The 72,089-nt window shown below is 40.4% G+C and overlaps 1 protein-coding gene across 1 annotated transcript; it reads right to left on the reverse strand.

The window, feature by feature from the left end:
- Nucleotides 1–29,525: 29,525 nt before the first annotated feature.
- slc7a11 (solute carrier family 7 member 11) lies at nt 29,526–52,642 on the reverse strand. Its single transcript, XM_056270302.1, has 12 exons — nt 52,193–52,642; nt 44,607–44,733; nt 43,961–44,076; nt 43,716–43,841; nt 37,383–37,482; nt 37,261–37,305; nt 37,025–37,148; nt 36,280–36,383; nt 33,898–33,994; nt 33,370–33,519; nt 30,560–30,737; nt 29,526–30,247 (listed from the first exon to the last, which is right to left on the reverse strand). Exons 1-12 carry the CDS (start codon nt 52,494–52,496, stop codon nt 30,192–30,194), a joined length of 1,527 nt encoding a protein of 508 aa, XP_056126277.1. The 5' UTR covers nt 52,497–52,642; the 3' UTR covers nt 29,526–30,191.
- Between the last annotated feature and the right edge of the window lie 19,447 nt (nt 52,643–72,089).

Raw genomic sequence — 72,089 nt, forward strand, 5'->3', positions numbered from 1 at the left:
ATGTTTCGAGTTTCATCTGTAGTAGTCAACATTTGAAGTGGATCAAAGAAGTTAATCAAAGTTGTCCTAAGACAAGAAAGGGTTTTGTTCAATATTAATGTATAACTTTGATGAAAGGGTTAGGTCTCCTTCAAATGTTGACTACTGCATTTATTCATAAATACATAAACAAAAGAAACATTCTCTCACTTTCAACAGCTATTATTTTCAGCAAATTTCTTATTATGTGTAAATACCTGTATGAACAAAATGCTTCAACAACTAAGACAACAACATAAAACATTTCACAGAATTTTTTTTTTTTTTTGACAAACATAAATGGAGTTATGAGTCCCTGAACAAAGGGGGTCAATATCAATCCTCAAGTTTTCCAAAACATCTGGGGCTTCATACAGTGTGTGCAGAATTATTAGGCACGTTGATTTTCTGATCATATTTTTTTTCAGGCACATTTGATCAATTCCAAACCACATTAATCTTAATAACTACTATTCATTTTGTATTTAATCATTTACAAGTGATATATAATTGTTTATGAAGGCTGGAAATGAAAAACGCCTTATATTCTGGTGTGCATAATTAGGCATATTTTCTTTTACAGATAAAATAAGCCAAAAAAGAGAGGTAAATAATCCTTAAAAATGACCCCCACTTAATAATATTCACTAGCTGTAGTGTAGTAGAATACATGATCTTCCAGAATCTGACAGTAACTTTTGGAAGTTCATTTTTTGTCCATCTCTGCAAAACAGACTTCAGGGTAGGAGATGGACTAAAAATTAACTCCCAAAACTTACTGCCAGATTCTGGAAGATTAATTCTTCAAACAGTGGTACAAGAGGATGTGGTGCTGGTCCGTCAAGAGTCACTCTCAATCTGTCTGTCTATAGGGCCTATTAAAAAAAATGTATTTCATGTATTCATGTATTTTACCAACTTCAGCTTGTGATTCTTATTAAGAGGGCATCATTTTTTAGGATTCTTTATCTAACCTAAGTCTCTGAGATCCTGATATCTTGCTCTTCTGGAGAATCCAGGTTGCAGTTCTGGAAAATGGCGGCGCTGGAGACTAAAGAGTTCCTGATGGTTTCACACTTAATTCTTCACCTTAATTATTTTACAGCTAACATGCATATTTTCTTCTCCACCTGTTTTCGTCTGACCCAATGAGCATTTCACTGTCCAATCGGGTCAAGCCTTAACTGCGATTCCTAGTATTGCATCCTTCATATGGGCATTTAATAATTTGTGACTTTTCAGTCTGAGTTAAATCTCTTTTTTTTGGCTTATTTTATCTGTAAAAGAAAACATGCCTAATAATTATCCATTATTATCCACCTGAATATAAGGTGTTTTCATTTCCAGCCTTCATAAACAATTATATCACTTGTATATGATTAAATACAAAATGAATATTAGATATCAAGATTAATGTGGTTTGGAATTGGTAAAAATGTGTCTGGGAAAAAAAATATGATCAGAAAATCAACGTGTCTAATAATTCTGCACACACTGTATGGTCAGATGTGGTTTGGCACTGCAGGACGATCAGCTGTCTTCCTGTAGCAGTGTTAAGCGTCTTAAATTACAGATGATGGCTTTCCTATTGAAGACAAAAGTAGAAACACAATTATTTAACTTAATCTGGTTAATGCACAATATTTTTAAAAAACAATGCTATTATTGTGTAATACATCAGTAAATGTTGGAATTGACATTAGCCAAGCTTAATAAGTGATGAAAAAATGTTTACCTTTACCTTTTGTAAACTACTGCAGTTAGCTGTTGCACACCATTCTGCAGTTGTCAACTGACTAGACAGCTTGACAACAAATGTAAACTCCCAACTTACTTAATTACAGCCCACAGAACATTTAGAAGAAAAAAAAGGAAATAAAAACTTTGCCCTTTTCACTACACACGCGTCAAAATGCTAGGTGCATATATGTAAACAATTACGGTCGGACCCACAGTGCTAGCTTAAATTATGCTGTATCATACTTAAACAGTTAAAGTAGAGAAATACAAATAATCCAATGAAAAAAATAAGTATTTTACTTACCAGAATCGACATGTATACACTGTATATTGTTGCTTAGTATCCATTCTTCTCACTGCTGCAATCCAGGCGCGTATTTCGAAAATCTAAACGCTTTGATTTCCGAGAGCAAGTTAGTTCCGGGCCTGAGAGAACATCCAACCACTGAACAACATGTTCCTAATTTTAATTTTAACATGTTTTATTCGCATGAATAAGAAAATTATCGCACAATTGCCGTATATAAAGAGTAAATAAAGCGCCTCCCGCCGTTGTTTCGAATGTGCGCGCTAACTAACCGGAAACGCCTGAGGGCCAAACACGTCACTTCCTTCCATCTACAAATAGCCGTTGAAATGGTCTATTTTGGCGTTAACCGTCCATTCTATTTATAGTATAGGATAGAATGAAACATGGTGGCAGCGGTGCCGTGTAAAGAGTAAAAGCACGGAGATTAAAGTAACGAGAGACGTCGACGGAGAAAGTATAGAAGAGACAGTGGAGAACTCAGGCGGTGAGGATGGAGAATTCACTGGGTCTGAGACCACCACCACCCCTTTGCCTTGACTCAACTAATCTGGCGAAATCATGGAAAACGTGGAAAGAACAGTTCATGCTGTATATGGATCTCACGTTGGCGGACGCTGGTGAAGCCGTAAAACTAAAAGTGTTCAGCTATCTCATTGGGGAGACGGGAAGAGAATTGTGCGAGACCCTGGTTCCCGCATCGTCTCCGGATCGGACAGTAAGCAGCTTAATAAGTGCTTTGGATGATCATTGTAATCTAAAAGTGAACGAGACCGGTTTTTTTTGTCAGGAATCAGGCCTCTGATGAGAACATTGACAGATATGTAACGGACTTAAGAATGCTTGCTAGCACGTGTAATTTCGGCCGGATCAAAGACTCTCTCATCCACGATAGAATTGTTTGCGGCATATTCAGTTCTGTTTTGAGAGAGAGACTTCTGCGGGAGCAAGATTTGACATTGGAGAAATGTGTGCAAATCTGCAGAGCAACAGAGCTGTCGCGGGAAAATAACAGAACGATTGAAGGACGAGTGACGGAGGAATTGCACGCGGTAAAGCATTTTGTGCGAAAAGAGACAAGAGAGACAAGTAAGAGCACGGTAAACTGCAAATTTTGCGGGAAAATACATGACAGAAATAAACTAAAATGTCCCGCATATGGTAAAAAAAAGTGCAGAATATGTGGAAAAGACAATCATTTTGCCACAATATGCAGAACAAAAATACAGACAGGAAAGACAGTGCATAACATTACGGAGTCAGATGATGGAAGTTATGAGGACATCTTGTATGTAACAGTAGAGACGGTGAACACAGTGAGGACGGAGAAACAGCGACCGCCCTCAAAACTGTTTGCTGCCATGCTCCTGGGAAAAGAACAGGTAAAGTTTCAGTTAGATTGTGGACCTAGCTGTAATATAATACCTGTCAACTTGTTAAACCCAGCCACATAAATTGAAAAGACTGAGCAAGTGCTGGTGATGTACAATAAAAGCACACTGCAGCCATTGGGGAAATGTTTCGCTAAATTGAGGAATCCAAGAAACAAGAAGCTGTACCGTTTAGAATTCATGGTTGTAGATGAGGGGTCTGCAGTGCCGCTACTGGGCAGCAGAGGAGTACAAGCCATGAATTTGGTGAAAGTCTAGTATGAAAACATCTTGGCTGTCGATAGCATCGTCATTGAGGAGATGAAAGATGATATGTGGAGCATAGACAATATTAAAAAAGACTATTCAGATAAGTTCCAGGGTGATGGATGTCTGGAGGGCTTGTACGAGATTGAAGCAGACCTTACAGTAACTCCAGAAAAACTGCCAAAGAGACGGGTTCCTGTTGCGATGATGGCACCACTCAAAGCAGAGCTGAGTGATCTCCAACGAAGAGGAATCATCACACCAGTGGACTGCAGCACAGAGTGGATTAGCAGTCTTGTCATTGTCAAGAAGCCATCAGGTAAACTCAGGATATGCATAGATCCAAGACCACTCAAAAGAGCTCTGAGATCATGTCACTTTCCATTCCCGACAATAGACGACATACTGCCAGACTTGTCAAGAGCAAAAGTTTTTACTGTGTGTGACGTCAGGAACGGTTTTTGTCATGTGAACCTTGATGAGAAATCAAGTTATATGACCACATTTGCCACACCGTATGGCAGATACAGATGGCTGAGGATGCCAATGGGCATCAGCCCCAGCACCAGAGGTGTTTCAGAGGAAGCTAAGCCAAGCTCTGGAGGGATTGCAAGGTATCTATGTCATCGCGGATGACATCCTCATCACAGGAGAGGGTGAGACATTAGAAAGAGCCAACCAGGACCACGACACCAAACTGAGATCACTGCTAAACAGATGTAGAGAGACAAACATCAAATTGAACGCAGAAAATATCGTAAATTTACTTACCGCTGACTGGCTCAGAGTCGACCCCCAAAAGGTACGAGCGGTTAGAGACATGCCTCGTCCTACAGATATTAAAGGTGTCCAAAGGTTCCTGGGGATGGTAAACTATCTCTCGAAATTTTGTGATCACCTGTCAGATGGCTGTGAGATACTGAGACAGCTATCACATAAAGACAGTATCTGGGAATGGTCAAAGGTGCAAGAGCAGGCATTCACAAGGCTCAAGGACGCCATCACAAAAGCACCGACTCTCAAATATTACAACCCAGATGAAACACTGACACTTCAGTGCGACGCTTCAGAGACTGGGTTGGGGGCCGCTTTACTTCAGGAGGGCGCACAAGTTGCTTATGGAAGTCGGGCACTAACTCAAACAGAAAGGGGTTATGCCCAAATTGAGAAGGAATGCTTGGCCATTGTCTTCGGTATGGAAAAATGTCATCAGTATACATCAGGGATGGAAATTAGCACCCGCCACCAGCCAAATGCGGGTCATTTTGTGTTGTGGCGGGTAAACTCGCTTCACCTACCGGCCACCGTGGCGGGTAAATAAAAATAGCATACTGTTTCACCCGGACGGCGGACACTTTTAGAGGAGGCACCCCTTTAAACAAAAATGTGGCGTTACATCGCAGGCGTAGAGGTCTGCAGAGAAAACATCATGGTGCGTTCACACCAGACGAGAATAGAGCGTCTGGCGCGAGTGATTTCATTGTTAAGTCAATGCAAAGACGCGTTACGCACGTAAAAAATTCCTGCGGCGCGAATGAGGTGTAGAGCGCGCCGTGGTAGATGCGAATACGCCTCATTCGCGCGGCAAGTTCGAGCGTCTGACGCGTTCCGCGCGCATGATTTTATTGAGTGCTTTTGTGCATTCACGCGTTTGCCGCGAATTCGCGTCTGCCGCCCGAGTTGAAAAATCTGAACTTTAGCGTCAATTCGCGCCACGTTAACCAATCAGGAGCCTAGCTGCTGTCACGTGGTGAAGTATCTGGATGCTTCAATAAATTATTTTGTACTAAATGCCTGATGTGGTTCTAATGCACAACAAAGCAAATATTTTATCACATAAAACTTGATTTCAATATATGAGACATATTCATTTTGTATTGAATGCTATTTATTCCATTTCATATCTAGATTATATTAAATATTATTCTAATGTAAAGGCAACCAACATACTTTAGTGCAGTTCGTGTCTGGAGAGTGTTGTGTGAGAGAGAGAAAATCACAGGACAGGTTATTTACTTTTGGAGGCTGGCTCAAATTATCATCAAAACAAAAATAAATGGCAGATTAGGTGGATGAGGCCGAGGGTGAGAGAAAGAGAAAATGTCAGTATTTCATTGAGACTTGAGATTAAATAAACTGCTTAAGTATTCTTGTAGTATTAATTTTCACATGCAGTTACACATTGTTGGTTAAAAACAAGAAAGTGGCTGGTAAAAACATTGAGCGGCTGGTAGATTTTGAAATCCCCCAGCCACAGTGGCCGGTGGACAAAAAAGTTAATTTCCATCCCTGGTATACATACGGGCGACATGTTATGGTACATTCCGAGCACAAGCCACTGGAAAATATAGTAAGAAAACCCCTGTTGAACACCCCAAAACGCCTGCAGAGGATGTTACTTAGACTGCAGAGATATGATATTGAAGTCAAGTACATTTCAGGACAGAGCATGTTGCTAGCTGACACACTGAGCCGTGCATACTTACCTGAACATGCATCAGACGGTTCAGTAGAAATGGAGATTGAGAGCATAAACATGGTCCAGCACATACCCATTGCGGACGAAAGACTCCAGGCCATCAGAGCGGAAACAAGCAAAGACAGAAAAATGCAGGCGTTGATTAAATTAATCCAAGAAGGTTGGCCAATGAACAAGAAAGACCTGCCAAGCGACATTGCGCACTATCACTCCTTTCAAGAAGGACTGAGTGCCCAGAGTGGAATTGTCTTCAGGGGGGAGAGAGTTACAATCCCTGACGCACTCAGAGGTGACATTGTACAGCGCATTCACTCCTCACATTTGGGCATAGAGGGATGTCTAAGAAGGGCAAGAGAATGTGTGTATTGGCCGGGGATGAATGAACAGATAAAGACATTCATAGAAAAATGTGACATCTGCAGGTCTATGGATGTAAAACAGCAGAAGGAGACTTTGCAGTCACACGCACTACCCAGTAGTCCATGGTCTAAAGTAGGGACTGATATATTCACTTTAGATAGAAGAAATTACCTGGTCACTGTTGACTACCTCTCTAATTTCTGGGAGCTTGACTACTTACCTGACACACATTCCACCACTGTCATTAACAAGCTGAAAGCACACTTCGCAAGACATGGTATACTGGATGTTCTTATCTCAGATAACGGACCACAATATACTTCTGAAGAATTCAAAAGGTTCAGTAGACAGTGGGAATTCAAACACAAACCATCTTCACCTGCATACCCACAGAGCAATGGGATTGAGCAAGAGCAAGAGCAGGCATTCACAAGGCTCAAGGACGCCATCACAAAAGCACCGACTCTCAAATATTACAACCCAGATGAAACACTGACACTTCAGTGCGACGCTTCAGAGACTGGGTTGGGGGCCGCTTTACTTCAGGAGGGCGCACAAGTTGCTTATGGAAGTCGGGCACTAACTCAAACAGAAAGGGGTTATGCCCAAATTGAGAAGGAATGCTTGGCCATTGTCTTCGGTATGGAAAAATGTCATCAGTATACATCAGGGATGGAAATTAGCACCCGCCACCAGCCAAATGCGGGTCATTTTGTGTTGTGGCGGGTAAACTCGCTTCACCTACCGGCCACCGTGGCGGGTAAATAAAAATAGCATACTGTTTCACCCGGACGGCGGACACTTTTAGAGGAGGCACCCCTTTAAACAAAAATGTGGCGTTACATCGCAGGCGTAGAGGTCTGCAGAGAAAACATCATGGTGCGTTCACACCAGACGAGAATAGAGCGTCTGGCGCGAGTGATTTCATTGTTAAGTCAATGCAAAGACGCGTTACGCACGTAAAAAATTCCTGCGGCGCGAATGAGGTGTAGAGCGCGCCGTGGTAGATGCGAATACGCCTCATTCCCGCGGCAAGTTCGAGCGTCTGACGCGTTCCGCGCGCATGATTTTATTGAGTGCTTTTGTGCATTCACGCGTTTGACGCGAATTCGCGTCTGCCGCCCGAGTTGAAAAATCTGAACTTTAGCGTCAATTCGCGCCGCGTTAACCAATCAGGAGCCTAGCTGCTGTCACGTGGTGAAGTATCTGGATGCTTCAATAAATTATTTTGTACTAAATGCCTGATGTGGTTCTAATGCACAACAAAGCAAATATTTTATCACATAAAACTTGATTTCAATATATGAGACATATTCATTTTGTATTGAATGCTATTTATTCCATTTCATATCTAGATTATATTAAATATTATTCTAATGTAAAGGCAACCAACATACTTTAGTGCAGTTCGTGTCTGGAGAGTGTTGTGTGAGAGAGAGAAAATCACAGGACAGGTTATTTACTTTTGGAGGCTGGCTCAAATTATCATCAAAACAAAAATAAATGGCAGATTAGGTGGATGAGGCCGAGGGTGAGAGAAAGAGAAAATGTCAGTATTTCATTGAGACTTGAGATTAAATAAACTGCTTAAGTATTCTTGTAGTATTAATTTTCACATGCAGTTACACATTGTCGGTTAAAAACAAGAAAGTGGCTGGTAAAAACATTGAGCGGCTGGTAGATTTTGAAATCCACCAGCCACAGTGGCCGGTGGACAAAAAAGTTAATTTCCATCCCTGGTATACATACGGGCGACATGTTATGGTACATTCCGAGCACAAGCCACTGGAAAATATAGTAAGAAAACCCCTGTTGAACACCCCAAAACGCCTGCAGAGGATGTTACTTAGACTGCAGAGATATGATATTGAAGTCAAGTACATTCCAGGACAGAGCATGTTGCTAGCTGACACACTGAGCCGTGCATACTTACCTGAACATGCATCAGACGGTTCAGTAGAAATGGAGATTGAGAGCATAAACATGGTCCAGCACATACCCATTGCGGACGAAAGACTCCAGGCCATCAGAGCGGAAACAAGCAAAGACAGAAAAATGCAGGCGTTGATTAAATTAATCCAAGAAGGTTGGCCAATGAACAAGAAAGACCTGCCAAGCGACATTGCGCACTATCACTCCTTTTAAGAGGGACTGAGTGCCCAGAGTGGAATTGTCTTCAGGGGGGAGAGAGTTACAATCCCTGACGCACTCAGAGGTGACATTGTACAGCGCATTCACTCCTCACATTTGGGCATAGAGGGATGTCTAAGAAGGGCAAGAGAATGTGTGTATTGGCCGGGGATGAATGAACAGATAAAGACATTCATAGAAAAATGTGACATCTGCAGGTCTATGGATGTAAAACAGCAGAAGGAGACTTTGCAGTCACACGCACTACCCAGTAGTCCATGGTCTAAAGTAGGGACTGATATATTCACTTTAGATAGAAGAAATTACCTGGTCACTGTTGACTACCTCTCTAATTTCAGGGAGCTTGACTACTTACCTGACACACATTCCACCACTGTCATTAACAAGCTGAAAGCACACTTCGCAAGACATGGTATACTGGATGTTCTTATCTCAGATAACGGACCACAATATACTTCTGAAGAATTCAAAAGGTTCAGTAGACAGTGGGAATTCAAACACAAACCATCTTCACCTGCATACCCACAGAGCAATGGGATGTCAGAATCAGCCGTAAAGTCTGCAAAACGACTGTTGGAAAAGGCAAAAGCTGATGGAAAGGATCCTTATCTCGCCATACTTGATCAGAGAAACACACCATCACAATGGTTTAAAGCAAGTCCAGCTCAGAGGCTGTTCAGTAGGAGAACTAGAACTTTGATGCCTATGCATGACAACCTGCTACAGCCAAAGGTATTTCACTCACGACAAGGGCAGATTGAAAATAGAAACCGTCAGGCTGTATACTATAACAGACATGCGAAGGATCTAGAACCTCTAAAAGAAGGAGACAGAGTTCATGTCCAGCCTGGAGAGCCTACCAAAATATGGAGGAAAGCAACTGTAATGAAACCTGTGGACTACAGATCATATGAAGTTCAGCTTGACTCAGGAAACATTCTGAGGAGGAACCGCCGACACCTCAGGAAGGACAAGGCCACAGTAATGGAACAAACCGAGAACAGACAGTCTGATGAAGTACACCGAGACAGGGTGACAGGCTTAAACTCAAGCAAGGACACTTATGTTGTTTCTATCACAAAGTCTGGAAGAAAAGTATTCAGACCTTCCTACCTTAAAGACTATGTTCAGTAACCCAATAATACTTACCTCCAGTTTCCCTGTGGGAAAAGAGAAAAAAAAGAAAAAGAAAAAAAAATGAACAGAAAAGTTGACACTAGACACTTTATTTTTTTATATGAGGTTAATACTTAAAACTTTATTTTGTTATTAAGGGGACATTAGAAATTCAGTTAATACAAAGTGTAGTGAACATATAAATGCTTTTCTGAGTTATTGTAAGTTAATTTGAAAAAAAAAAAGAGAAAGGATGTTGGGATGGGTGTTGTTGTAGTACGGACTGTGTTCAGTGTAACACCGGTTGAGCTTCCGTGTTGATGTCTGAGAGTTCAGGCCAGGTTGGTTGTGTTCAATAAAGCAAGTTGTACACAACTATATTGGCGTTAACCGTCCATTCTATTTATAGAATAGGATAGAATGAAACCGTACACACATTCCATCTCCACGTTCCATCATTCTGCACGTGTACTTCAAATCATCCCATTCTGTCCCTTTTATTGATCTTATTGACCTCGCTCTCAGATTGTAGGGTTCCCTGCTCTTAAAATCTCATAAAAAGTGTATATATGAATCTATAACTCTACTAACCGAGCTGTATACCTCCAACTTCAGACTGTGTGAACTGGTTTGTGCAGACATGCGCCTCCTCGTTTTAATGGCATTATGCCCATCCCTGGAGCTGGCCTTCTCTTGACGATGTACTGGGCAGTTGTCCAACAATTGCAGGGATATGTTCACTCGAGCGTGTTTGCGTGTGTGTGTTAGTGTTTTGGGCCAGGGCCATGATCTTGGCACTCGATCCTGGTTCACCAGCTTCAACTTATTCACAAAGTCATTTGAGCTTTGTTGCCTGCGATATGGGACCCCTTGTGCTGCCAACACACACACACAAACTGGTGCTGACTATAACACACAAGAACTCACGTTGATACGATTTTGTGGTAGTGTGAAGTAATGTTTTCTTCCTCAGCCATCTCTGTTTTCTTTCTTACTATATTCTCATCTTCTTAGGACGGCTCTGTACGCGGTTGAGGTATTAGAGGAGTAATGCAATCATTCTAGTGGAATGGATCAATCATTCTGCTCCTAGATCCCTTCCAATGCCAACAATCTACCCACACACAAACACTGTGTGTTGGGGTTTACATGTCTACTGTTATTTCATTGACTGGTCTCTTTCTACAACTGCAGACTTTGTGAAGTGAGACCTGTTCATTGATCAAAATCCTCACAGTCCAATCTACAGCCCACTATTCACCAATACCTTCTTACCACTGTCAGGTGCTGTCAGGACACCGCAGGATCCAGATTACCACTTTCTGAGTTTTGAATGGGATTAGATTGTAATTCTTGCAGGGAAGAACTGCTCATGCAAAATTTTGACTTACATAGGCTTAGTGAAGAGTAATCTATAATTAATCTATAATTGCAATGTCGATGTATTGAGCAGTTTTACACCTAAACTCTGTTGCGAATATGCAGAATTAATTTTGCACGCACATACGCATAGTGTAGGGTGGAGCGGTACACAGAAGTCACGGTTCGATTCATACCTCTGTTCAGACATCCGGTACGAGTTCGGTACAATGGAGGGAAAAGCAAAACAAAAATGCAGAAGGCAAATTTTTATCTTGAGTACCTATAGAGTAGTATTGCATCCTTCATATCTCCAAACTGTCTTTAGTTTTATTATATTTTTAAAAGAGAGATAGGCTGAACCGATTCTTTCCGGAAAAAAACGAGCGGGTGGAGTCGTGCCGTGTGGGCGGAGCTAAATAATCACGAGCGCGCAAAGCTTTTGCGTTGAGAGCGCCTGGAAGCTGTGACATCCATGGGCATCAGTTTGGTTTGAAATGTAGGGCTGGGACAACGCGTCGGCGTCATCGATGACGTCGACGCAAAAAATACGTTTGCGTCGATTCGTCAGACCCAAAACAAAGACGGCGGCGCCGGAGACAGTAGTATAGCAACACGAGTGGCTCCCCAGACTTTCAGAAGTGCAAGGCGGCACGCACGCACAATGCATGCGAGAGATGTCGCCGTCATGTTTTTGTTTGGGCCGCAGTTCCGAGATTCCTGTCTGTTGGATTTATTATAGCACGTGAATTCATCAGTTTCTCCCAAAATACATGAAAGTAAGTGGCCGGTGAACTGGGAGAAACTATAAATGTATTGTTTTACTATAAATTAAATGTATTTAAATGTCTGAAACCTAAAATAAATATTATGTTGTTAAAAACACTGAACGGTTGTGATATGATGACAAGCGCTGAGCGCGTCCGTCTTTGGCTCAGCGCCAGCCATAGCGCGAAAGCACAGTTTGAATCTGGCAGTGATGTCACGTCACTGTACATTCGCTCCTTAGTGCTCAGCTGCTGCAGAGCTGCCGACATCGAAATTGCTGATGAGATATAGAGGAACATATCTAGGGAAAAATGAGAATGTTACGAAAATAAGAATGCATTACTTTGCAATTATATAGTCTTTTATTTTGGAATTTTAAGAGCAATAAATATATATTGCAATGTTAAGGAATTCATGTTGATTTACATATCTAAATGAAAAAAAAACATGTATAAAGTGCTATTAGTCAATTAATGGGGAGATAATCAAATCGAATCGAAATCGAATCGGACAGGAAAAATGAATCGTTAGATTAATCGATGCATCGAAAAAATAATCGCTAGATTATTCGTTTAAAAAATAATCGTTTATCCCAGCCCTATTGAAATGTGCTGGGGACAGAGACGCATTCGGAAGTGCATTTTCAAAAGTGCTGGGTACAATGACACATTCATTTTTTTTTTCTCTTTCGCGCAGGTCATGTTTTGAAAGACGATGTCCTGTAGCTTAGGCCTACTGATGTAAATAAATAAAAATGTATAGAAAGATGTGATGAATGCTCTGCTAGTTAAAACAAAATCGACCCTGGCAAATAGTGGTGGGGACATGTCCCCCGTCCTCCCCATAAATGACACCTATGGTGACATCCCAAAACAAACCATGGCTAACAATCAGATTCAGCCATACATTTTTGATCCCGAATCAGATCCCGAGGCTGAATGGGCTGAAATTGAAGACGAGCAGCAGCAGCAACGACTACAGCAGGACGTCAGTGTGTACTGGAACTGTATAACTTATATTTGCTTAGCGGTTTTTGTAAATGTCTAATTTTCACTTTGTCGTCGTATTTTATTTTTTTCTTTAAAGGTGTACATGTGGGAAGTGTAGTTTGATGCCGACTGAGGCGGGGTTTTTTTAAAAGTAGAAATGATTTGAACTTGAGCGCAGTGTTTTTAGAACACCATGTCATGCGCGAGTTATAACTTACAACATTTGTGTGTGTTTACTCGTGGTTTATGAGGACATGATTTGGTTTTACAATAAACAAACAGACACCTACATGTGGCCAGCTAAACAAATGTATTTAAAGACATTCTTGAACAAATCCTATGCAGCGCTGCCGATGATTTCCTGTTGAAGCGCGTTGATGTGCGTGGTCTTGCTCTCCTCTGGTGGACGTGTGCGCGGGCGCGCTTTTCCGAGAGAAATGTTCATATAAGGAGTTCCACTCTCATCTATGTCATTAAATCCACGATCGACAACTCTAAATACATGAATTAGATAAGATAAGAGCTGTCATGACTCAATGTTTTGCTGGTCAAACGTTTATCTACAGCTCAGATCTAGAACTCTGAAGTGAATGGATCCCACCTCACGAAAGGATTTCAGTTCTGGAGTACTAAAAGTGAGCAGTTTTCCTTCCTCTTCCAGCCACGAAACAACACCAACTTTTACTTCCAGTTCTGGAAAGTCTTTAACTGTGTCATCATCATTTTGTTCAGATAACTCTTGATCCAGGGCACATTTAAAATCAGAAGGTACAGCAGCCACAATTTCAGGGTGTATTCATACCAGGAAAGTCCGATAGTTCACTTGCTTTGGTCCGGACCAAAACAATTTTATTTTTATTTTTTTGGTACGGTTCGCTTTCACACTGCTCTTTTTGCAAGTGAACCAAAATTGTAAACAAAACCACACGTGTGCTGAGGTCGTCCATTCATTGGACAGGGATTCTCAAGTAGGGAAATCAGGAAGTGCAAAAAAGGCTCAGCATGGAGATATTTTGTACTGCAATATTTGTTATTTGACTAATTTGTGTTATTCTGTACAAACACAATATGATAAAACTGCGCAGAAGACGGATAAGGTATAAAGTTTTCATTCATAGAGAGGGGCTATGTTCACACATTCAAATAATGAGATTATTTGTATATACTGCTAACAAGTGCTGTCAATGTTAATGCTTGCGATTAAGTTTGTCCAGTTTAACCCTTAAAGACCTATACAGCCGCCGGCGGCTAAAAATAACTGTTGTTCTTAAATGTTAAAGAACTTTTGAACCGCTACTCCAATCTGTATGCTTTAAAAAGTCCCATAAAGAGGAGATTCACGGCTTTTCTGTGAAATCGGGTTAATCGCGTTTGGACATTCAGAAGCTCTGTAGTGAATGTGATTGCATAATCAAGTTTTGATCAGCATTGATTCGTCAAAGAAACCCGTGCGGTTTGTTCCTCTGAGCCAATCATGAATGACTGTTGATGCTTTGTCCCACCCTCATGCCCAGATTGGTTGAAACTATCATCTACTCAACCAATAAACATAGTTCTTGGTCTTTTGCACGAACAACTAGCATCATTCTTTGGAAATTTTAACTGAGGTAAAGTGAAAGTAGTTCATATAGGCTTTGTGTGTGTGTGTGTGTGTGTGTTTAATACATATAAAGTTTCTTTTGCTTCAGTGTTCTATTAAAATGTTTCTATTTATTTTACTTCCTAAACTTTTTTGGACACATCTAAATTGTCAGTAAATAAAAAGCACCAGCTTTTCACTGAAAATCGCCTATAATAATGTTGTAATAAATGTCTATAACTTGCTTAGGGATTGTTACATGTAGTCAAAATTACATCTGGAAATGTAGAATATCCAAGTACAGCTTTCTAAAGGAAAAAATCCAAACTTCAGGAGGATTTGTTTGAGTTGAGTAAAAAAAATCACAAAAAATATGCTGCCGTTTTTCTTAAATCTGGTAAATTCATCCATTCTAAGACAAAATAAATGTAAAATTGGATTATTTAAATGAGATAGATTGAAACTTCAAGTTCTCCTGTTAAAAATGATATATGACACTTGATGCCGACTGCTATAATGGGTTAGAAAAACAAAGAAAAGAACAGGCGGTGCAGGTGCTCCAAAAATGGTCTAGGTATTTAAGGGTTAACGCATCATCATCCTTGTATTGTAACTATCGTTATGCAGATTGATCTCATGAAATGGCGTATGTATAACACGCCAATTCGTATTTCCATTTTTGGCGTGCTATCAACACGCATAATCACTTTTCAGCGTGTTTATCAACGCCGTTACATTACTGTATATATATAAATATATGACCTACCCCAACCCCGTTCCTAAACCTACCCATCACTGGGGTTAATACTATTTACGAGTCTTCCCCTACCATCCTAGGAAAAAAAATATTGCTCCACATATGTAGATATGAATTTTGCTTCGTTTCGCTCGGACATTTAACGGCGTACACATACACGCGGAATCACTCGGACGTTTAACGACGTAGACATACACGCAAAAGATGACAGGTCGTTTCGGCGTGGACATACACGCGGATAGCTCAAAATGCGTATAGATAACACGCCACTTGACTTGAAAGTGGCATGTATGTTTACGCAAAGTCATGATGTCATATATGAACTGCAAAAGCTTTTTTTGCATCTATGCGCGATTAGACTAAAGAGAACGCTCTGTATGTGAATGTCCTGATGCACACACTCATTCATTCATTCCATTCCAATGATGCACACACGACGCGCAGAAAGACGTGCAACAGTATCGTGTGGCCACTGACAGCGCGCCGGAATGGAATTCTCTTTCACACTTGAACAACAATAACACAAACCATTATGCCAAAATCTCCGACTACGGAAGCCTGTTAACTCAAAGGTGCAGTGCTTTCTTGCAATTGGGTCGGTTCATGTTCACACCGTAAACCAGGGGTGGGGAACCTTTTTCCTATCAAGGGCCATTTACAATTTTTTAACATTCTATAAGGGCCATTGTAATGAGGTTCAGTGTTTGGAAGGAAGAAGAGAGGGTCGGCGTGACTGGGACTCCTACGTTTTATTCAGAGGTGTAGTGGTAAAAAAAGAGGTGGGTAAACTATAAATTCTGGTGGACCACGACATGGTCACCCGGTAAGGTGGGCCACTGCCTACCGGTGTATGTGTATCCTGATGACATTGCTATAGGCAGGGCTCACATTAAGCCTTTCATACGCTTGTCCTTCGGACAAGTAAATCTGTCATTCACTTGTCCGAGTAAAAAAGTTTCTCGTCCGGATTATTTATTTATTTATTTATTTTATTTATTCTGAAACAATATTCTCATCAGTGTTCAATTAGCTTTGATATTTAAATCGCCATATTGTAATATTTGCACCTTTAAAGGGCATCCCCTCCCCCAATTTTATTAAATGTATGCTTCATCTTTCATTTTAAATTCCTAAATTTGATCAATAAATTAAATTATTTCGAATAATAAGACACTATAGGGCTGATCAAATTAAATCATTTACACTGAAAAATTACAATTGCATAAAATAATGTTATGAAATTGATTTAAATTTAAAAATAAGAAACGTTGGAAAGAATGATCTACTTTTAAACATAACACAAACCGCCAGTAGGTGGCGGCAGGCGACCGTCTTAATGAGTGAGTCATTGATTCATTCATGATTCAAACGATTTGTTCAAACGGCTGATTCATTCAAGATTGAGACAGATGTTTATGAATGGGTCATTGAATCTTTGACTCAATCGATTCGTTCAAAATGCTGAATCATTCAGTAATGAAAACAGGTTGAGTGTTCCTGTGAGATGCCCCGTGGTTCTGCTGTGATTTTTGTTTGGAACTATTTTCGCTGCTGAAACAGAACAAAAACAGCCAATATTGCATCTAAAATGTAAACGACTTAATTTTAACTGTTTATTGAACTGTTGTTGGAAATTAATGTCACATTTTCAATCGTGATGCTGTTCAGGAAAAATAATTGAGGTTGCTTAACATATGTTAAAAATATAAAAACTCCACATTTAGATTTTTTATAGGCAGTATGTTGTTAACTGAGTGTGTGTGTGCTCATTTGTGTAGATTTATCCTCGAGAGGCTGCGCGAGCGTCAACAGCGCAACCTTACCGTCAGTAATAGTCAACAACACTGACAGTAGGCCTAATGCAGCGCAATATGAAAGAGTTCGTCTTAGGTTTAACAACCTATGAAACTAATAATTAACAATATGAAACTAAAACGACATAAGCTTAATTTATAGCTATTTAGAGGTGGATAAAAGCACAAAAACAGTCACATAATATACTCTTTCCACAGCTTGGGCTGAACTCTTTCCACTAAATCAGCACAGACTCATTCCTCTTTTAGTCGGCCACTCATTCCACTTGCTGTCGGCGAATCTACCTTTCTCTTTTTGACAGTCGCCATGATGCATATCAGCGATGACAACCGCTAACGTTACGTGTCTGTTGCGTTCATTCTGACTGTGACCCGGACATGTCTCAGTTCAGTGAACTGTTGGATTTACTGGAGTAAAATATACCGGTTATATATATATATAAATAGATGGGTTATTTCGATTCGGAGGGACTGCAGGCTTGTCTGAAAGTGAGTAACTTTAACTTGTGGATCAGCGCTGACGCAAGACGCGAACTGTTTCGAACGATTCAGTCCGATTTAGTGTACTGGTTCGACCGGTACACTAAATCACAGTGAGGTCATCAGCAAATCGACGAGGATTTGACTCGCGGGCCGCATCAAACTGTTTTTGGAAGGCCGGATGTAAAGGTGCAAATATTACAATATGCCGATTTAAATATCAAAGCTAATTGAACACTGATGAGAATATTGTTTCAGAATAAATAAAATAAATAAAGAAATAATCCGGACGAGAAACTTTTTTACTCGGACAAGTGAATGTCAGATTTGAAAGGCTTAATGTGAGCCCTGCCTATAGCAATGTCATCAGGATACACATACACCGGTAGGCAGTGGCCCACCTTACCGGGTGACCATGTCGTGGTCCACCAGAATTTATAGTTTACCCACCTCTTTTTTTACCACTACACCTCTGAATAAAACGTAGGAGTCCCAGTCACGCCGACCCTCTCTTCTTCCTTCCTTCCTTCCTTCCACGTTCGGGGGCCGGACGTTCCCCACCCCTGCCGTAAACGAACCGTACCAGAGTTCGTTTGGAACCGTACCGAGACCACCTCTTCAGCTGGGTCTCGGTTCGGTTGTTTGGTCCGCACCCGAGTTCGATTGCTGTATTCACACCTGCCCAAAAGGTCCGCACCAAAGGGGGAAACGAACTAGAGTTCGATTCAATCGAACCAAACAAGGCAGGTGTGAATACACCCTCAGTTAAAAGTCTCTCAGAAAAACGCAAGGATTTCACACCAATCTTTGTCACAATACTTTCTGGTGCTATCCACCCGTCCTTTTCCAGAAAACATGACAGCTTGGTGAGACCTGCTCTTACAAGAGCATTTCTCATTGAAACAGAGTTTAAACTTTTCACAGACAGCACAGGGTTATAAATGATGGGTTCTTCTTTACCCCAAAAACCAATGACAGACCCTTGTTTTCGAGAGTTTGAAAAAACTTTCCAAACTCTAAGCATCGTCTTATAAAACGGTGTTAAACCAGTCAAATCCACTCCATCAAGGTCCATTAGAAAGAAGTGCCGATCAAGTCCCAGCTGTCCTCCTTTTCTTAACAATCCACAGGCTACATCTGTCCAGCTGATGTGCCTGTTATACAGCAGTCTTTGAGAAGCCTGTAGTCTAAAAGCAGCAACTCTGCATTCAATGTCAATAAGTCATAAGATTATTCACGATCAAGACTCTTCCTCTGTACGATAGTCGAGGAAGTAGCCATTTCCATTTGGACAAACGTACACAGGTCTTTTCTATTATTCCATCCCAATTTTTAGTCTTTTAAAATTTTTAGGGTTTTTTTTAGGTTCAGAATTGTATACCATCTCTACTCCATTCAACATTTCCAGGCAATGCTGGTATAGAGCCTGTGGTTCCGCACCATAAAGCTTCGCTTTTCCCCCAGTTTATTTTGGATGAAGAATCCTTTTCATAACACTGAATACAACTTAATATACTTTGTATATCTTCTTTATCCTTGATTATCACAGTGAGGTCATCAGCATAAGCAGAAAGTTTCATTGGTTTATTTAACGTTCCTTCAATATGTAAACCTTTTAAAGAAGTTCTTAATTTACACAATAATGGTTCAATCACTAAACTGTAGAGCTGGCCCGAAAGAGGGCAACCCTGCCTTATTCCCCTTCGGACTTTAATAGGCATGCTTAACCCTCCAGGCACTTTCACCATGCATTCGGCTTTTTCATAAAGTAATCTAATCCATGAAATAAAAACATTCCCAAAACCATATTCACTTAAAACATCAAACAGATAAGAATGATCCACTCTGTCGAAAGCCTTTTCTTGATCTAGGGATAATATTCCTAAATCAGTATTGTTGGACATTGAATAATCAATAACGTCTCTTATAAGAAATAAATTATCTCTAATGCACCTGTTTTTTGTGCAATATGACTGGTCTGTATGAATTAATACACCCATATATTCATTCAATCTACTAGAGATACACTTTGAGAAAATCTTATAATCGGTTGTCAATAACGCTACAGGCCTCCAATTTTTAAGCAAAGTGAGATCACCTTTTTTTTGTAACAGAGACAGAATTGCTCTTCTGCAACTAGTAGGTAAAACTCCAGTTTGTATTGAAAATAAAATCATTTCATAGTAATCTTTCCCAATAATTGCCCAAAACTGTTTGAAAAATTCAGAGGGAAGACCCCTCTAATCCAGGGGATTTTCCTATTGATAATTCTTGTACGGCTTTGGTTACTTCTTGAAAGCTTAAAATACAATCCAAATCTTCCTTATGCTCTGGTGTAAGTTTTGGGATTAAGTCAAAAAGTTCAGTTTTGCTATCCAAGTCCGTCATTTCCATGTCATACAGCTTAGAATAAAAATCAGCAACAAATTTACTCATTTCAGAAGCATCATGAAATAAATCACCACTATCATTCCTTAAACACAGCATTTGTTTCTCTTGACACACTTTTCGTTCTAAATAAAAAAAAGAACGATGTTGGTCCATCAATATCTCTAATATGAGAAAAACGAGCTCTGACAAGAGCTCCCTTTACTTTTTCATGTAATAAGTTTTCTAACTGTAGTTTTTTTTTTTTCACATATAACATTTTGTAATTGATTCTCATGTTCTTTAATCATATTTTCCATTCTTTTTGAGGAATAACAAGTATATTGTTGGCAAAAAACTTTAATTTTGGTTTTTCCAACTTCCCACCACTGTATAACATCTCTAAAGTCATGTTTATGCATCTGCCATGTCTGCTAAAATAAATTATAATTTGTACAAAAAACTGCATCTTGTAACAGCTTCTTGTTAAAATGCCAGTATGAACCCACTTTTTGTTGTTTTGACAATATACAATCTATTGTAATCATTTTATGATCTGAAATGATATTAGGGATAATATTGGCATTACAGACTCTATTCCTTAAGTTGTTTGAAATATAAAACTTGTTTAATCTAGCAACATGAACTGTTCCTTCTGAAACCTTCACCCAAGTATACTGTTTTAAAGAGAGGTTTTCAGTTCTCCATATATCATTTAACTCGAATTTCTTGATAATATTTGCCAAAACAGAGAAAGACTGATGGTGTGTTTCTTCATGATTTCTATCCATATTAAAATCTAAAGTACAATTAAAATCCCCTCCCATAATCACAATGTCATTTGATTTTAATGTTTTTAAAACTTCTTCAATTTTCTTAAAAAGAACACTTCTCTCAGATCCTTTATTATTTGCTTAAATATTCACAAAAATCACATTGTAAGTATTTAATTTAGCTTTTACAACTAGTAAACGACCTGGCTCTACCTCATGTTCAGATATAATGTTAACCTTACAGCTTGGACTAAAGCATATAGCTACACCCGAACTGACATTAGAGCCATGACTAAGAATATACTTTCCATTCCCACCATAGGCCCCATTCTACTTCGTTATTTTTATCACTATGGGTTTCTTGAAGGAAAGTAACTCCAATATTTTTAATTTTTAAACATTCTGACAGCAAAGCCTATTTCCTTCTATCTCTAAGGCCATTTACGTTTAAAGAAGCTACTCGCATAGGCTCCATGAGACAGAAAAGTAGGGAAAGACAGAAAAGAAAAGAAAAACAAAAAGACAAACAAACAGCCATTACAATTATTTAATATATACCCCGATTTCCTTCCCTACTCTTTTCCTTTGCCTTATCGCAGCTATATATTTCTTCAACCGAAAGCGTTTCTGTTGCGACAAAACAGAAAGATTATACGTTTTCCGCGCCCACACAACTGAAGCAACGAACTTATCAGCATCCGGGAAATAATCATCAACAATCACCTTCCTACCTTTAGTTTCATCCAGAAACTCATTAATCTCTTCCACAGTGTACAAGCCATCACCTACTTTCGGGCAATCAGATATATCGCAACAATCGTTATCCTTATATCCATCATCATCCTCCTGACTCATTAATAACTCTGCAGAAACCACATCTTGAACCGTAGTCACCCTCTTTAAGGCTATTTCACTACTACAACAAGGCCGCTCTTCTGGCAAAACCTCAGCAAATTTACTAGATTTTGCACTCACCTCATTTGCTGTATCCACGACTCGACCTTCTGAAACTTTCCCTGGTTCCCGATTTTGATCAGTATGACTCTCCATTGCTGATTGATTCTGATCAACCTCACTCTCAGTTGTAGCTTCATTTTCCGCATCCCGAGTCTCCTCTGGTCTATTTTTATGCGGACACGAGAATCTTTTATGGCCGATATCACCACACTCAAAACATCGTAAGCTTTCAGTCCTCGCATATAGGTTTGCCACCTTCAATACAAAAAAATAAGGGACGCCTGCCGGCGGCCGCAGCGGGGGCCAGAGCCCTCGGGGCCACAATGACCACAGGCCCGACGGTATGCCAATGGTATCATAACTCAAAACGTATTTTCAGGAAAGTAATAAGATCAGTACCAATGGACATTATAAAAAGCTATCTGCTATTGAAATCAGTGTGAATAAATCACTCTATCACAAACAACGTTAACAAAGTGTGACAATGTGATCACAAAAAAAATAGCCTTTCGTCGGAGTTGTATGTGAGATGTTAACCATACTTTATTAACTTATTAAATTAACAGATCCATAACTTATTCACTATAAATTAAACAAATTCGTTGATACTCAAACAAATACTAAATTTGATTGGAAAAAACTTTGACTTTAGCAAAGGATCTTGAACATCAAAAACATCAGTAGGCCAGTAGTACTGTGCAGTATTGGACCATGTAGGCGTTAAGTTGTCACTCCGTGCAGCACTGAGTAGCTGTTTCTTTCAAACATGTAACACCATCCAAACAGTGATACCACACAAAAATAACCTATAATCTACAAACATTTCTCAATTTAATTATAACACTATTTTTATTATTGGTAAGAAAATCTATTTATGTATTTATTTATTTATGTATTCAGACCTGTTGTTAATTCTATAGTATTAAAGGATGAAATTCTCTAGATTTGTTAAGCATAAGTCATTTTCTTCACACATGCACATTTTTATTATTAAATATGTATTAAATATCTCTCTCTCTTATTTAAAAAACGCATGTGTCTGACTACCTTAACCATAATAAACAAATCATACCATAATGTATGGATATAATTCATTTACATTGTAACATTATTTCCTAGCAAATGGGCATAGGCAGCATATGAAAACGTAATCAATCAGAACATTATTGAGCTGATTAAAAAACTGTCATTACACTATCTGCTTCGGGAGATCCTTGAGGTATGAAGAACTGTGAGACGGTGCTTTGATTTCTCTGAGCTAGCATTGCTATCAACTCTCTGCCAAAAGACCCGCCCTCCTCTGACTCTGATTGGCCCTGAACCTGATGGTATTAAACAAACCAATCAAACCAACAATGGCAGCGAGTATTACCCAATCAAGGGTAGAATAGGACGAGTCTTCACAGAATGCGGGTGTAATGATTTGCATGTGATGATGCATTTAAGACAACTCGGAAATACGGGACAAACCGTGTCCCGTATTGATTCAAAACGGGACGCGCTGTTTATTTCACAAATACGGGACGATTCCGTATTTAAAGGGACGGGTGGCAACCCTACTCGCATATAACACATAGGAACTATCTCCATCATTTACTCTAAACGACACATTTAGAGTTTTATCCTGCGAATTTAAAAACATGTGAACTTGTCGTCTAAATGAAAGAACATGTTTTAAAGCTGGATTTTTACATCCCAAAGGTACCATCTTAACTGGACTGACCAATTTCCCAAAACGAGACAATTCTTTAATGATCGCTTCATTCTTAATAAACGGAGGGACGTTTGAAACGATCAGTTTTGTAGCCAGTGCATATAGCGGGGTTGCCGCCACAAACATCCCCTTCACCCAAAGTCCATTCTCAATTATTTGATTAACAAGCTGTTCAGTCTTCAAAAAAACCACAACAGCTTTGTTCATACACGAAGCCGAATTTATATTTTCGTGTCCAACCTGATCACCGACTACAATCAAAACATCCTCAATCGAAGCGGTCGGCTCCGGTACACACCTAAACCCATTCCGGAGGGAAACCGCACTGGTTCCCCCCGTGGGAGACGCCATACAGATGCCGAAGAGGCCGCAAAAACCCTAAACTACCTTAACCCCCCAAAAGAATAAAGAATGATGAAACACACTCCCAGTATGTTTTAAAGACAAAGAAAGAAAAGAAAAAAAAGATCAAGATAAATCAATAAAGAAAAATAAAGAAAATGAAACAATAATCAGCTTGAAAAACGCAAAAACGCTCTCCCACACGTGTCTCTCACACACACTCCCAACATCCACTCAGAGAGAGCGAGAGAGAGAGAGAGAGTAATATTAGTAATATTAGTAATCTAATATTGAAGCTTGTTAGTTTAATTAATTGTAACTGACTGGGAAACCGAAGTTTTCCCAAACTTGCTACCTTAAAGGAGAACTCCGGCGCAAAAGGAACCTTTGGTCTAATTACACATTGTTACCTAGTCAACCGTTATCTGAGATTTGTTTTCATGATTATCGAATGTAAATAGTTTTATCTCTAAAAAAGTTTAGCCTATAAAGCTAGTATAACGCTAGTATATTGGGCATGGAGTAATGACAAATAAAAATCACTTGTTAATACCACTAACAAGGCTCAAAATAGCCCCACACTAACACGGTAGCATAATGAGGGTCCCTACCTTCAAACCGAAGCATTGAGAACTTTGTCAGTGTCCAGACAGTTTAATAAGAAGATATTTTATACATACAGTCAACTTCGCGTATACAGGCAGAAGCCATCTTTGAAAAACAGTCTCTACCAGTTGATCTACGAACGCCGATCCAAGTGCGCTGGTGAGATGTGAACAAGCTATAAGTTGTGATAAGGTGAGCGCGAACAGCAGGCTTGGATCGGCGTTCGTAGATCGACTGGTAGAGACTGTTTTTCAAAGATGGCTTCTGCCTGTATACGCGAAGTTGACTGTATGTATAAAATATCTTCTTATTAAACTGTCTGGACACTGACAAAGTTCTCAATGCTTCGGTTTGAAGGTAGGGACTAGGGCTGTAACTTTTTATTCGATATTCGAATATGCATTCGAACATGACGTGAAATGTCCGTAATCGAACTATAAATAAACTAACCGGTTTTTAAAGTGCCATGTTTAGCGCATTTTTTACAGTCTATGATTAGACCGTTTGTTTTTTATTTTATTGTTTGCCATCTCATCCAGTAGCGGGCACTCTAAACGTATTGTAGCGTAAGCTCATGACCAAATCAAGCGAATAATAGCCTATAGCCACCCTGTTTTGAAAATGGAAGATATATATATAACGCACAGAACGGCCAGCCTGAGCGGACAATTTCTACCCCAACTCATCTAAAAAGTAGTGTCTGGAAATGGACAATCCGATTGATGAATCCGAACACGGTGTTTACATGAACGATACATAAAGTAATGTGCGCGTTATATGTCACAAGATTCAAATCGGAATTGATTTTTTTGACATGCGCACACTGCACGAATATGCCACTGTTCGCGCATAACTATTCACCTCTATTGGTTCTTTATTTGTTTTAAACAGCAGACTTAATATTTATCCGTCTCTGGTCATGATTTGGAGACGATGAACATGATTTGCCGTGCTGCTTGTTGATCACGCAGTAAAACCCTGCGCCCAAAACCAGTCATCTGTGGATGAGAATCTGAAACAAGCACTGGTGGGACGTTGTCCTGCTTCACTTCACAGTGAAATGAGATTTTTTTTAATAACCGAACACTCATTTATTCAACAGGAAGAACAGCTCGCTCCGTGCGTAATACGTCATTGCACATGCGCAGTCCTTTTAGTTTCGGTTTTCAATCCGATCAAGTGTTTACATGTTCTCTCGATCGGATTACAAAAGGAGTAAACCATCGGATCGATTAAGGTGTTTACATGAAGGTTTTTTAGTCCGATTGAGCCGTCAATCCGATTATAAGGGTCCATGTAAAGACGCGCAAATGTGTGCCAGGCACGTGTGCGCGCTCCGAGCGCGTGTTCTCCACCGCGGAGAACATCGTCAATAAAAGGAGAGCCGCACTTGATCCAGATCAAGTTGATAAATTGGTGTTTCTAGCAAACAATATTAGGAAATGAATTAGGCTAGGCTATATAGGCCTTACTCCTGCTGCTGTTTAAGTTGTCACGTTATTGTTTGTGTCGTGCTGTTCCGCTTCAGTTTTTTCCCATGTAGCGCCTAATTTTGTGATTGGCTATGCTGCCCTACAAAGGCAAAGTGCAGTAACTACATATTTGGTCAAAATTGAGTTTAGACTGAAAATGGGCTTCATAACACCTCCTTTGTCTTGTGACAAAAGCTCTTGGTCCAACTGGGTCCCGTTTTAGAGAAATCACTATGTCAAATTTGCAGTAACTACGAAATCCAACCTAATACCGAGGCTAACCGCAGTAAGTGTAGATACTACGTTCTGCCTGTGTTTACCTGGCTTTGACGCAGATACTGCGGTCTGCTTAGTAGCCCCATCCAAAACATTCCATCACACACACCACAAACACGATAGCTGCTAGAAATAGGCTATATGGTAAAACTGACACAAATATCATGGCACAATCCCGAGGAAAAACCATGGTGGAACTTGCTTTGAAACGCAAGTATCCAAACAACGGTAGGAAGATGGATAACATATGAACAACTAACCAGTCAAATAACATCTAAATCTATTTATTATCATAAGCCGGTTTAATAGCGAGCCGCTAGCATATTAAACCATTTTAGCCTACCTGCTCCCTTGAAGACTGTAACATCTATCCAGTCTGGAAATGCTGTCATAATCCAAATACGATCCCGTCACTGTTCTGTTTCTTGCCTTCATTTCTTCTTAAGCTATTTTCGTTTCAGGCAGCTAGTCCAATTGTTGTGAAGTTAACAAGATTACATTTAGTTAGTCGACTGGAGCAAAGTCACTGTTAGTTTAGCATTCTAGTGCTAGCCGATCTCCTGAGGAGAGCCGTGTAGCACCTGCAGCCGCAAGGACGGTCTTGAATTAAATGTCACTTTATCTTGGTTGTTTACTTCTCATTACAAACGCTACATCACATGGTTTAGGTTAAATATCGCGTTGTTTAATTGATAGCCAATGAAGTTCAAGCTGAAAGTCATGGGTTGCGAAATAACCATCGAGATCAGTCGACTTTTTCCGTTCATATCTTCTACTCTCAATGATTATTCACTTATTTCGTCGTTAATAATTAACGGTTAGATCTAGGCTGGGATTTAATTGGCAAGAGTATTTTTTTCTGTGTAGATAGGCTACGTTTCCAATATGTGCTTTGCAGTTGTCACTGTAGGATAAAATTATAATAAATTAAATGTCACTGACAGCCAGAGGGGCGGGTCTCAAGTCACTGACCGTGACCCAGGGCACACGATCTCATGCAACAACATAACTTTTTTCTCATGCAAACGCATAGGCTAAGTTTACTTTTTCTGATATATTGATATAATAAAATTTAATGAATGAATTTTCTATTAAAATGAAAATCCACAAACCAAAATACCATTGATTGTGTGTAGAATGTTAAGGATGTTTGGAAAAATGACAATGTTGATGACAAAAAAATGTTTAGGACTGCGATGTGACAGGGACATTAGGACAAAAAATAATTATTGAAGTTCACAAGCAATTTCAATACTCTCAACCTATTATAAACATCTATAAACAAACCACAAAACAGATTAAAAGACATAAGGAATACAAAAATGTGGAAGTCTGAACACATCTAAATTGTAGATACTGCACTTTGCTTTTGTAATAGTGCTCTAGTTGATCAAGGTAATTCAAAGGCAGAGTGCAGTATCTACATTTTTGGGGTCAAAGGTCATATCATTGGTCTTTTTTTATATATATATAATTTTCCTTCCTAAAAAGGTATTAATTGAAAGTATCAACACTATTGGACCTGCTACATGTTGGACTGGCCAGTATGAAAACTTTAGAGGCATTTTTCTCAGTTTCAATGGTGGCGTAGTTACTGCACCTAGCCTTTGTAGGGCAGTATGCATACTCGCACTTCATATACGGTAGATTAAGTTGAAAACCTGCTGTTTAAAACATTAAGTAAAAAAAAAATGTTTCGGACAGGCCTGAGTCCTGTTTATGACTGTTAATAAATGTGTGATCTCAGTTACGGTGTTTTTTTTGTTTTGTTTTTGGTGGGTGGGCGGGGCTCGTAGATATTCGAATATTTTCAAATACATTGCTTGATATTCGATATCCGTTCGAATTTGATTTTTCTCAAAAGTGACAGCCCTAGTAGGGACCCTCATTATGCTACCGTGCTAGTGTGGGGCTATTTTGAGCCTTGTTAGTGGTATTAACAAGTGATTTTTATTTGTCATTACTCTATGCCCAATATACTAGCGTTATACTAGCTTTATAGGCTAAACTGTTTTTAGAGATAAAACTATTTACATTCGATAATCATGAAAACATATCTCAGATAACGGTTGACTAGGTAACAATGTGTAATTAGACCAAAGGTTCATTTTGCGCCGGAGTTCTCCTTTAAAGTGGCCGACGGGTCCTTAACTCTTGTGGGTCGCCACCACTCGCCGTACTCGTCCTTAGTGGTGCTATCTCTGACTCGCTCACTGGACCGTCGTCGACCTGACAAAAAAACTGCATACATACGCGGAGCACGCCTAAGCGGGGCTACAGATTATGTGTCCCTAAAGAACCCGCGTATCTAACAGTAGTTCCGCATTACATTACATTAATTTGCACGCGAGTTTTATTTATTTTCATACCGTGTATTCTCCGTGTAAATTCATGCACCGAACCGTGACGCCCGTACCGTTTCGGTTCAATACGAATACATGTACCGTTCCACCCCATAGGCCTATATATAAACAACATCATGGAAACATTTTCTGAAAAAATAGCAGAGGTAAAGGGAAATGAATTTATTTAATGTGGTAGAATTGGTCAAAGTTTGCTCGTAGCTTTACAAAAGTTGTTTCTGTAGCAGTCAGTATAGTTTTACAAAATATGCGTACACAAATATACCAGTCAATGTAGAATTATCTAAAACAGTCATAATAGTATAACATAATACTGATTTAATTAAAGGGATACTCCACCGTTTTTTCATATTAAACTGTTATTCCCTTAACTAAGACGAGTTGATGCATACCTCTCTCGTCTCAGTGCGTGCACTAAATCGCTCTGTCTTGCAGCGAAACTTTGTTAGCACTTAGCTTAGTCCAGTTCATTCATTAGGATCCAAACAGAGAAGCGACCAAACACCTCCACGTTTTCCCTATTTAAATACAGTTACACGAGTAGTGTAACTCGACCAAGAATGGTGACACAAAATTAAACGTTACGCTTTTCTAAGCGTGTAAAATGGATAACTATAATGTATGGTGGAATACCATAGCAAGTGCTTGGGAGCACTTCGACTCGGCGTAGTAATATCATCACGGGGTCGGGGACTCGGGGAGAGGATTTTTCAGGAGTGATGATATTACTGCGCCGAGTCGAAGTACTCCCAAGCACTTGCTATGGTATTCCGCCATATATTATAGTTATCCATTTTACATGCTTAGAGGTATGTATCAACTCGTCTTAGTTAAGGGAATAACAGTTTAATAGGAAAAAACGGTGGAGTATCCCTTTAAACAGACATATCCTAATAGGGCACCTGCCTATTTGATTATGTGTGTGATTCAGTATTCAAACACAATGTTAATGTGCAAAATCATTACTTTACTGGCAATTCATTTGGGAATAAACTGATTATAAATACAATTAATTTTCAAGCTGAATTGGGTATTTAAGTTGTCAAATGGTTTAAAGGCAATTCTGGAGTAATAATCAACATAAATTAGTGTACTAATTCTCCTGCATGGTACAATAAAACAGCACAATAGGCAATAAAAATACCAGATTATCCAGTGTAGCGTAATACATAAATATCACTGTGGTGTATGTGATATGTCCTAAATAACCTATTGGTCAGACAAGACCCTACAAAATAGCCATTATTCAGTGTTTACATGTACAGTCATATCAGTATAACAGAATTTCAAATACCTCAGCCATTGAGGAGAGTGTAACATTATGTTCAAATCCCTGTCTGAACCCATTCTTGAGTCACCCTTCATGGAGTGGAATCGCTTATGGCGTCTGTGACATTGACGTGTATAAAGATATAGCAGTGCAAATTGAATAAGTGGCCACGGTTCTAAAACACCACAGGTGATATGCATGGACTTTATGTCAGTCACATTAGGTTCTTCACAGCATTGGAAGATGAATATTTTGAAATGACAGTGTTGCATCTCTTTCTCAGGTGGACTGAGGCAGAGACATTTCAGAGATTGTTTTTTTGGATGTACGACAGAAATAGGTATCAACAGGCATTGGTTCAGTTGATTTTATTATTTGGATTTAGTATTGTTTTCTCCCTGCTGTCAATCAGAACAGACTTTTGTCGTGAGAGAACTACTACAGATACTGTACAGACACAGTCACACATACATGCAAAGAGAAAAAAAGGATAGAGGTCAGTGCTCTGCAGGAACCACCTGTAGGATGATCTGTAGTGATCTGTTCACAGAGTCTGAAAAACACAAGGGAAACAAACATTAATATGTTTTTAGCATATGTTTTATGATATTACCATATTCTAGATGATATGATATGGAATACATTTCCATATGTTCCATTGTGTGTGCATATTAAGGTTCTTTTTATTAATTTACAGAAAATATATTTCCAAGAGTTTAACACCAGTCATATAATAATAAAAAAATGGCATGTCAGAGTCATCATAATAATCATTCATGTGTAACTAGACAAAAAATGACTTTCACACAAAATCAGAAGTTTTACACTGTTGCCTTTTGCCATTTGCATTTATGTAACCTCTGACCTGAGAATTTCTGGAACCATTTGGGTTTTCTTTCGGTGTAGATGAATATGTAGTATGCAGGGATGCCAGTGAGAGAGATGGCAAAGCCAATCCCAGTATTAATTGGATCCGAATATAGAGAAAGGAATACCATGGAGAAACAGGTGAAGGAGAAAACAGCAGGGATTATAATGGGGACCTGTGAAAGAGAAAAATACAGAGATAAAGAGATATTAACCCTCAGACGGTCTTCCTTTCGGAGTCACATCCTGGGCCTACCCGGTCAAAAGTGACCGGAGACCTAAAAATGAAACTTCCTCCATCCCAGTAAAACCAATCCAATTTATTTTTGTTCTATAATATTTATTCTTTTTAATTTTGCATTTTTAGAGAATTTGATTGAATTTATTAATATTTATGCAATATTTATGGTCTTTTTTTGCCATTGAAATTTATATATATATATATATATATATATATATATATATATATATTACTTTAGTTTAATAAATATATATATATATATATATATATATATATATATTACTTTAGTTTAATATAGAGTCTAGGCCTTCAAAAAATGTTTTAAGCAGATTAGCACCATCTGGTGGGAGTATGGAGAGAAAGAGTAAGACCATGGTGTAACCACTAGATGGCATCTACAGCTCTCTATGGAGAGGCATGTGAATTCCCCAGCTGTTTATGGACACATTTACTTTTTTTTTTTTTTTTTTTTGGATTTGAATACATATTTAAACAATCTCAAAAGCTATTTTTGATCAAGTTTTAGATATATATTTTTTTAGAAATAGTGATTTAAAATGTTAGTTTTTGCATTATGATTACAGTCAAACCTAAACATTGTGTTAGAAAGAGAAGCTTGTGTTGACAAGAAGCAAATTTTATACCCATTTTTTTTATTCAGAATTTGTAACAAAAAATGATTCATTATTATAAATTATTCAAGCAATTAATTCAATTATAACACTATGTAAAATAATATTTAATGAACATGTCTATATAACGAACATTTGTGTAAGTCACTGAACGTAACAAAACAGTGAACAGTATAAAAGAAAACAGCAATAATGAACAAGCTAAAGAAAGATGAAAAATAGAAACTACTATATTAAAAAAAAATTTTGAAAAAAAAATTTCAAAAACACAAAAATTTGTGTTTTGTCAATTTCCCATTCATTTCCTATGGGGATCATTTTTGACTGAAGACCACAAGTGTGACAATTTTTTTACGACCACTTCATGACCTCAATTATACTAACTAATATGCAAATTCAAGTTTCACCCGAAACATTTAGATTCAACATTTAGATTTAACATTTAGATTCAACATTTAGATTTAACATTTAGATTTAACATTTAGATTCAACATTTAGATTTAACATTTAGATTCAACATTTACATTTAGATTTAACATTTAGATTCAACATTTACATTTAGATTTAACATTTAGATTTAGATTTAACATTTGGATTTAGATTTAACATTTAGATTTAGATTTAACATTTAGATTTAGATTTAACATTTAGATTTAGATTTAACATTTTAGATTTGACATTTAGATTTGACATTTAGATTTAGATTTAACATTTAACATTTAGGTGTAACATTTAATATTTAGATTTAACTATTTAAAATATCTCTAAGTTGACAAATATTGTTGTAAATGTGCTAAAAAGTGACAGTTTTTTAAACATTGTTTGAAGCTAAATGTGACAAAATTTTGCTGTTATTTTCAGCGTGAGCCGCTTAACAAACGGCGTCTCATACAATTAGCAGCATGTTGAAATGATGTGCCAAAATGCGTTTTCTGTTAGGCTACAATGAAAATATTGTATAGTAGCCTATCAGATAGGTTTGCCGAAGTGCGTTTAATTTAGGCTATTTATTTATTTTTGTCCCTGTGCGCCGATCGGAGACGGAGTTCACTGCTGATATTCTGAGAGCTTTCTAGTCTCGCGGCTGTCATCAGCAGCGCCTTGTATCGCCCAATCAGCGGATGGCGGGCGGGTGCGGTTTTGAAAATTGGTCAAAAACTGTTGGTGAGGATGGATGGCGGACGGATGATGAGTTTTGTGATGCGGTGGCGAATGAAATAATAGCCCATCCACGCATCTCTAACGCAGTGGGATTCGATTTATAGATGACTCGTTTCTGAGTTAATTCGTTCTTTTGGGAGACAATATATTTATTGTGCACTTTCGACTTTAGAAGTTTTCAGAACGTTTAAATTCACATACAGCTATACACTGCATGAAAGGAATATTCGAAAAACCATAATAGGGACACTTTAAACGACATGTTTTGACCACTGTCAGCCATATCTGTAAAATCTTCAATTTCCTATCTAAAAGGATCCATGGCCATATCATGAATTTAAATTTCATGTTTATACCCAACCCAACCTGTTCTAGTTTGTTTAGCTATACTTTTTCATCACAACAAATTAAAATACTTAGATAAGACATAAAAGAGAGCGGTTACTCATGGATCAAAAAATGTCTTGATTTTGATTTTGAAATTATTTTGTTCATGGTTATTTCACAGTATATTTGACACTTAGTAACTACCAGTTGACCAATCCCAGAAAAAGGCCCCCTGAAGAAATTTAAGATTAAGTGGACAACATAACAAAGTGACAGAGTACAATTGAGATCTCAATAGCTTTCCAACTCTTGCCTCTCCTCTGCTAACATGCACCTTAGAATTAAATCTACCGTGCTTTCTTAACCTCTAGATATTTAACTAATAATTTGCATTAGAGATGCATTAGACATGAGGTAACAGGCTGCCAGAACAGAAAAGAGGGTCACCTTAAAAGGTCGTGGCATATCAGGGCGTGTGTATCGCATGTAGATGAGGCCGACCACTGCCACCCCGATAAAGAACCAGCGTAGGAAGCTCATGAAGTTCAGCAGGCTGTAGATGTCCCCTAGAAAGAGGATCAGTAGTGTGATCGGATACTGAAAGAAAGACGAGCACTTTTAGAAAGGCGTGTAGGCATGAAAATGACTGATATAGTAAATTAAAAGTTAATTGAATTTAAGGTTAATAGACATTATATTTTAATAAAGGTTAATAAACATTATATTTTATATACAGTGTGTGTATATATATATATATATATATATATTTTTTTTTTTATATATATTTTGTATTTGTACAAGTTATTATTATTAGTATATATTTTTTCCTTTTAGGAACATATACAATAGTCAGTTTCATAAGTAATATGTTTTTATTTCGAAGCTTTCAAAATAGCTCAAACGGTTTTGTTCAGCTGAACAGGAGTATCAGTAAGGGTGACCGTTGAGTGGGACATGTGTGTGTCTATGACTCACCAGGACAATCACAGCAGGTAATGGCGTGTGTCGGCGTATGTGAATCATAGAAAGAACTTCAGGAAGCTGACCTTCTCGGGAGGCGACATGGAACATTCTGTGGAAGAGAAACAAAATGTAAAACGTTTAAAACATCCACTGTAGAAATACGAACCAAGACATACTATAGTCGATGGTCTGAAACTTTGGATTTGAAAGGATTTGAAACTAAAGACTAAAAATGTGTCAAAGCCTAAAACAATTAACTGTGTGACCAACAATTGTTGGGTCATTTGAAAAATAATATAAAATTCATGTACTTGGTGTAATTTTCAACACCCTCTCATGGCAATTCTTAAAGGGTTAGTTCACCCAAAAATGAAGATTCTGTCGTTAATTACTCACCCTCATGTCGTTCCAAACCCGTAAGACCTTTTTTTCCCATCTTCGGAACACAAATTAAGATATTTTTGGTGGAGTCAGACAGCTTTCAGTTCCTCCATTGGGAGCAATGCAATTTACACATTCAAGGTCCAAAACGGTAGGAAAGACATCATTAAAGTAATCCATGTGATGTGACTCCAGTGGTTTAACTTCAAATTTATGAAGCGACACAAGTGCTTTGTTTGTGTAAAAAAAACATAATTTACCCCTGTATTTACAAAATAATATTATCCAAAGCGCATTCACTGAACAACTTCCGGTCTTGAGTCAACACAACACGCATGCGTTGTGGTGCTGCCCCTACTGGATTGCAGGTCAATATTTTTGTAAAGAAAGTGGTCAATTATGTTTTTTTTTGTACAAACAAAGCACTCGCGTCGCTTCATAAAATTAAGGTTAAACCATTAGTCACATGTATTACTTTAATAATGTCTTTCCTATCGTTCTGGACCTTGAATGTGTAAATTGCGTCGCTCCCAATGGAGGGACAGAAAGCTCTCAGATTTCATCAAAAATATCTTCATATGTGTTCCGACAACACATTCTCATCCCAAGGCGTCATCTAACTGACACTTTTGACCATGTGTCAACATGCCGACGCACATGGTACCCCTTAAGCGTCAATATGAGACGCTCATCCTCGGTCGTCATCTAAGGCCTCGTTTACAATGTCAGTGAAATGTGACCCAATTCCGATTTTTTACTCGTATGCGACACAGATCGGATGTGTTCTATGACAGTGTAAACAGAAAAAAAAACGCATGCATTCGGATATTTCGAGATCGGTTTCAGGCCTCGTTCATATGTGGAAATAAATCAGATATAAATCAGATATGTGCCAATGCGATTGTCATGTAAACAGGCAGATCTGATTTTCTGAGGCATTAGGCTGCGTCTCCGCGGTTTAATGACGAGAGAAACCCCGACGCGCATCTGCGGATGGACGGATGGCCAGACGAAACATTGTGTCGTCATAGGAGAGGAATGTGGACACACGTTGACAACATATCAAAGGTTGGCTTGCTCATCCTAAAATTTCAGACCCACTGCTCCTCGTTAAAGCCCGCCACGATCTCATGAAAGTGCGTATATTGCACTTTTTTTTTTCAGTGCCATTTACGCCAAAAATAGTTTTTTCGTGCATGATACGCACTTTATGGCGTTCAATACGCACGTTTACAGTATCATATGCAAGCAAAAACTATTTTTGGCGTAGCCTATAAATGGCACGAGAAATAAAATTCGTGCTATATTCACTTTCATGAGATCGTGTTGTATGTTCCCACCTGTCCTGAGATCTCGCTGCGCGTTCGTCCATCTGAGCAAGAAGACCCCTTTAAACATGCGCGATGTTTCAGTCAAGTGTAAACGCATGACTCGGATATGGGTCACAATTTAAAGAACGTGTAAACGGACGGTCCAAAAAAATCGGATATAGGCAACACATCAGAATTGGGCATCAAGACCTGCAGTGTAAACGAGGCCTAACTGACGCTTTTGACCATGCGTCTAAATCCGACGCACATGGCACCCTTTAGCGTCAGTTAGATGACGCTTCCGTTATGGGTAGGTTTGGGTCTGGGGTAGGGTTAGGGTTAGACCACTAGGAGGCGCGTCTCATATTGACGCTTAAGGGGTGTCATGTGCGTCGGCATGTTGACGCATGCTCAAAAGCGTCAGTTAGATGACGCCTTGGGATGAGAACGGGCTGGTTCCGAAGATTAATGTATGTCTTTCGGGTTTGAAATGACATGAGGGTGAGTAATTAATGACAGAATATTAATTTTGGGGTGAACTAACCCTTAAAGTATTTTACATTTAGGTGAATTGGTGGCTAATTCGTATGAATTTGTGTGATGTTCCCAAAATAATTAAGATTGTTCCTAGTTTTTCTATAACCTTTATCGCTCTATGTTTGACCCTTGTAAAAAATCTGAGACTCAAAACTGAGATGCACACCTTGAGATGGCAAATATGGCTCCATTCAAGGACCCAAAGCAAGACAGAGCTACAAAAACGGGAACTGCTACTGAGAAGTCTCCCATCAGCTTCCCTGCAAAAGTCTGTTGGGGAGGGCAGATGGATGGATAGAGAGGGAAGAGATGAAAAGAGTGGATGGAAGTGAGAAAGATGAACTAATTTTGTGAAACAAATAGGAAAACAACATTGATCTTCAATTTTTAGACTTGTCTGTGTTTATGAATAATCAGTGAAGTGAAAAGGCTTTATATTTTCCATAAGAGTGAGCTTGTAGAGGGATACGCAAAGTGAAACAGGCTATAAATGAATGCATTACAGACGTCTAACGAGATGAGAAAGCTTTTAGAGTATTTCAGAGCCTAGCAGGAGATCTCTGCGCACAGATTCTGTTGCTGTCAGTTATTTGTGAGAGAGATATGATTACTCCAGCAGAGAAACAGACAGGCATTTAGAGCCACTGGCCTTATGTAATCATATTTACTTTGGGGAGGAGGAAGGTGTTGACTATTACAGGCACTACTGCAAATTGCTTAAACTCGTTTATAAAACGAATCCTTTTCTTTTCTGGCTCTCTTTCTTAAATGTTCCAGTTACTGCTGCTACATGGAAAAACCGATACTAGGATCCTGGATTGTGTTAATTGAGTTTGTTGAATTTAATTGGAATTTGTTAATAAATGAAGAAGTTTTGAGATAGAAGCACAAGCAGACAGGGAGTGACCCACCACAGCTACGGCATTGGAGGCTAACAGCTCTTCTGCTGACATCACGGTGTAATATGCCACGTTTATCAGTGTGTAACAGATCATTACTATCCCCATGGAGATGCAGATGGCAAGAGGCACTGTCCTGGGAAATGGAAATTAACACCTAAGTCATCACTGCCTTTTGGTTTGCCACGCTAGAAACAGCTGAATTAAACATCAAACCATACAGAAATCATATTTGTTATATCACTAACCTCTCAGGATTCTCCACCTCCTCAGTCACAAAATTCAAGTAAAACCTGTAAGAGGCCAAAAATGTATTCAAACACTGCATGCGGCACTATTGGATTTGTGTGGAATTAGAAGGGGGGCTCACCAGCCGGCATAGGCGTACATTCCTGAGTAGAAGGCAAGAGGAAGTCCTGATAAGTCTACTGTGTTGACCTCAAATGCATTCTCAAAGTTTTTGGTCTCCCCTGCAGATGTAACCAGTGTTAAATTATTAGCATTGTGAGAAGCTTAGACAGCCTGATGTTCTCTGTAATTTTAGTTTTCCCTGAGCCAAACCTATTTCTGTTAAGTGGATCCTTAATTTTTATTATTAATCAAAATTAATGGTTGTCAGTGGCAGATGTAGGCATGGGCAACGTGGGCTACTGCCCATGACGGCATCTTGACGGGGGCGGCAAAAAAAAAAAAAGGAATGCGTGATCAGGGTCTTACCACTCATTTGCACCATGTCAATGATATGATGCCACCGTGTGGGTCAATTAACCTGGTCAGGACTCGGAGTGTGCACACGGAGAAGTAGGCTACTTTCACTCAAGCAAGTAGGAGCAAGGTTTGTTTACCTCTCCTCGGGGCTTCCAGTGGGGAAACCTGAGGTGACGTCAGTAGGGAGAGCTGGGCTTAAATAAAAAAAAAAAATGAGATTCCCTCGCAACGCTAACTTGCCTCTGTCTCGTTCACTCGGATGTACATCATTGCTTATGTTGCACGAGTGCCCACTACAGGTGGAACCCTTGAAATGTTTTTAAATGGAACGCCCTAAGACCTTGATCACTTGGAATAAAGCTGCTATGGAGCTCATTTATTCTTTTAATTATTTTTTCCTTATGAATTTGTTTATGCACCATTCAGGCCTGTACGTATGCTCGGGCTGTTGAAAATTATAAAATTGTATAAACTATAAAAAAAAAAAAAAATACACATACAAAAATAATAATAAAATAAACTATAACTGTGTTAAAAAACAGTCCGCTTAAGGTTGCTAAGTATTAAATGCTGTTAAACGTCAAAATAATGCCAATATCATTCACTTGAGTTGTGTGGGGTGGGGGTAAAGCTCAATCTGGTTTGACATCACACTCATGGTGCATTGTGGTCTATGGATCTGCCTGAAGTGAACATCTTGGGTGCTTCTCATTTGTAATTTGTGCTTCCTCATTTCCTTTCCTCGCTTCCCTTCCTCACGTCTCAGCTCCACCCCCCTTAAGCCAGGGACACACGGTTTTGAGCAACAGCCGACTTAGTTTTTCTGGTGTGTTCCGGACCGTTGGCTCTAGTCGGATGTTGTCGGGCTTTTGTTTGGATTATTTTTTTTACGGTGTTCCGCACCGTTGGCTCTAGTCGGATGCTGTCAGGCTTTTGTTTATAAAACAATAAAAAAATTATAATGCAAGATCCCCTGTTGTAATATGTGAGATGTATGGTTAATTTAAACTGCAAAGGTAAAGCATAAATGAAAATTATTGTGACAGATGTGAGGGGGAGGAGAATTTAAATGGGCGTCAGGCTTCTAAGAAAGAATTCAGCACCTGTGCATCCTCACTCATAGCTTCTCTGGAAGCTTCCTTGCTTCCTCGGAGCAATTAGAGAATTCAGATGTCCTTCAAGATGGCTAACACTGATCGGTTTCTGGGTCACAGGCTGGAGGAGCGAGGAAATGAGGAAGCATCAATTTGAGTATTGAGAAGTGCCTGTTGAGTAAATTCAGCCCGGGAGGAGGAGCGAGAGAATTTCTAAATCACAGTATGCGGCTATCACTAATACTATGTTAAGTCTATGGTGTACAGAGTTGTGCACCTTTGGTGGATTTATGGTATTTTTTATTTGCCTCAATTTGTATTCATTTAAATATATACATTTATACAAAATAGCCAAAAAAATATATATATATAAAATCGAAAAAGATCTACATTTCTCAATTTCATTCATGGTGATAACATGAAAAATGTGCCATGATTTAGTGGAAGATTGCTGTTATCTACTAGCCTGGCATGCCAGACCTAACGTTACATCAGGATGTTAGGTCTGGGAACTCACCATTGACAGGGCTCAATACGAGGGGCGGGATTAACGGTTGTCTTTCAAATTCCCGGATAGCGCTACAACCAACCAGAGCAACGAAGAAGGTGACACATCTTCCTTTTTTAAAAATGACTCAAGTGCCGTTTTGTTCATGTTTCAAAGAAAAGCTTAACTTTAAATCATCCAGAGCCACGGCCAAAGCTGAATCGAAAGACAGCTGTTCGCCAGCAGCAGCAGCAGCAGCAGCCATTCTTTGTTTTCAAGTAGCAGTGAACCGTCGCATCTCTGTTGTCATTATGTTAAGCCTGCCCTCCGACTCTATACACGATGTGATTGGCCTGACTAGAGTTTGGTTTTTCCAGCTCGAAAGTCAACGGAGAGTTGCTAGACTACACTGGCTGCAAAATAATTTAGCTAGACTACACATTTTGCAGCCGCTAGGGCGAGTCTAGATTTCTAGGCTAGTTATCTACTGGAATACAAACACTTTTAAAATGAAAATGACATGAATTTTCAACTATAGCCACTAGATGGCTGCCGAGGATTACTCAATGGCTCATAGAGGTTGTTTTGTGGGGTGGTTCGCCCAGAACGCCATTCAAGCTACAACCGGCACTGATGGTTGTTCCAACATTATGTGAATTATACAGTATCAATGAAAAATTATATAGTTAATAGTGATATCTGATTAAAACATATACTGCCATTTAAAAGTTTGTTCGTTTTTGAAAGAAGTCTTTTATGCTCACTAAAATGTAATTTATTCCTATGAAGGCTAAGCTGAATTCTCAGCATCAATACTCCAGTCTTCAGTGTCAGAAATCATTCTAATATGCTGATTCAATTTCTTATTATTATCAATGTTAAGCTGCTTAATATTTTAGTGGAAACTGGATTTTCTTCTGGATTCTCTGAGATGAATAGAACGTTTAAAAGAACAGCGTTTATTTGAAATAAATCTTTTGTAAAATTATAAACATCTTTACTGACACTTTTGATAATTTAAAAAAACATATATACAGGTCCTTCTAAAAAAATTAGCATATTGTGATAAAGTTAATTATTTTCCAATGTAATGATAAAAATTAAACTTTCATATATTTTAGATTCATTGCACACCAACGGAAATATTTCAGGTCTTTTATTGTTTTAATACTGATGATTTTGGCATACAGCTCATGAAAACCCAAAATTCCTGTCTCAAAAAATTAGCATATTTCATCCGACCAATAAAATAAGTGTTTTTAATACAAACAAAAAAAGTCAACCTTCAAATAATTATGTTCAGTTATGCAATCAATAGTCAATACTTGGTCGGGAATCCTTTTGCAGAAATGACTGCTTCAATGCGGCGTGGCATGGAGGCAATCAGCCTGTGGCACTGCTGAGGTGTTATGGAGGCCCAGGATGCTTCGATGGCGGCCTTAAGGCCAATTTATACTTCTGCGTCGGGTGCGCGCAGTAGGTACGGCGTAGCATACGCACAGACGCGTACCATACGCCGTACCCTTCGCCGTAACCTGACGCGCACCTCCTCAAAAATGTAACTACACGTCGCGACGATGCGGACCGCAAGATCTGTGATTGGTCGGCTTGGTAGCATCGCGTTTCCTCCTATGCATTTCCGGCGTGTTCTTCTGCACCGCCCGCCATTTTTCAATTCTAAGTACAGCGAAACTCTTAAAAAAACTAAAAATTTACCTTTTCCACCTCGATAAGCTCCAACTCCAACATGATCTGCTCTCTTTCAGTCGCCATTGCTAGTAGTAACCTAAACTCAAAACAGCCGCGAGGAATCTTCTTCTTCTTGCCGCGAGGAATCTAAACACAGTGGAACATTAAAACCCTCCGCCGCCAACTAGCGTTTCGGCGCTGTACTGCAGAGCAACGCAGACCTAAACGCAGAAGTATAAATGCTCATGACGGCGTCGCCTACGTGCGTAGCCTACGCCGTACACTACGGCGTACACTCGACGCAGAAGTATAAATTGGCCTTTAAGCTCATCCAGAGTGTTGGGTCTTGCGTCTCTCAACTTTCTCTTCACAATATCCCACAGATTCTCTATGGGGTTCAGGTCAGGAGAGTTGGCAGGCCAATTGAGCACAGTAATACCATGGTCAGTAAACCATTTACCAGTGGTTTTGGCACTGTAAGCAGGTGCCAGGTTGTGCTGAAAAATGAAATCTTCATCTCCATAAAGCTTTTCAGCAGATGGAAGCATGAAGTGCTCCAAAATCTCCTGATAGCTAGCTGCATTGACCCTGCCTTTGATAAAACACAGTGCACCAACACCAGCAGCTGACATGGCACCCCAGACCATCACTGACTGTGGGTACTTGACACTGGACTTCAGGCATTTTGGCATTTCCTTCTCCCCAGTCTTCCTCCAGACTCTGGCACCTTGATTTCCGAATGACATGCAAAACTGAGCAACAGTCCAGTCCTGCTTCTCTGTAGCCCAGGTCAGGCGCTTCTGCCGCTGTTTCTGGTTCAAAAGTGGCTTGACCTGGGGAATGCGGCACCTGTAGCCCATTTCCTGCACACGCCTGTGCACGGTGGCTCTGGATGTTTCTACTCCAGACTCAGTCCACTGCTTCCGCAGGTCCCCCAAGCTCTGGAATCGGTCCTTCTCCACAATCTTCCTCAGGGTCCGGTCACCTCTTCTCGTTGTGCAGCGTTTTTTGCCACACTTTTTCCTTCCCACAGACTTCCCACTGAGGTGCCTTGATACAGCACTCTGGGAACAGCCTATTTGTTCAGAAATGTCTTTCTGTCTTACCCTCTTGCTTGAGGGTGTCAATGATGGCCTTCTGGACAGCAGTCAAGTCGGCAGTCTTACCCATGATTGCGGTTTTGAGTAATGAAACAGGCTGGGAGTTTTTAAAAGCCTCAGGAATCTTTTGCAGGTGTTTAGAGTTAATTAGTTGATTCAGATGATTAGGTTAATAGCTCGTTTAGAGACCCTTTTCATGATATGCTAATTTTTTGAGACAGGAATTTTGGGTTTTCATGAGCTGTATGCCAAAATCATCAGTATTAAAACAATAAAAGACATGAAATATTTCAGTTGGTGTGCAATGAATCTAAAATATATGAAATAGTGCTGTCAAACGATTAAAATATTTAATCGCGATTAATCACATTAATGTCATAGTTAACTCGCGATTAATCGCACATTTTTATCTATTCTAAATGTCTCTTGATTTCTTTTTGTCCCATTATTTTTTTCTCATTTTAATGCTCTTATCAACATGGAAAAGTGGATCGGCTTGCTTTGTGCAAATGTTTTTTATTGAAAACAATATTGGCATATACTGTTCAATTTCACACTAAAACATTATCACTTGGAGCAAATAATCTCTCACACAATATAACACTGTCCATCAATAAAAGGGTGAAATAAATACTGACGAGGTCCTGATATTGACGAGGGGGCGGAGAATTCGCATCAGCTGTGTGTGTGTGTGTGCTGGCCATCATCAAGTGGTATTCAGACTGGACGTGCTGCGATGATGATAGCTCAGTTCACAACGACAAAACACACAGATCACTTTGGTCTTGTCAATGGAACCATTTGGCAACTTTTTAAAAGTAAACTTTCCATTCAGAATCTTATTGGCATCCATTTCGACGTCTCACGCTCGTCATCCACTCAAAACTGGACGTTTTGAACGTTCCTATAACATTCAGAAATAACGTTTTTATAACTTAATGGGAACGTTATGAAAACATTCTTATAACCTAAATTTGTTAGCTGGGAAAGAGGAGAGATTCGCGATTGCACTGAACACGTTTTTAAGTGCAGGCATATTCTCTGAGTGAGCCCAGAGAAAATTCTTACAAGAGCAGCGTGTATCTGAGAGCGCGCGCGACTCGAGCAGAGAGATTCCTGCTCGGCACATTATATTCCGCGCGCGAGCAGAGAGATTCGCGCTCGCGCATCCGGCTCGCAAGCCCAAACAAGTGTGTGCGGCGTGCCTGTTGTTTTGTTTCCGGTCTAGCTAGATCCGCTTGCGCTTTCAAAACGTCCTCGCGCGCCGCAAGCCATTGAAATGAATGGGTGTCATAGCGCAGCGGCCCGCATGCCGTCCTGTTACAAAAGCATGTGAAAAAAAAACTACAAAGTTTGCTAGGCCAAAAAGACCGTTAATCGCGCGATAAAAAAATTAACGCCGTTAAAATGGGTTTGCGTTAACGCCGTTAATAACGCGTTTAACTGACAGCCCTAATATGAAAGTTTAATTTTTATCATTACATTATGGAAAATAATGAACTTTATCACAATATGCTAATTTTTTGAGAAGGACCTGTATATATGTATATATATATATATATATTTTGCATTTCGTGCATTTAACTCTTATCCAAGAAGCCAGAAGCATAATATAAACTAAATACCTTTGAAGAGTAGGTATAATCCTGGAACAATGATAATGGCGAAGGCGAGCATCTTGATGAATGTGAGGAAGATCTGGATTCTGGCAGTCCAGCTTACACTCATGCTGTTTAGATACATTCCCATGGCTGCAATGAAAATGAATATGCAATATCTCAAAATTATTATGGCACATATAAACTAGGCCATAAAGATGGTATGTACATACTGTAATCAAGCAGCCTAAATACTTAGCCAAAAAGCTTACTGAATCCGATTGCTGTGGCCAATTTAACGGCAGTCTCAGGAACTCCACATGGCATGAAGATGGGCTCTAAAATATAGCGGCCAAATGCCAGAGCGGACACAGCAAAACCTGCAGGTCTTCAAGATGAGAAAATTAACTATGAGCACTCAGTGTACTGTACTGGACATCATGTAATCTCTCATAAAACACTGTTCCAAAGTAAGGTAGAACAATCTATGTGATAAATCATGAGTGTAATAGAACCTCTTATCTTGCATTTTTCTGTTATAATCAGTGAACCAGTTCACTTGTACATGAACATGTTTTGTGCTCTCCTTCACGTGAAGCTTGTTTGCTTTCAAACTACATCTACAGATGTTACTCTTGGCGGTGTTGTGATTGTTACATATGAACCTGGACTGAATCCAGCCCTTGATCCTTTGCATGAGAACCTCCACAATGGCTTGTTCATTGTCATAAGGCACTTTATCTCTGGTTTTTATTCCATGCCGACTGGAGCCCAGCAGTAATATTGAGAGTTTGCCTTGAACATCAGGCAGAGTTTGCTTGTGTTTATTTGAGGCGTTGAAGGGATTTTGTTAGTTTATTCTGGCAGTGCCCCAGAGACCTGTCAATGAAGACGGAGGATGAATAAGGATTTACTGACCTTATGCCAATCATGTCAGCCCACAATCCCACAAAAGCCACTTGCGGACCAAATGCCTCCAGAATGTACGTGTAATGGCCACCAGACTTTTTAATACAGGTACCCAGCTCAGCATATGATAGAGCACCTGAAAAGGACAAAAGGGAAGAACTAGGTGAATACCTTTGTACTTTAGCAAAATTAGGTAACAGTAGCTGGACAAAGGCAAGTCGTGGAGAGCGAGTGCCATAATTATTCAGAAAGGTGGCAAGATTTACACAACACCTGCAAAGCAACCCTAATGGCACATGGTCAAGTGAGTTCATTAAGATCATCTGTTCTCTCTCAGAGATTGCAGTTACACAAGCTCTTTATAGTTCTGTGCATTTTAATATTTTAATGAATAATCTGTTCAAATCAAAGCCCTGCTTCACTCGCAGCCCTTGACTTGTGAGCTTCAAAAGGTAAATGTAAAGAGAGCTGAGAGCTCTAAAAAACAAGGCCCACCAGGAGAGTTCAGAATGCAGATTTCAATTGAGAGAAATTGTGGATGAATGGACAGGTTTTTTTTTTTTTAATGGGCAGTTCAGCTTTTCTTCAAAGCATGTGGGCTGCAGCACACAAAAGAAAGCTGACAAGTGGGAAATGACTCCTGGCATACACATGAATAAACAAACTGTCAAACAATGCTCTTCTTGCACACAAACTAATTCTTCTTCGACACATACACAAAGCCATCAACCTCCACATTGTCAGACCGCGCTCTCCTCACCATCAAAGTGCGGCATAAGACAATATCAGCCTCTATTGTGCATGAACACACCCATTAAGCATAGGAGGGGCCCTCTGATCAGGTTCTTCATGCATAGCCTGAAATTCTTGCTTGCCGACTATCAGTAAAACCTGAACTTCTTTTTAATGTATAATGAATTACTGTTAAAAATAGTGTTTATATCGGAGCTTATAGTGGAGTTCGAGAAACATTTGGGTTCTTGAGTTGATGAAAAGCCAAATTAGTTAAATCATGAAAGTATGTAATAAAAAAAATATTTTAAAATAAAAACAATCAAAATAAAACACTTATTTAGAAAATGGGAAAAACTATTTACTAGTTTCTTATTAGCATGCCTATTACTAGGATGTTGGCTGTTTATTAGTACTTATAAAGCACATAATAATGGCTTATTCTGCATGACCTTATTCTACATCCCTTAATCCAGGGGTGTAACAACTTTTTTTGAATTGGGCCATGTTGTGGACACGCCTGTGGAGATGGATTTCTTCATTATATACAGTGAGGAAAATAAGTATTTGAACATCCTGCTATTTTGCAAGTTCTCCCACTTAGAAATCATGGAGGGGTCTGAAATTGTCATCGTAGGTGCATGTCCACTGTGAGAGACATAATCTAAAAAAAAAATATCCAGAAATCACAATATATGATTTAACTATTTATTTGTATGATACAGCTGCAAATAAGTATTTGAACACCTGTCTATCAGCTAGAATTCTGACCCTGAAAGCTAAGACCTGTTAGGCCCTGTCCACACGGACACGGGTATTTTTATAACCGTGACTTTTTTTACGCGGTTCGACCGTTCGTCCACACGAAAACGCACTGAAACGAACATTTTTGAAAACCCCTGCCAGGGTGAGGATTTTCAGAAACGCCGGTTACAGTGTTGTCGTGTAGACAGTGAAACCGGGGTTTTTGCCTAGCGACGTCAGAGTGTGGGCCGTTATCCGCTGTGTTTGACGTCAGATTTGCGCTTCTGATTGGCCAACGTGGCTTTACGGTTTATATCGCCGCCTGCTGGCGTGGCATGCTCTTGACCCTGCTTGATAGCGTGTTTTTGCGTTTTCATGTAGACGGAGACCGAGCATGTGTGGACGGGATTTTTTTTTTAAAACGCTGTAGGAAAAACTCCGGTTATAAAAATACCCGTCTCCGTGTGGACAAGGCCTTAGTCTGCCTTTAAAATGTCCACCTCCACTCCATTTATTATCCTAAACTAGATGCACCTGTTTGAGGTCGTTAGCTGCATAAAGACACCTGTCCACCCCATACAATCAGTAAGAATCCAACTACTAACATGGCCAAGACCAAAGAGCAAAGACACTAGAGACAAAATTGTACACCTCCACAAGGCTGGAAAGAGCTACGGGGAAATTGCCAAGCAGCTTGGTGAAAAAAGGTCCACTGTTGGAGCAATCATTAGAAAATGGAAGAAGCTAAACATGACTGTCAATCTCCCTTGGACTGGGGCTCCATGCAAGATCTCACCTCGTGGTGATCCTAAGAAAGGTGAGAAATCAGCCCAGAACTACATGGGAGGAGCTGGTCAATGACCTGAAAAGAGCTGGGACCACCGTTTCCAAGGTTACTGTTGATAATACACTAAGACGTCATGGTTTGAAATCATGCATGGCACGGAAGGTTCTCCTGCTTAAACCAGCACATGTCAAGTCCCCGTCTTAAGTTTTCCAATGACCATTTGGATGATCCAGAGGAGTCATGGGAGAAAGTCATGTGGTCAGATGAGACCAAAAAACCTTTTGGTCATAATTCCACTCGCCGTGTTTGGAGGAAGAAGAATGATGAGTACCATCCCAAGAACACCATCCCTACTGTGAAGCATGGGGGTGGTAGCATCATTCTTTGGGGGTGTTTTTCTGCACATGGGACAGGGCGACTGCACTGTATTAAGGAGAGGATGACCGGGGCCATGTATTTTGAGATTTTGGGGAACAACCTCCTTCTCTCAGTTAGAGCATTGAAGATGGGTCGAGGCTGGGTCTTCCAACATGACAATGACCCGAAGCACACAGCCAGGATAACCAAGGAGTGGCTCTGTAGAAGCATATCACGGTTCTGGCGTGGCCTAGCCAGTCTCCAGACCTAAACCCAATAGGGAATCTTTGGAGGGAGCTCAAACTCCGCATTTCTCAGCGACAGCCCAGAAACCTGACTGATCTAGAGAAGATCTGTGTGGAGGAGTGGGCCAAAATCCCTCCTGCAGTGTGTGCAAACCTGGTGAAAAACTACAGGAAACGTTTGACCTCTGTACTTGCAAACAAAGGCTACTGTACCAAATATTAACATTGATTTTCTCAGGTGTTCAAATACTTATTTGCAGCTGTATCATACAAATAAATAGTTAAATCATATATTGTGATTTATTTTTTTCTGGACCCCTCCATGATTTCTAAGTGGGAGAACTTGCAAAATAGCAGGGTGTTCAAATACTTATTTTCCTCACTGTATATTAATAATATTAGCCTACATGTTTGGTCTCTTGAAAATGCACATTTGACAGTAGCTTGAGTTGGGATGCAGATGTAAACTTATTTTCATTAACACAAACCATAACATTTTAGCCTGGCTAACGTCAGACCCAAGTCTCATTGAGAACCACATGTTCATTTTCTCGTATTTGAGGCGTGGTTTACGAATCCCCAGGGCCGTTCATTGGGTGCTAAGAATGTCTATCAAATGCGCCATGCGCCTTTCGGCGTGCATGTTAATCAATGAGTGCATTCACACCGGGAGCAGGAGCAGCGCGTGAGCAGCTGTGAAGAGGGGGTTTCGGTGTCGAATCTGTTTTTGCTCCACTGCTCACGCTAAAATTAAAGTGAAAGCACACTTTTGATGGACTAAAATAAATATGATTTCACACAAAAAGTGCCCAAAATGCACAGAATAAGCATGTCTAATGAGTTTTAACAAGAACCTGAGTAGGCAAATAAAAGAAAATAAAGACTAAAAAATATTTATAGAAGATTTAGGCTACCCGGTAAAAACTTGTTTTTAATTATTCAGTTTGGGTGAAAGTTGTGTATTATATATAACAAAAGCTAAAGTAAACTAGCCAGAAAATATTATATATAAACGTTCTTTTAGTTTATGTAACACACAGACAGCTACATAGGCTAGCACAACCCAAATCAAACCCGAGTGTGTGGTTTATTTGTGTGTTTTGTTTTTTATCTGCGGAGTTGCTGTCTTGTAAACATATCGAAAGTATGACTGAAACTAATAGATTAGAGCCATTTTCTGGGTTGTTTTGTTGTTTAACATTTATATGCGAATGTTGTACACCTCCCCATTACAAACTTTCAAGACTATTATTGTTATAAATGACCAACTTCTAAAAACAAATGTATAGTTGTCTTTGTAAAGAATTGCTTGCTTATATATGTAGCTTTGTAGCCGCTGCTGTGACACTGTACAAACGCTTCCAGTGTGAATACTCTCGCGCGTCTGTAGCTGTAGTGACGATGCAGATACGCTGGCGCGCTGCTCAAGTGCCACTCACGCTTGTGTTGTGAAACGGCCGTAAGGCTGCATCGAAAGGTAACTTTGCGTCTGCTGCCATGTTGGATCCATTGGTATAAACAAACTGCTTCGGTGTTTCGCATAGACGTCGTCATCATCTTGCTGCTCCCTCCCCGTTCTGTGATTGGTTCCCTAGATGAGGTGAAAATTTGGTCCATAGTATCCAGACTACCTAGCAGCGCGAATAAAATCGATAGACGTTTGTATCGGAGACATCTGCGCCAAATTCGAATGCTTCTCACTGGATCTCGCTGCGCTGTTTAGTGATTTTAAAGTGTGACCAAAAGATCAAATATTTTGTTTATCTGCATGTCAGTCACTTAACCATTAAAGCTCCAGTCCGTAACTTTTTTAAGTTAAAAATAATCCAAAATAATTATATTAAAAAAAAACTTATTCTGCCAGTGGTCAAAACTATCTGCTTGCCATAGCTAGATTCAAAACGGTTAGCTTGTAATAATGATTTTAATTCCAGTGGTACTGGTGGGTTTCTGCGGGAGATTCGAGCATGTCTTTGCGTCATGACATCACACCCGTACACATAAAGAAGGAGTTTCGGCTAGCCGGCTATACTGCGCGTGACGAGATGTTTAGATGTATAGGCTTTTCTCGCAGCACTTTACATAATTAAACTTATGGCATCCAGAAAGATCCAAACAACAATCATCAGTGTCAACTGGAGATTCAGCAGTTATAAAACCCAAAAGACTTCGTACTTCGGATTTAAGGTGGCTAGAGAAAGAGAAAGAAACCGTCTCATGCGAACACAAGGATTTAAACATCGGCGGGGCTTTTGAAAAGTGTGTGAACTCCGTGTTTTGAAGGGGTTCAAAACGGAAGAAGAGACGGCCTTTTTCTGCTGAACAAGTAAGACATTTCAATAGTTCAATCGTGTAACAGTACGTTTTCTTAATTCACACAGTTATGGAGTTTCCTTTGTTGTGCCTTTCTCGTTTTGCTATTATGGATAATATGAATTGTGAACTACACAGGTAGCTGCTAACCCATTAAAACACATTAAATTTAACATTAGTCACGCAATGCTGATGTTGTTAACATGAACAGTTTGAGAACAAAGTAGGCTATAATTTGCACGGTTTCTGTAAATCACGTAGATTAAATCTAACGAAGCTTATCATGTCGAATGCTTTTTCCCCCTTAGTTGGTCAGAACAAAAATGGATTTTACTTACTTGTTCAGAAGACATTTTCTTATGAAAATTCTTATGTTGGTCAAACTTTCAAAAAGTGAATCTGTGATTCTGTATGACAGTATCCACACAGCGCTGTGACTGACAGCAGCACTCGCCTCAAAGCACTGTGTTCATCCGCGCTGTTTCATGCCGATTTACAACCCACGTAAAGATAATAATTCCGCGAATCACTGCAGTTACAGATTTCGAACAGAGAGATGGCGACAAAGAGGAAAAGTTCCGGACTGCAGCTTTAACCAACATCCGAGAACTGGGAACATGTAAATGTGTTGTTAAAGTCCTCCTGTAGTCAATAATTTTATCCCTTAAAAACTCATCTTTGATCACCAAAATGACATTTGAAACGTTTTTTCCTGTGAAAAAACTTCTTCCTGCCTTAAAATAGTGTGAATGTTACTCTATACCCTTTAGGGTGACCATATTTTGATTACCAAAAACCAGGATACTCGGCCCGGCAAACAGATACTCAAATGATACTCGAAGTTTACTCAACGATGCCTTATTAATTTCAATACATTTAAAGTAGGCTATGCCTCCTCTGTGTGGATAGAAAATTGTTATATTACAAGAGACAAATTCAGATAGGCTTCTCAGAGGTTACTCAACATGTTTTATTATGACAGGTTTCAAAAATAATGAATGAAATAATGATAGAAATAATGTCTCTTCTGTATTAGAATAATAAATATATAAATAATAAATAACTAAAAGAAATACCTCCAAATTGAACAAAAATAGCTCTCACAAACTTACAAAAACGAACTAACAAAATATATTTATATTTGGGGGAGGGGGGAGAGAGGGGGGCTGGGGGGGGGGGGCATTTGCACACACACGTAAGGTCTCTCGCTCTCTCCCTCTCTGCCGTACGCGCGCTGCACGGTTTGGAGCTCGTGAGCTCTAGATTTGAACTAATTTGCGGCCATCAGGAGCCGCTATCAATATGCGGGAGACTCCTGGAACTTCCGGGAGATTTGAAATATCTGTGAACGCATACCTCTCTGTCCAATCATCTTTGAAAACTCTATTTTCTTCGTCAACTTTTCCTTTCCTGGACAATGACATCCTCCACAGCCATTCAAACGCTTACGCTGGGAAGTGTCGCGTCACGGTCGCGCCCGATTACGTCAAAAGTCACACGCTCACTGGATGTCATGGCAACTAAATCACGGAGGAAAACTTTAAATATCTCGCCTTCGTTTTAATTTTGGACCATCATAAAAAATAAACAAATGATTTTAACATGCGTTTATCAAAATAGGAAATCCAGACTTTTAATCCCTTACACACAATTAGGGCTCTTGAAATACGAAATGGAGGCGAGTCCGGATTGAATTCCCTCCGGGTCCGGATCCGGACCGGGGTCCGGACTTTGAGAAGCACTGTTGTAAAGTGTTACCAAATACATGAAATACATTATGTCATTGTAAATGACACCCTAATGTCTTTTAAAACCTGTATGACTTGCTTTTTCTTGCTGTAGAATACAAAAGGAGAAGTTTAGCTGAACATTCATGTCAAGACTTTAGTAAATACTGTCTTAAGTTTCTTCACACAAAGCTATCAAATGGCATCAGGAAACTTGCTTTTATGGTGCGTTTTTGTCATTTTTGGACAGCCCCTTGTCCCAATCAACTTTCATTGTGTGGAAGAGAACGGCTGAAACCTGCTAAACGTCTCCTGTTTGGAATGTCATGAGAGTAAAGTAAATGATGACAGAACTTTGATTTTGGAGTCATAAATCCTTTTAACAACACTCATTTCCTTTCAGTGAGTAAAGTGGTGTGTCCTAATGAATGACTGTGACATCAGTGGTGCTGTTAGGCAAGCCACAATTCAAAACCGCAAACAAACGGTTAAGAAAGCGTCTGTACAGTTCCTCAGATTCTAATTAAAATCCAACTGTTGATTATATCAGGAACTAAGAAAGTCGATTTGGACCAGGTGAGTGGGTGAGATATTTAGGTCATTTGTTAAAACTGAATAATGTGTGTGGAAAAAAGATAATGTGAATGTGAGCCCATGTGTTAGAGCATATGCACATGTTAACACACTCACCGAAAAGAGAGAGAATCCCACAGGCAATCCACACCACCAGTGACATTCCCACACTGCCAGAGTTCTTCAGAATTCCCTTCGGAGAGATGAATATTCCAGCTCCAATGATCGTCCCAATGATCATACAGATTCCTCGGAGCAGGGTCACCTTCTTCCCCAGTTCCACCTTCTTCCCCAGTTTCACCTTCTCCTCGGGGGCTCCGGCATGGGGGTCTCCATTTGATTCGAGAGGGTCTTTCTCTCCAAAATTACTTGGAGTCGGATCCCCGTTGGGATGGGGAACTGACACAGTCCTTCTGGGCATCTTGTTCACTCACTCACAAACACATTGACTCTCTCACTCACAGTGTAGTGTGCCTCCCCTTGCCAGTAGTACATGAGAGGCCTGAGCAGAAGGTGTTCTCAAAGTAAAGCAAACTTCTGATACGCTGTGACGCAAGTCTAAACAAATGCAATGCAATGTGGCTTCTCCCTCCTCTTTTTTTCTCTCTCTCATCTGCCTTTTTAGTGTCTCAAACACTCCCCTTTTCTCTCATTTACTCTTTGTATTCCTTTTTTCATCTTATTCTGTAAATTACTACGTATTATGTGAGTAAAGAGGATATTACTTGTGGTTAGTGTAGCCCAGATTCATGATGCTTTAGCAGTAGTATCCGATTCTCACATTGCCTCACGTGACATGCAAATCGTACAAAGGCATCTGGCACTCACTATAAACACTTGCTGTTTTCTCTAGTTCTTTCAAAGGCCCTTGTTTCACTGCACTTGTTATAGACGTGTTCTGATTACCAAGTGAGCAGACGATAGACTGATAACAAACTCCTGTTTCTGGGATTGTGGACTGACTGTGTGATCTTTTTGTCATGCTTAATGTTGATATAGGTAATGAAGCGTAATGTAGGACAAACCACATGTTACTGTAGTTACTGTACGTGTGTGTGAGAGAGAGAGAGAGAGAGAGAGAGAGAGAGAGAGAGAGAGAGAGAGAGAGAGAGAGAGAGAGAGAGAGAGAGAGAGAGAGAGAGAGAGAGAGAGAGAGAGAGAGAGAGAGAGAGAGAGAGAGAGAGAGAGAGAGAGAGAGAGAGAGAGAGAGAGAGAGAGAGAGAGAGAGAGAGAGAGAGAGAGTGTGTGTGTGTTTTCAGACAAAGCAATTTCATTCAAGCCTGATACAGTGTTCTGTAAATAAGAATGAAGAAGGTGGGAGGCTGATGTGACATTGCATCAGATCAGCCTTGACACTCAATAGATTCAGTGTTGTAAATCCATCAACTTGTGATGATTTGCAAGTTTTTGCACCATAGCTGAATCAGCTGAAATATCTCACAAAAACTGTATATCTCACTTTTTGAATCATAATGACTGTGCAAAAATTAAAGTAGGTGTGGCTTCACTTTTGTAAATAATTATCTGTAATGTTATTCTTTTGTGAGTATGTTTCACTCTTTAAAAAAATAAAAACTTAATGATGCAGGAAAACCTTTTATGTTTTACAAAGAACTTTTAAAGTTGTTTAAAATAATACAAAAATAATGAATGTAAATTGCAGAATAAAACCGGTAATTGTATTCTAAAATAAAATTCTTATGCTCACCAAGATTGCACTTTTTTGATCAAAAATACAGTAAATACAGATATATTGTGAAAGTTTTTTTATTTAAATATACTTTAAACCGTGATGATAAAGATTAATTTTCAGCAGCAATTACTGGAGTCTTTAGTGTCACATGATCCTTCCTTTAATGCTCAAGAAACATTTCCTATTATAATCAGAAACAGTTGTCTTTTCTGTCACTTTTGAAAAAATAAAATTGTGTGTGTTTGTGTGTGTGCGCGCGCATGCGCGTGTGTGTGTGTGTGTTTTCCAAAAGTCCAAAATTAACTCTAGTTTTCCTCCCCTTGCCTGTGGCATAGCCTAGGGATGGGAATTGAAAACCAGTTCCACTCGAGAACCGGTTCTAAGTTTTACGATCCAACGATATTGTTATGAACACAAAATAAGATATTTTGGAGAATGTTAGTAACAGAAGAGTTCTGGTTATCAATGACTTCCACTGAGACATTCCTCAAAATGTATGTTCTACAGAAGAAAGAAAGTCATACAGGTTTGGGATGAGAGTCAGGAAACTAAGATTAGAAACGTACATCTTTAAATCGTTATTCATTGAAAATCTTGATGTAACGAGGTAAGTTGTTGTGGGAAGGAGGAGGCGGGAACCGGCGGACAATCAACACATTTAATAACATAAAATAAAACAAATACAAAATGAAAGTATAAGCCAGCAGCCCCTCGCGGACGACTGCTGGCCACACAAAACAGAAACAAAACACAACATAAAAGCCAGGCCTGGCCTCTCTCGATCTCCACTGTCGTCGCTCCTCTGTGAGAGATACGGGACCGTGCGTCTCACAGGTGTCGCTCATCAGCAATCACGCCGGCCTCGCGCCGCTCTCTCACAGCCCTCAGCCTCGTCCTGCTCGCCACACTTGTGATGCAGCAGTCTTTGCCGTATTTGAGACAAGCAGTGATGTCCAATTTATCAATGTTTTTTTGTATTATTATTATTTTAACATAAACTGAAGCACAATAATAATACAATAATATTAAATCGAACAACCCTGAGGCAAACATTACCTCTACACAGGGGGGTGAGTGAACCGATGTGTCCCGAGCGCACTTGACGCTGAATACAAGCATCGATTTCCTGAGGGCTCCGTGGAGGAGCGATTCTCGCTCGTCCCTCCACGGGGGGGATAGCCCTGCTGTTTTTGTCTCGTTTTCGACCCTGAAGCGGAGGACCGGCAGGGAAAAAACGAAAAACGATTTTTGATGTGCAGAAGGAACACTGCATGTGAAACACGGTCTGAGTGGTAGGCTGAATTAAAATATCTAACTTCCTTAAAGTCGGATAATATTTCATAATTTTAATTTCTTAAAATTAAATGCAGCCATAATTACCAGAGAATACTGTTTTGTGTTATATGATCTCGTAATACACGCTGCCTCGGCAAACGCGAGATTCGAGTCATTACAATATATTTGGCTTTCATCCCTCAAGAAGAAAGTCAATAGGTGCGAGGCTGAAACAGCCGACAGCGCACAGATATACGCGTCGAGATATTTCTCAATGACTGCCAGCACCCTCAGGAGCTGACTGTGAATGTCTCGCACCCAAACAGTATTATTATTTCACAGATCGCGTGTGTACCCTTCATTGCAGACCCGTACTCTACGCGCTGCCTCGGCAAACACGAGATTCGAGTCGTTCACAATATATTTGGTTTTCATCTCTCGAGAAGAAAATCAACGGGCGCGAGGCTGAAACACCCGAAAACGCACGGCTGTGCGCGTCGAGATATTTCTCAATGAACACAGCCAGCACCCTCAGGAGCTGACTGTTCATGCCTCGCACACACACAGAATCTTAATGCAAAGTAGACCCGTAATCTACGCGCTGCCTCGGCAAACGCGAGATCCGAGCCACTAGATTCTGTATTGCAATGTACGACCTTTAATCTACGCGCTGCCTCGACAACGCGAGATCAAGTCACAGAGTCTTTATTGCAGAGTAGACCCGTAATCAACGCGCTGCCTCGGCAAACGCGAGACCCGAGCCACTATAGATTCTGTATTGCAATGCAGACCTTTAATCTGCGCGCTGCCTCGACAACGCGAGATCCCATTCACAGAATCTTTATTGCAGAGTAGACCCGTAATCAACGCGCTGCCTCGGCAAACGCGAGATCCGAGCCACTATAGATTCTATATTGCAATTCTTATGGGACAAACAACACCAAATAAGACAGACAGTTTGACACAGAGCGCTTTAGCTGAAGAGCAAAAAAGCTATTGTTTGTATTTGCCAGCGTACCTTTGCATCTTCCGGTTATGCCGTCATCTACTACGTCATGACGCAGCACCAATCAGGATTGGACAGATTTCATTCATGCTTCAGATGCGTTACGCTAGGGGCGTTCCCAAAGTGTCATAACGATGACGCAGTTCGAGTTCCCTCGTAGGCAAGTGCAGTGAGTTTGCTTCTTTCTTCTCTGAGAAAATCAATAATATCAGAAAGGTGATCAGCTCATCCTTGAGTTGCTCTGGGGTCAGGCAGATCAGACCACAAAAGTAGTTACTATGTCTGTTTTCGAAGAAATTTAAGGCAAAATTTTGGAAGAAACCGTACAGCACCTTAAAACATCAACCTGCGCCCTTGACGCACTTCCCACATCTTTTTTCAAAAGTGTGTTAAACAGCTTAGAAGCAGATCTCCTAGAAGTGGTAAATACCTCACTTATCTCTGGGAGTTTTCCAAACTCCCTGAAAACTGCAGTTGTCAAGCCCCTCCTGAAAAAGAGGATAAGACCATCTTAAGCAACTATAGACCGATCTCAAATCTTCCTTTCATAGGCAAGATCATTGAAAAAGTTGTCTTCAATCAGGTGAACAAATTCTTAAGCTTGAATTGATACTTGGACAATTTTCAATCTGGTTTCCGATCGCATCACAGCACAGAGACAGCGCTCATAAAGATAATTAACGATATTTGCTTATACTGATTCAGGCAAATTATCAGTACTGGTACTACTCGACCTCAGTGCTGCATTTGACACTGTCGATCACGACATACTTCTTGACAGGCTTGAAAACTGGGTGGGGCTTTCTGGGATAGTCCTAAAATGGTTCAGGTCATACTTAGAAGGGAGAGGTTATTATGTGAGTATAGGAGACCATAAGTCTGAGTGGACATCCATGACATGCGGAGTCCCCCAAGGCTCAATTCTTGCGCCACTCCTGTTCAACCTGTATATGCTCCCAATGAGCCAAATAATGAGAAAGAACCAAATTGCTTACCACAGCTATGCAGACGACACACCCCAGGTAGCATGTAATCATTGAAACAATGTTGACTCAGTGTTGATGTGTCAATGCTAATTGCATTGAATTAACGTTACAAAGTAATGTTGCTTTAGTATCACTCTTGCACCCTCAGTTAATGTTGAAATAATGTTGGGAACTCAACCAAAAATCAATGGTAATAGTATTGATTCAACATTACAAAGTGATATTTTATCAACATCACTTTTGAACCCTCCGTTAATGTTGAAACTATGTTGAACAAAAAAATCAATGGTAATGCTATTGAATCAACATTACACTATAAATGATTCTACATCACTGATGCTGAATCAATATTGAAATTAACAAAAATAATCAATGGTAATATTGTTGAATCAACGTTACACTATGATTGATTCTACATCACTGATGCTGAATCAATATTGAAATTAACAAAAACAATCAATGGTAATATTGTTGAATAAACGTTACACTATGATGTTGATTCTAAATACATTTTGTTGAAACACTGAAAATACAACTGAAAAGGAATGTCAAACAATGTTGCCATCTGATGTACCAAGTTAATGTTGAAACAACATTAATATTTCAATCACACTTCAATGGTGCGTCAACAAATTCCTGACCATTTCAAAATTTGGCGAAAACCTTTTAAAATATAAATGACATCTTTCCAGCAGTTGAGTCAATTTATTTTATTCAATCAATGACAAAAAATATATTAAAATATAATTTCTTTTTTTTTAAAAGAAAGGGGGAGAAATAGGACAAAAGCATTTCAACCTTTAAAAATAAAATTGGCTTCAGAAGTCTGATGTCATAACATTTTAAAAATCTGTCTTGCATCAGACTACTGCCTCTTTTCCTTTGGGTTCTCTGAAATCTGAAAAAAGAAAGCATGATTTTACTCAAGAATGAGTCAATTCAGTTGTCATATGATTAACTTTTTTTTTTAAAGTCACTGAAAACAAAATATTCTAACTACGGTTATAGTATCGTTAAATTCTGTTTATTTAATTTATTTATTTCTATTAATGCTTCAATATCAAAAGAAAGCACTATGGCAGGGGTGTCCGATTTTATCTCCAGTCCTAATTAAACACATATGAGGCAGCTAATCAAGGTCATCAGATCAATGAACACTTCCAGGTGCTGGAGCTAAACTCTTCATGAAGAGGAACAAACACCTCTGAGCTATAGCCATTAACTACATCTCAGTTCATTTTCTGTGAAACTACAGCATTCAAATAACACGTTTATCTTGTAGATTAAGGCCTTGTCCACACGGACACGGGTATTTTTATAACCAGAGTTTTTACAGCGTTTTAAAAAAAAATTCCGTCCACACATGCTCGGTCTCCGTCTACATGAAAACGCGAAAACACGCTATCAAGCACGGTCAAGAGCATGCCACGCCAGCAGGCGGCGATATAAACCTTAACCGTAAAGCCACGTTGGCCAATCAGAAGCGCAAATCTGATATCAAACACAGCGGTTAACGGCGCACACTATGACGTCGCAAGGCAAAAACCCCGGTTTCACTGTCTACACGACAACACTGTAACTGGCGTTTCTGAAAGTCCTCACCCTGGCAGGGGTTTTCAAAAATGTTCGTTTCAGTGCGTTTTCGTGTGGACGAACGGCCGAACCGTGTAAAAAAAGTCACGGTTATAAAAATACCCGTGTCCGTGTGGACAGGTCCTAAAAGATCTTAGGTTTTTTCAATGAAAATTTCTTTAAATAGATAGTCATCATTTACTCACCATCAAGTTGTTCCAAACCTGTATGAGTTTCTTTCTTCTTTTGAACACAAAATAAGATATTTTAACCAGAAAGTTGACGGTGGCCATTGATTTCCATAGTAGGAAATAAATACCATGGAATTTATAATGTGAATAATGAATAATGGTCTGGTTGCCAACATTATTCACTCTATCTTCTTTTGTGTGCAGCAGAAGAAAGAAACTCATACAGGTTTGGAACAACTTGAGGGTAAATAAATTATGACATAATTTTAATTTCAGGCTGAACTATCCATTTGAAGCTGCAGATTCACCTTGTCCCGAATCTCTTTAAATATCACAAAATAGCCATATCAGTCACTTTCTTAATAAACACAAGATGTTTTTTTGATATTGTGTTTGTGGAAACAAGCTAAACTGAATGGAAATTAGTTATTTCTCAAATTTAATACAGATTCAGGAATATGACTGATTACCTGATTAAGCAGTGATAAGATACAGGATATCATCAAGTCCCAGGTCAGGTGATTATGCTGTCAACAACAACTCAGTGTATGATCAATGTCAGCATTATCAGGAGGGTGCTTCTCTTTTTTTTTTATTGTCTATCTTCATCTGCCTTCATTACTACTAAAGGAGCAATGTGCTCTGCATGCAAGCACTGATGGATACAAGACATGGGCTATGTTAACATTCTTGCTCATGTTCATGTGTCTTGCACCTTAAAGGAACACTCCGACTTTTTGGGACTTTAGCCTATTCACCTTATCCCCCAGAGTTAGATAAGTCCATACCTTTTTCATCTCCGTGCGTGCTGTAAGTCTGTTTGACGCACCGAGAGCGCGCGCCGCGCTTTTGGCTCCGGCTCAGTTTCACAAGCCCGCAAATGGCGGCGATCTGAACCCGGAGGCCATTCGCCCCCTAGCGGCTCACATAGCTGCGTGGGAAACTATCCCAGGGATTTCAGAATGGGTTCTGAGCACAATAAGCAGGGCTATAGACTTCAATTCATTCTCCGTCCCCGCGCTTTCGAGCCCGGACCACGATGATAGTGAATGCGGAAGTAGCACACCTACTTCACGCAGAAATAGCAAAGCAGCTGTGCAAAGGGGCTATAGAAAAGGTGCCGCCTTCTCTGAGCGAGTCAGGCTTTTACAGCCGTTATTTTCTCGTACCCAAGAAGGACGGAGCCTTCAGACCTATCCTAGATCTGAGACATTTGAACAAAGTGCTTGTGAAAAGACCGTTCAAAATGCTTACGACCAGGAAAATCCTCGCGCACGTTCGCCCGAGGGACTGGTTTATTTCTCTAGATCTGAAGGATGCCTATTTTCAGATTCAGATAATACCCCGTCACAGGCAATTTTTGAGATTCGCCTTCGACGGTCAGGTATATCAATACACCGTCCTGCCGTTCGGCCTGTCTCTAGCACCCCGTACATTTACGAAGTGTATGGACGCGGCGCTCGCCCCCCTGAGAAGTCAGGGGCTGCGAATAATGAACTATCTGGACGATTGGCTGATTTTGGCACAGTCAGAGACAGAGCTGTTATGTCACAGAACAGTGCTTCTCAGTCACCTGGAAAGCTTGGGTCTCACGGTCAACTGGACCAAGAGCTCATTACTACCCAGCCAGTCAATTTCCTTTTTAGGAATAGAACTGGACTCTGTGACCATGTCGGCTCGTCTATCGGCACAGCGCGCGCTCCGTGTTCGCCACCTAGCCGCGTCGTTCCAGAAGGACAGCTCCAACACTGGTTGAATGCTCGCCCGTCCCGCCGGGCTTGGGTTTCTGGCGGTCAGAAAATCAGAGTGACTCAGACCTGCATAGCGGCTCTGCAGCCCTGGTTAGTGGCCGACTGGTACCAGCTGGGAGTGATGATGGGAACCATCTCTTATCGGAAAGTCATTTCGACAGACGCGTCCAACTGGGGTTGGGGCGCGCTGTTCGAGGGCAGACCGGTCTTCGGCCAGTGGTCAGACCAAGAGGGGTGTTTTCACATAAACTGTCTGGAGATGATAGCGGTCGAGAATGCGCTGAAGCGCTTCCTCCCGTTCATACAGGACCAACATGTTCTTGTCCGCTCGGACAACATGTCTGTGGTATCCTATGTAAACCGTCAGGGCGGTGTCAGATCCAGAAATCTCTGCAATCTGACGGAACGCCTCCTTATTTGGTCTCAGATGCACCTGCGCTCGCTGAGGGCGGCGCACGTGCCTGGCCATTTGAACGACGGCCCAGACAAACTGTCCAGGGACAACGTTCCCCCAGGGGAATGGTCCCTGCGCCCCCAAACGGTCCAGAAACTGTGGCGCCTATTCGGCAGGGCGGAAGTCGACCTATTTGCGTCAAAAGACAACGCTCAATGCCCGACGTTCTTCTCGAAGGACGAGGACGCGCTGGCCCAGGTTTGGCCCAGCCTCCGGCTATATGCTTCCCTCCGGTCTCTCTGTTACCACAGGTGATCAAGAGAATCAGGGAAACTCCCAACTCGGTGCTCCTCATAGCCCCGCGTTGGGAGAATCAGATTTGGTTCCTGGAGCATACAGCTCCGTGGCCGATTCCGTGGCCGATTCCGGTGAGGGCAGATCTCCTCTCTCAGGCTCGCGGCACGATCTGGCATCCCCATCCAGAGCCCTAGTCTCTGCACGCATGGTTGATCAACGGGTACTCGTTGCCCTGCCAGAAGGAGTAATGAACACGATCGCGCAGTCTAGAGCCCCTTCCACGAGAAGGCTCTACGCGTCTAAATGGTCGGTGTTCTCTGGATGGTGCACCGACAGAGGTTTGGACCCACGGACATGCGGGGTGGCGCATCTGCTCTCCTTCCTACAAGAGCTGTTGGATAAGGGAAGGTCCCCATCCACGCTCAAAGTATACGTGGCGGCCGTGGCAGCGTTCGCAGAATCGACGCACGGGCAGTCATTAGGAAGACATGAGTTGGTCATCCGCTTCCTTAGAGGAGCTAGGAGGATGAACCCGCCGCGCCCCCCGTCGGTTCCCATGTGGGATCTTTCACTGGTCCTAGAGGCCCTGAAAGCTTTTCCCATGGAACCACTAAACTCCGTGGGGTTGAAATATCTATCACTGAAAACCGTCTTTCTGACTGCACTGTCGTCAGTAAAACGCGTGGGGGACCTGCATGCGCTGTCTGTCAGCGCATCGTGTCTTGAGTTCAGGCCGAATGACTCTAAAAGTCATCCTCAGACCTAGACATGGCTTTGTTCCTAAAGTGATGGGCACTCCGTTCAGAGCGCAAGTTATCTCGTTGTCAGCTCTGCCAGCATCTGACAGCGAAAGTGATGTGAACCTCCTCTGCCCTGTCAGAGCGCTGAGGTTTTACATTACGCGCTCCGCCTCATTCAGGCGTTCGGAACAGCTGTTTGTTTCGTTCGGTGGGCGCACCAAAGGTCTCGCCTCCTCGAAACAGAGCCTGTCCAGATGGATAGTGGACGCTATAGCAGCCGCTTACGCGTCAAAAGGTCTGCAATGCCCTCTGGGCATCAGGGCTCATTCCACGAGAGGCGTGGCCTCTTAGTGGGCATGGTCCAGTGGAATTTCTATCCATGACATATGTGTAGCGGCGGGCTGGAGCTCCCCGTCTACCTCTGTCAGGTTTTATAACCTAGAAGTTCCTGCCTTGCAGGCTAAACTGTTGTCAGTTTAAAGGAGAGGTGTATTCTGCCCAGACCTCCTGCTCAGATCACTCTCACATGACTCAGCTCTCCTGGTTGAGCTGCACTAAGTAGGGTATGTGCCATGTGCCTATACAGACCGGCGCGCTGCTCTGTATTCCCTATGTGTGCTTATGTACAAGTGATGGCCCGCGTGGCTGGCCACCTTATTCTCCACCCTATAGGGTTCCCCTGAAAGTTCGGGGTCTCATGGTGGATGCTTGGCGCGCACGGCATTGACAAAGTGTTCCCGTAGCGTAAGCTAAACTTACGCAATACGAGAGAACCTCTCGTAAGAGAACGATACTCGGTTACTAACGTAACCTCGGTTCTCTCTAGAGAGGGAACGAGTATTGCGTAACCGGCCGTGCTCGCGCCACGAGCGACTTCGCTTCAGTGGTCGAAAAACCAGGGAAGTCAGCCTACAGCCCCTTCTTTTATACGCTAAGCCACACCCATTCTGGCGGGCTGTGACGCTATGAAGGCGCGAGCGCCCTTCATTGGGCGTGACGTCACGCGGGGCTCACTGGTAGGCTGCAGCAGATGCCAGCAGGGCAGCCAATGAGCACGCGAGATGGCCTGCTCTAGGTCTGCTAGCTGCTGCACTGCGTTGACAATGAATACAAAATTAAGGATAATTTTTGGGCTTCAATATCTCGAGGGGATGAATCTTTCCCGTAGCGTAAGCTAAACTTACGCAATACTCGTTCCCTCTCTAGAGAGAACCGAGGTTACGTTAGTAACCTAGTATCATTTCATGTTATGTTTAAATTTTCATAAAGGAAAGTTTCATAAGAAATTTTAGGTAATGTAGGGTCCAAAGTTTTAAAGTTGAGACACACATACACGCATATTTTAAAAGCTTTTTTGTAAAGTAAAAATACAAATGTATTTGCAACCGTTATGTTAACAGCATTATATTTCTGTCGTAAGATCAGCTCTTAAGCTGATGGACGCCGTGCTGCGTTGTCATGGGAACATCCCAGGTGAAAATAATGAGGAAATTATGTTGTCTTTCGTGGCTCCCTTCATCAAGTTCCACACGGCCACATAATGGCACACTAGTGTCCTGCTCACTCCAAAGTCCCACTTCAAGGGCTCTGCCGTCTGCCCTTCGAAAGGAGTATGGCATAGGGAAGCTCACGACTCGAGCAATACACAAGTTTTTGAGACGTTTCCGCTCTACGTCCTAAACTCCTCCCTTCGATGCAATCCACTTCCGTTCTGGCGGGCTGGGTTTGTTTAGCTAGCTCCGTTGTGCCGACAAAGCACTGATATCGCAGTGACAAATGATATAACAATTACAACATGAAGAAAAGTGGTTCAGGAACGACGTGTTGGGTAGTTGGTTGCAAACACTCGAGAAAGCACCTGAAACGAGTGGTTAGATAGAGAGTGCTACGACCACAATCCAGCAACGAAGAGGCAATGTCCATGCGCTCCATTGTTTACAATTTTTCGCAAGCCTGATACCGACTCGGAATCAAGGACCTGGCTGAGAGTGCCTTGTGAGGTTTAGAATCTTGCCTTGTGTTCCTGTCTACCAACACCCGGCCATGATGTTCATTAAATACAGATAAACACAACAAATACTGCATGCATTGTATTTTTTAATATTATATATGAAAATGTTCATAGTGATGTAATTGTGTGGGCTGCTTTTGTATTTTACTTTTTAATACCTGTTAGGATTAAATACGCAATCTTTCTTGTTGAAGTGAATTTCGTTTTGTATAAATTGTATCTTCATTTTAATCAATATTTCATCAACAAATTGCCTGGATTAATAAATAAGAAGCAAATATAGTAGACAATATAATTAGGGCACGGAGGCGCCGGCGCGTGAACTGGAGCGCGTCTCATAAAACCGAAAACTGACAGAAAACACTAGTTTATTAATAAACAATTCAAATGCTTTCAGATTGTCCATTGCTTTTCCATCTTTTGCCATGGATTGCACGAAGTAGGAGCAAATCTTGCTGTACATTATGCTGGGCCACGTCGTCATGTTATCCTCCCAGGTCTGCACTGAATTCGGGTGGGGGATAGTAACGCCATCTCCAGTCAAAGTAGTAGAACCGTGTTCCCAAGCTGCATCTTAATCGCTGTGTTTACACCGGCAGACGCTGTGCAAACCACTTCCGGCGGAAATTAAGTCAATTTGTGTAGAGTTATGGCGCCGCCCAGGATTTGGCGCGTAAACTTGTGTATAAGTACGTCCCAGCCGGGTTCGTCACTTATTTGGTTCCCCTGGAAACATTTCCGTTGCGGTCTGTGTTATTTGCAGCGCGTTTCTGTATTTGGTTGTGTTGTGAACTTTTGCAGCGCATTTCTGTATTTGGAGCACACGTGTGTTGTGAAACTGATGATGATGTTTTTTTAATTTACAGGTGTTTTTTTTCTATTTGCAGTAGGGGTATGACGAGATCTCGTGCCACGAGATCTCGCGAGACTAAATTATGACGAGATTTCCCGTTGAGTGAAAAGCTGTCTCGCGATCTCGCCATGACTGAGCGTGATGGTGAGATTACAATACAATATTCCACCGCTACTGTACACTCACATTCGCCTAAACTATCGTTTTGCTGTTTTTATAATAAATAATAACCATTATAAACGAATGTAAAAGTCTGCTCTGCTCATCCAGCACGAGTTGCCTTTGCAATCAGTGCAGCACGAATCACAGTTCACTGTTCGCGTGACGATAGCGGAGGATTCGTTGCGCGAACAGTGAACTGTGATTTGCGCAACATAGACTAAACGTCTGATAAATGTCTTATCTTGTAAAATGCACGCTCAGCACCGCTGCTCCCTATACACGCGCGATCACCAATTTGAAAGTAAAACACAAGCTCCCTGATGTGCATTGCGCACAAATTAGGCTTCATTGTCCGTCTCCCAATACCCATCTCTGGACTGTTTATTTGCGGCTATGGTCTCTGTTTGCACTTCGAATATTTAGAGAGCACTGTAATGTCTTAAGGACAACATGGAAGGCTCTGTTTCTGAACTTAAATCGGAACACAAGAACAACATAGAGACAAACACACCAGCCTCGTTTCTCTCTACCTTTTCCGAACTCGCCATATTAACCCTATAACTGCTGGTGCAAAATAAAACAGCAATTTCAAAACAATTATAAAGAGTCTGTGTGCTAACTTTGATTATGGTTGCACTTGCACTTATTGTTTGCACTTCAGACTTCAGTGAGTTCAGTTAGGTCACACACAGCCTCAATCAGAAGTTCTGAAAGCTCTTAAATGTACAGTAAGGTCTGAAGAGACTCATGTGAAATCAAACAGGAGAAAAGCCAGTCAATAATTTTACAGTGCTTGTATATTGTTTTCTTTCAATGCATTTGATAATTCATACTCATAAAGTAGACCTGAAATGAGATGCATTAGAAGATTATTAGTTAAAAAATTGCAAAATGCACCTGCATACTATTTTTCCAGTCATGAATTTAGTCATTGAGGATTTCTGAAAAATTGTGCAAAAATCTCGTCTCGTCTCGTTCTCGTGAACTCAATCTCGTGTCTAGTCTCGTCTCGTGAGATAAGCGTCTTGTCACACCCCTAATTTGCAGGTGTTTTTTTTTCTATTTGCATGTGGGTTTTTTTTTCTATTTGCACGCGTTTTTTTCTATTTGCATGTGTTTGCTTCAGTTGCAGCGCGTTGAGCTCTCTCGGCCACTGTAGTTTACCAATCAGTGGCCAATTTCAAACTACAGTACAGGTAGGCCTAAATATTTTTCAACCATTTTTCAACAGACTTGCTAAAATCATGAAGGTCCACCCCTAAACCAAGCCCCCAGTGGATTACAGCAAATCGGGTAAAGCCGTTGAAAATGCCCATTGTGGTTTGAAAACGCCCCACTGATTGGGAAACACCCACTAGTGTTCTGCAGAGATACATGCCTGAATGATCTTGTGCTCATCAACTACAAATCACTGTTAGTTCAATGTCACTGTCTCCACCCATGTGTGCTGTCAGCTTTCACCAAAATTTCAATGCTGATCCAGCACACTTTAAACATTGAAATGTCAATCTCAACCAAAATGATGGTTTAGATCAAAACTCAACATTGTATCAATGTCACCACGCTATCTGGGACAGCTCTACTTAGCCCTATCGCCTAATGACTACAGCCCCATTGACTCCCTGTGCCAATGCATTGATGAAGTAAACAGTTGGATGTGCCAAAACTTTCTTCAGTTAAACAAAGACAAAACTGAAGTCATTGCGTTTGAAAACAAAGATGAAGTTCTCAAGGTGAATGCACAACTTGATGCTAGGGGTCAAACAACTAAAAATCAAGTCAGGAATCTTGGTGTGTCTCTAGAGTCAGACCTTAGTTTCAGTATGTCAAAGCAATAACTAAATCAGCATACTATCATCTGAAAAATATTGCAAGAATTAGATGCTTTGTTTCCAGTCAAGACTTAGAGAAAACTTGTGCATGCTTTATCACCAGCAGGGTGGATTTTTGTAATAGACTCCTCACTGGCCTTCCTAAAAATACCATAAGACAGTTGCAGCTCATACAGAACACTGCTGCCAGGATTCTGAGCAGAACCAGGAAATATGAACATATCACACCAGTCCTCAGGTCTTTACACAGGCTCCCAGTTACATTTAGGATTGATTTTAAAGTATTATTACTGGTATATAAATCATTTAATGGGCTAGGACCTCAATATATTGCAGATATGCTCACTGAATATAAACAGATCACTCAGATCATTAGGATCACATCAGCTAGAAATACCAAGGGTTCACTCTAAGGACGGAGAGTCTGCTTTTAGCTATTATGCCAGCCGCAGCTGGAACCAGCTTCCAGAGGAGATCAGATGTACCCCTACATTAGTCATTCAAATCCAGACTCAAAACATCTGTTTAGCTGTGCATTTACTGAATGAGCACTGGGCCACTGTTCGTCCAACTATTTTTACTCCTCGGGCACAAGAAGTCTCTGCTTTCATTATACCCTCATACAATATTATGAGTTTCGGTCTACGAAACGCTCAGGCTACCTTCCAGCGCCTGATGAATCGACTGGTTTCAGGGCTGGAAGGATGTGCGGTTTACTTGGATGACGTCGTGGTATATAGTCAGACGTGGGAGGAACAGTGTTCCCGGTTGCGTGCCCTGTTTGTTCGTCTCGTTGAGGCCAAGTTAACAATAAATCTCGCGAAGTGTGAGTTTGTTAAAGCCACGGTAACTTATTTGGGAAAAGTGGTGGGACAAGGGGAGGTGCGTTCGGTACGGGAAAAGGTGCGAGCTGTTGATGATTTCCCCGCTCCTACTACTAAAAAGGAGCTGATTAGATTTTTGGGAATGATTGGATATTATAGCAGTTTTTGCGCAAATTTCTCGACGGTAGTTGCCCCGCTTACTCAGTTGTTGAAGTCAAAAAATAAGTTTGAATGGTCTTCAAGCTGTCAGGGTGCGTTTAGAAACGCAAAACTTCTGCTGAGTACTGCTCCTGTGTTAGTTGCGCCTCGGTGGGATCGAGTGTTTGTTGACGTAAGTCAAGAAAGTGCAGGAGCTGTTCAATTGCAAAAGTACGATAATGAGGTTGACAGGCCAGTTAGTTATTTTTCGAAGAAGTTTAATTCGTATCAATCGAATTATTCCGTTATCGAAAAGGAAACATTGGCTTTGGTGTGGGCATTGCAACATTTTGATGTGTATGTGGGGGGTGGTTCGATGGTGGTTGTTTTTTCGGACTACAATCCACTGATTTTGTTTAAATTGTTTAATTTGTTAAATTGCACCTAATCAACGACTTATTCGTTTGGCCATATTATTACAGCCATACAGTTTGGAAATTCGGGGGCGAGATAATGTAATGGCGGATGCATTGTCCCGTTCCCCAGTGGATGAATAAGACCATCTATGTTATCGCATGTTATTCGCCCTTGATCTTGGTCTTGTCTGTTTAGTGTTTTCAATGCGCCTGAGAACATTGAAAGTTGGAGTTTGGGGTAGGTGATGAGAAGAAAAGGGGTAAGTGACATTTGTATGTGAGCCTATGAATGCTGAGTATGTTAAGTTTGGAGTTTGCAGAGTTCCCTTTTGGGGGCCTCTGTTTGAAGAGGGGAGGTGTTATGGTCTTTAGTCTTTTTTCCACCAGGTGGCGTTGTTTTATGTTCTGGAGGAGCGTCAGGAACGGGTGTGGTGAATCTCCGGTGATCAGGTGTGATGGATTACTGGGTGATTGCGTTTTGTCAGGAGATGGCGATTACAAATGGACTGACGGAGTTGGTTGGGACGTTGGTTTTTCCTCTTCAGTTCCAGAATGATTTATTTTTCTTTAATTTTTTGATTTGTGGTTATTGTCTTGTGTATGTTTTGTTCATTAAATGTTAAATTGAGTTCCATGTGTGGTCTCCCCAGTTTTATGTTGCTTCACCTTGCTTCAGGTGAACGTAACACAGTATAATTGAAAACTATCAGTTTTAACATGCATTAGGTTTAAAAAAATATATAACAACTTTTAATTCAAGTGAACTTAAAACAATCTTCACATAAACCTATTACATAAAACCTGTTTGTTACGATTGGTCTACTGCTTACAGCGCTTGTCAGGAGCTAGACGCCCATTACCATAACTGAACTTCAGCTCCGAAGGTTTCCTCAGTCCTCAGCGATGTACACACTGTAAAGACAGTAATGATGGCGTAGATTTTACCATATTAATCCGAGCAGGAGTCCGATGATGAAACATTGGAAGAAGTTATTCAGCTATATTTTTCAAATGCATAGCGCGAGTGACCCAAACTAACGGCGAGTGCAGAGAACATTTACTGAAGCGATCGAGCCGCTCCAAACTATGAAACATTGTTACCACATTTGAGCAGATATCCACAAACACAGTATTTAACAGTAAACACTGATCTAAACATTATAATATTCACCATATTAGAGTAAACACTAGGGGTGGCACGGTTCACAAAACCCACGGTTCGGTTTGTATCACGGTTTTAGGGTCACGGTTTTCGGTTCTGTACGGTTCTTGTTATTATTTTTTCTTTTAATTTTTAACACTCCAGAAATGTACTTCAGCATATGATATATAGCTTAATTATCCACAATTTAGGATACAGTAAATGTTATATCATGCACAAACTGAATTTGACTTGACTTTAAGCACATTATTGGGACCATCTCCGAGGAAAGCTAGGTGAGATTTTGATACAGCAAGAGAGAAGACATTGATGACATGCTTTTCGTTTATTTGGCAAAAAAAAGTATGTGTATCACTATCTCTACAGGAACTTATGTGCATTTTTAGCACACAAAGATTGAAATTAACTTGCATTTATCAAACTACCAACTTAAGTGTAGCTCTTACAAAAATTGTATCTTTTAAAAGAAAAAGAGAGAAACTCTTAAAACTCTCTTTTAAATAAGTCAAAATACATGAAACATAATTGCCTATAATTAGGCTATAGCAATAGCAAAGGCCATAATCATAAAGTGAAACGTTCAACCTCCTCAACACAAAAACAGTATCAACAATGCTTCTATTCCCTGAGAGTGAGGATACACTTTTTTCACTTGAAATTAAAGTGCAGTATTTGGAAACATATGACTGGAGTTCTTATCTAAACTTAAAGTGCCACTGTAGCTATTTAAATATCATAACATGAAATCCAAAATGTTCCCACACACCGGAATTATACGACGCTGCCGCATCCTCCAACTCCGGTTAGCCTTCCTTATCTCTCCCACTTGCCACTTCTCCGCGTGATGTGACCTGACACTCCATACTCCACTTTTACTGGCGTGTTCGACTTGAACCGGCGCTGCACAGAGCGATCGGTAATGACATCAGAGAACCGCGAGAGTGAATAAAAAGCATACGGAGCCGTCGCGCTCGCGGTACTTTGATGTCATTCACCGATCGCTCTGTGCAGCGCCGGATCAAGTCGAACAAGCCTCATATGTCCACACACGTCTTATTTCGCACGAAAAGGACACACGTCTGAGGTCACATACGGGCACGAAGCTACATCGTCAAACACAGTCTTCCAAACTCGATGAAAAGCAGAGGAGTACTGAAGTCTCTGATTCTTTGTTTTTGAGGTAATGAGGGCGTATACACGTTCCTTCATGTGGACCATTTGCACATGAATTGCTCTTGCGCGTGGGTGTGGTCACATTAGAGCTAATGAGCAGAGGCTTGAGAAACTGTACATATCGTTGCTTTCATACGGATTACTTAAACAGAATATTTGTTTTTGATATGATTTACGTCATTGTCTTATGTCTCATGTCTTATGTCACATTGAGAGAGACGGCAGAATGCGCATCATGTTTATTTTATTTATTTTACGAAAAACACAACATTTTGTTTTTATTATGAGTGTACACATAAAATAAGACATTAAACAGTTTGGAATTATGTATAACACTTGCCTCTAGTTATTTGAGTCTCTTTTGCATTGATAAGAAAAAAAGTGAGACAATCGTGCTGACGTGACCGCCGACCCCAGAGGGTTAAACTCCGAGATTTAATGAGCAGTCTTCAATAAAATTACGTGTTTGAGAGTGGGTTAATTTGCTTGCGGGCGGACAACGTACAACATAGGTGGATGTTATGCAAAAGTCTTATCTAGTGACGTAGAACCGTAACGCAGTGGGAATCAAAATACAAACGACTCGTTTAAGCGGTTCTTTCTTTTGGGAGTCAATAACTTTATTTATCGTGCACTTTCAACTTTACAACTTTTATAACTTAAATTTCAGTCTGTTCATCACACAAAGCTATTGTATGATTTAACAAGACTTTGAATATTGTGCAGATGTGGTTTGGACCACTTATGATATTTTGACGTTTACATATTTTGATGCTATGATGTTTTTAGGTGTTTTTTTGTCATTTTGATGCTTACCAGCCTAAATAATAACTTTTTAATAATTTTTTGGGTGAGCTTTCTCTTTAAACTCCTTTTCTCCTTCCATTCAAGCTTCCATTTACAAGTATTAGTGCAGAAGAGCCATCCCTAACCTCCTAAGAAAAGTAAGCTAGATGACATAGTCCATATTTTAAGTTGTCCTTCATCTGTTAGGGATTGTGTACTTCAGGCTGGCTTCAGGGAAGAAGCGAGGAGGTTAAGTTGTTGTCTCTCTGTAGAATCATTCAGAAATGAGAGGGAGAAATAAGCAAGGGATCAAACCCATCCTCTCCCCCAGAACAGTGAAATCTCCCTATATATAAAGGAAGCCCCAGGCATGTTTCCAAACTTCCTTTAATCTCTCTTTCTCTGTGTGCATGTGTGTGCTAAATGTCAGGCTGTGTTTTCAGCTTGAGCAGTGAGGCCTAAGGGAAGCCTGTGGGAAAGTTAACACCTTGCTTTTTCACTCATCCATTCTACCAGAAGCTATGACCAAACTAAATTAACCAAACTTAATGATCAGGAACACTCACGGATGCATTCCGACAAGAATGGAGTTTGGTAACTTTGTCAAAGTTGTCGCTGTGAAGCATTTTGCCAATATCATTCACCAAAGTTTCAGGGCTCCTGGTTACTTCTGAAGTGGTCACAAATGCGACAAAAAATAAACTTTTGAAACAATTTACCATTTAGTCAGTAAGGAACACCTGTTTGTGTGT

This window comes from Rhinichthys klamathensis, unplaced genomic scaffold (genome assembly GCF_029890125.1).
Source record: "Rhinichthys klamathensis goyatoka isolate OS25496 unplaced genomic scaffold, OSU_Roscu_1.1 h1tg000301l_1, whole genome shotgun sequence".
NCBI lineage: Eukaryota > Metazoa > Chordata > Actinopteri > Cypriniformes > Leuciscidae > Rhinichthys > Rhinichthys klamathensis.

Bases quoted from the DNA above. Each gene is read 5' to 3' on its own strand.
- slc7a11 (XM_056270302.1), bottom strand. From the start codon at position 52,496: ATGCCCAGAAGGACTGTGTCAGTTCCCCATCCCAACGGGGATCCGACT. The intron at 37,483-43,715 runs GTATTTAGTTTA...TTACATCTGCAG, and splicing joins ATTATACCTACTCTTCAAAG to GGGAGACCAAAAACTTTGAG. The intron at 36,384-37,024 runs GTGGGTCACTCC...CCTCCCCAACAG, and splicing joins CCTCCAATGCCGTAGCTGTG to ACTTTTGCAGGGAAGCTGAT.